This window comes from Megalobrama amblycephala, linkage group LG12 (genome assembly GCF_018812025.1).
Source record: "Megalobrama amblycephala isolate DHTTF-2021 linkage group LG12, ASM1881202v1, whole genome shotgun sequence".
NCBI classification, from domain to species: domain Eukaryota; kingdom Metazoa; phylum Chordata; class Actinopteri; order Cypriniformes; family Xenocyprididae; genus Megalobrama; species Megalobrama amblycephala.
In genome coordinates this window covers 32,494,577-32,566,665 of record NC_063055.1, presented here as the reverse complement: position 1 = coordinate 32,566,665, position 72,089 = coordinate 32,494,577, and the positions used below count along the sequence as shown (strand labels likewise).

General features: G+C 36.0%; 1 protein-coding gene, 1 long non-coding RNA gene and 1 pseudogene across 2 annotated transcripts; 1 reads left to right on the top strand and 2 right to left on the bottom strand.

Moving 5' to 3' along the window:
* Positions 1 to 12,008: 12,008 nt before the first annotated feature.
* LOC125280267 lies at positions 12,009 to 22,199 on the bottom strand. The gene is made up of 7 exons (XR_007187570.1): positions 22,087 to 22,199; positions 18,757 to 18,842; positions 18,378 to 18,413; positions 16,742 to 16,821; positions 16,089 to 16,225; positions 14,585 to 14,696; positions 12,009 to 12,477 (listed from the first exon to the last, which is right to left on the bottom strand). It is a non-coding gene; the product is annotated as an uncharacterized LOC125280267 (long non-coding RNA).
* Positions 22,200 to 31,010: 8,811 nt separating this feature from the next.
* Positions 31,011 to 41,608, bottom strand: LOC125280266 (galactose-specific lectin nattectin-like). The gene is made up of 7 exons (XM_048210669.1): positions 41,497 to 41,608; positions 38,189 to 38,274; positions 37,810 to 37,845; positions 36,182 to 36,261; positions 35,532 to 35,666; positions 34,035 to 34,145; positions 31,011 to 32,011 (listed from the first exon to the last, which is right to left on the bottom strand). Exons 2-7 carry the CDS (start codon positions 38,244 to 38,246, stop codon positions 31,928 to 31,930), a joined length of 504 nt encoding a protein of 167 aa, XP_048066626.1. The 5' UTR covers positions 38,247 to 38,274; positions 41,497 to 41,608; the 3' UTR covers positions 31,011 to 31,927.
* A 16,651-nt stretch (positions 41,609 to 58,259) lies between these two features.
* LOC125280776 lies at positions 58,260 to 58,377 on the top strand (annotated as a pseudogene).
* Positions 58,378 to 72,089: the final 13,712 nt, after the last annotated feature.

Sequence of the window (72,089 nt, the reverse complement as noted above, 5' to 3'; positions counted from 1 at the left end):
CCCCCACCCCAACACACACATTCCTGTCCCACCCACTTTTTAGAACAAAGTTACGCCACTGTTGGTCACCATTATGGCGATCTGTGTGTTCTTTAGTTGGCCAGTTTGACTCTTGACTTTTTATGTCAGTTTGTGATCTTTGTAACAGTGTTTAACAAAACACATAATTTGTTGCAAAAGACGCCTTACCAGCAGGTGCCGCTAGCATTTGTAGATGAACACTAGAGTAACGGGTAGAGAGAGTCATTCATTAACAAAAATGGATTTACAGATATGGACCAAACAAAAAGTATGTGTGATGATTATCAGGGCTAGTATATATGTGTGAAAGCAGATAAAAGACAATAAAGCTGTGTTTACATTTAATTAAATGTCTTAATGATTACTTTCCCTATAGCCCAAACGAATGCAGCTTTCTCTACCGCAATCAAGATTATAACTTTGTTCCCTCTGATGCTATAGTACAGACCAAATATTACATTTGGAAGACATATATTGCTCTCGGTGGTTTAGTTTCCTAAACTTTATATCATCTGTGCTGCAGTATTGTGGTTTCCCCTCATATGTCATACTCCAGGATTATGTGCCCCGCCGCTGAGGACATATTAAAACACTTAACATGGGTTACTGTACAAATACAGTGATATAAAAGACCAAATTCAGACTTCACATACACAAACCTCACTGCTGTCTGAATCACACGACACACTGATGTTAGACATGATTCAACTCAAATGAAGAATCTGAAATCACAGAAGAAATGCCTGCGTTATATAATATATTATTTAATTAATACATTTAATATATTCAACAATAATTTAAATATCTGGAAAAGGTCATGTAAAACCTAATCAATTTCTCATCAGTATTTTATGGTTTTCTGCAAATAATGACTTACAACTAAAGTGACTCAACTCTGTTCCTCACAAACAACTCTCATATTTCAGTCGGCTTTAGCATACAGAGCTATTACATGGAAATTAGTAAGTGCGCTAAAATAATCTTTTGCATTATTCCCATGAAACACTTTCCATGAGACTTGGCTGTACAGCATGGCACAGCCTCTCTGGTTAACATAATTGACAGTGATGAAACAGAAAGCATAAATCCATGTTTTTTTTTGGTTATATAACCACAAAAATACCATAGTCAAACTATGGATTTTGTAGCAAAACTATGGTTATTTTGTTGTTACCATGTATTTTGGGTTTTATTTGTGGTAAAACCATGGTTAATTTTCAGAAGGGACCTTCTCCTTCAGTGGTTTTCTGTTCTTTATTATTTTTAACATTGTACATTAATACTGAAGACATCCAAATTATGAAAGAACAAATGTGGAATGTGGTAGTCATTGGGAATGGATTTCAGTTACAGGTGTGTCTTGACAAGACTTGATTTGTGCCATTTCTTGCCTTCCTAATGTGCTTTAGACTATCAGTTGTCTTGAGAAGAGGAAGGGTGGGCACAAAGTCAATCATGCTACTACAACAAAGGGCTTCTCACACTGCACTTAACCCCGGGTTTTCATCATTCTAAACACCGCCTTTAACCCCAGGTAATATAATGTTTAGCACTTGTAATTTAAAAGTGGGGTTAGCACTGCTTTTTACTAGGGCTGCACGATTAATCGCATGCTATTCTCACGCGCATTTCGTCAGTAAAGCCGGTTCCCTGATTACCGCTAAATCGCCATCACCTGTTTTTAAACGGAGCGCCTTTTAATAGACGGAGCCGTAGTTCACGGACAAGCCACGCAATATCGCGTTCATTATCGCAGGCGATTCATCTGCGATATGAACGCGATATTGCGTGGCTTTTCAGTGACCTACGGCTCTGTCTATTAAATGCCGCTTCATTTGAAAGCAGGTGATGGCGATTTAGCGGTAATCAGGGAACCGGCTTTACTGACGAAATGCGCGTGAGAATAGCATGCGATTAATCGTGCAGCCCTACTTTTTACCCGGGGTTATGAAACCCTGTTCAGGTGTTAACCCTGCTGTTACGTCTCCCTATTAATGTTGTCTAGAGTAGTATGTAAATAATAAGTAAGAAATTTACATAAATAAAGAAAATAATAAAATAAAAGAAACAAGATCAGTTAATGATAACTTGTGTGGTGAGATGTATCAGGCAAAGACAGATTGTAATTAATGTTTTTTTAGTATCTCATTTATCGTGAAGATAATATACCCAATGGTTTTTACAGGAAAACAGTAAATCAAGAAATAAATATTTACAGACACGTTGAATAAATATGATTGACATGATAGCTAACCAATCGTGAACCTAAGAATTATGACAATCTAGAATGAAAGAAAGGAGCAAGAGAAACAACCAAAATACACCACAGACGTAACACCCCCACCCTTAAAAACAAACATCTATACCTAATATAGTGCTTGACAAAAGAACTCATACCTCATTAAACCCGGGATAGAGCATCTGCCACCACACATCCACGCCTTTTTTATATTTTATTTCCAGGTTATAATTTTGGATGATGAGGGACCATTTCATCAACGTCTGGTTCTGGTTGTAGGAGAAAAGTTATTTTATTTATTTTATTCGTTTATTTAACAGGGACAATGCAGTATAACATTGCTACAATTTCAAGCAGCCGATGCTTCCACATACAGGCTTCTAGCCAAAGTCTAATTTGCAGGCCCAGTCCCTGGTTAGGCTTTTTTTAACAACAGTTAAACAATAATTAACAAAAAAACTAAATAAAAAAATAACAATAATAAAAGAGCTGAGACTGTGCTTGACCATCAGTGTTCACAAACCTGCTGTTGTTTGAAACACTTCTTTTAAATTTCTTTGAAAAATGTTTAACTCTTGTTTGCATTTTCAGTTCAGCTGGCAGGCCGTTCCAAAGCAGTGTACCTTGAACTGAAAATGTGGATTGTGCAAATTTTGTTTTCCTTTTTGGTATTGTGCAATTTTGATTAGTTGCACCTCTTGTAGTGATCACCCTTACTACTCTGTTTTGATATTAATTGGCATATAAATTTCTGGAGCAAGATTATGTACACATTTAAACACCATTTTAATAAGAGACAAATTTATAAAATTTTCAAAACTAAGCAAACTATATTTTTGTAAAATATTACAATGATGCCATCTATTTGGTTTCTTGTGTAAAATTTTTAGTTTTAGTGTTTGTTTATATAGAGATGTAACAGGTTTGATAGTCAGTTGAGAAACCTGACTCCAGACAATCGCACAATAAGATAAATGTGAGAAGACCATTGCATGCATGTATAATGTAGCTGCTTTTAGAGATATATGTGGACTAATCATATAAAAACAATTCAGGTTTGTTCTGATTGTTCTACACAGTCTCTTCACATGCACATCTCATTTCAAATGAGAATCTAAAGTAACAGCTAAATATTTCAAATTGTTAACTACCTCTGTTGCCTTTTGATTGATTTTAATTATAAAATCATTCATTTCCTTCCTCCTAATTGAAAAACACATTGAGACAGTTTTTGAACAATTCAAGGTCAAACAGTTGTTTTGCAGCCACTGTGACATGACAGTCATTTCATTTGTTAATATATCGGCCGCTAAGCGTGGATTCTGTGCCGATACATAAATGACTGTGTCATCTGCATATAGCTGACATTTTTTATTCCTTACAACAATTTGGTAAATCATTGACATATAAGGAAAACAACAGTGGACCCAAAATTGATCCCTTGAGGGAGAGCCATCTCATTGTTTTCGTAAAGCTGATCTTGAATTATTTATTTTAACACACTGATCGTGAGATTCTAAATGTGATCTAAACCAAGAGAGAAGCTAAACAAATTTAATTTATTTAAGAGTATTTCATGATTCACAGTGTCAAACGCCTTTTTAAGGTCTACAAACACTGCACCTACCACATTACCATTATCTAAAGCTCCCATAATAAATTCTGTGAGAAAGCAGTTTGCCATTTCTGACGAGGCCTAAAACCAAACTGTTTAGAGTGAAGTAGATCATGCTTTTCTAGATAGTTTATAAGTTGTTCAGCTACCAACTTTTCCAAAATTTTTGAAATTGCAGGGAGTGTAATAATTCTGAACCTCATTAACTGACCCTGCCTTAAAAATTGGGGTTATAATAGAAGTTTTGCCAATTTGAGGGGAATTTACTTTCTCTAATAGATAAGTTTATCAAATTTACCAAGGGCTTTAACAGACAAGCACTATATTTTTTAACGAATGCAGTATCCATTCCAAATATATCCTTAGCCCTTGAATTATTCAACTGATGAATAATTTGAAGTATCTTATCTTCATCAATCTCAGAAATATAAAAGGATGAGGAAGTGTCTTTTATTGCATATTGAGGTAGTTGTGCAGGTTTAAAACATATAGCAAGTTCTTCCACAGACTGGATAAAATATTTATTAAATTCATTGGCAATTTCAGTGCTATCAGTACTAAGTCTTCCATTTATATTCAGCTCTATCACCTGCTCTAGCACCTTTGTATGCCTTCTTGTTTAGAAAGTTTGTTAATGCACTTCCTCCTGACTCCGCAATCAATTGCTCAAAACATACAGTTTTTGCCTTTCTCATTTCACTAACAACTTTATTTCTTAATGATTTAAAACCTAGGATATCTGTCTGTGTTTTTGTTAGCAAAGACTTTTTCAAAGCAAGATTCTCCTCTTTTTCATTAGTTGATGGATATCTGAATTTAGCCATGGTAGGGATGCACTGTTTTGTCTACATTTTAATGGTTGTGTATACTTTAGAATATTGTTTTCGATAGTTCTCATCATAGTTTCACAGTTTTTGTCCAGGTCATCAATTAGTAATACATCGTCCCAATTAATATTTTTTTATGTCATTTTCAAATTGTGGAATTTTACTCTTAGGGATACCTACTACTCCTGGTTTAAAAGTTTGACGAAAATTACCCTGCAAATGTTTCTTTGTTAATTTTCTAACAACCAGAATCATGTTATGATCGGACAAACCTGTCGGAAGATTATATATTTTTATTACCCTTTCAGGTTTATTTGTAAATGCCAGATCAATAAGAGTTTTACTTGTTTTTGTTATCCTTGTTGGACCTTTTATTAACCCTTAAATGCACACCTCGGGTCTTTAGTGACCCGGGACGTCATTCACTACCCTCGTTCATTTTTTAAAGTTAGACATCAACCTTCTTGGTATTCCTCAGTCAATTCATTATAAAGAATATAACAAGAAAAAAAAATCACAAAATTATAAAAGAATGCCTATTTTTGTATTCATTTTTTGTAAAAATTGTATAGGGTTGCAAACGACCCGAGGTGTGTATGAGTGTACGTATATTTTTTCTGCACAACAATAATTGAATCTTAGATGACGGAATAAGTGCAATTCACCTTTATTCCACAAGGTGGCAATGTCTGATACACAATGCTGAAGTGACGACTCATTCAGACGAAAAATACGAAAACGAAATAATAAGAAAACCATGAAATGGCTCAGTGATTTACTGCAGAGTAAGTACTGAACGCAATCAAATATGACTGTAACTGTCACTGGATGGATCTGTTGAAGCTGTTAGCGATCAAAATATTGATTTTGAAGATGATGAAAATTATATAGTTTTGAGAATACGTTTGAGATCGCGAATGGGCTCATATTCGTGACCTCAAACATAAAACTAGCCCATTATTTGCTGAATTTACTGGGAAATGAGCTCTGACGTCTGTAATTGTTATTCTAATATCAGAGGAGTTTTATATTATCGCGACAGGTAGAGATCCATCCGTGTTAGATATAGATCCGGGTCGATAAAGACCCGAATATGTAAGAATGATTGGCGAAACAGTCATGCATTTAAGGGTTAACTGGTTGAATTTATGCTTAACTGTAATTGATTTCAGTTTATGCTTACTACGTTTGTCTGCCCAATTTATGTTAAAATCTCCAAATAAAATACTTTCAGTACGACAATTTAAAAACTTCAACAATTCCTCTAAATTATAATAAAAAGAAGAATCATGTGAAGGTGGATTATACAAAATCACAACATTAAAATTCATTTTTGGGGACATTATAACATTTAACGCCAAACATTCCAATCCAGCAATATCTAGTTTCACTTCAGCACATTTAAAAGTATCCTTAATATAAATCATGACTCCCCCTCCTCTTCGTGATGGTGGGTTAGTGGGTTATGATCTGTGTGGACAACCACAGCAAGAGTAGAGGAGCCAACATATACTTCGAAATGTTGAAGTGCCAACAATAAATCTAAAGCCTTCTTCTCTATTGTTCAATAGTTATGTTGACTTTTATTGAACTTTTTAGAGAAGTAGCAAATAGGATGATCCCGTCCTTGTCCTCCTGAAAAAGTACAGCACCAGCTCCTGCTTCACTTACACTGACGTCCAACACCATGGAAAAGTCTGGGTCAGATAACACTGGCTCGCTACATGTTATCAAATGATGTCTGACAATCAGATGACCATACAAAAGCTTTCAAAGGGCTAAGTAGAGCGGTTAACGGAACAGCCACTTCAGTAAAATTTCGGCAGAAACACTGATAATAACCAGCCATACCCAGAAACCTACACAACTCACATGTAGTTTTTGGCACTGGAAATTCACTTTTTGCCGTAATTTTTGCTGTAACTGGTCATACTTGTCCTTGTCCTACTTGTTTACCTAAATAGGTCACAGTTGCTTTTGTTGCTTTACAGTTGCCAATCTCACCTTTAGCGAACCCATTTGTGCCCAAATTTTTCTGAATGGTTTCATGCATATAGTCCTGTTAATAGTGTCCTATGTGAACATGTTCTGCATTTATTTTTCCCAGGTTTTTGTTTTTTTTCTTAAAAAACGTGTTTGAATGTGCGGCAACTATAGTTGCCGGTGGGCAAATATGTTGTATGCACCCCTCAATGTAAAATTTGAATAGGAGGAGAACATTTATGCATCTAACTCAAAATAACTGCTTTCAACAGATCAACAGATCCATCAAAGTCGATGAACATTGGAAGTGAACACAAAAAAGCTGCATCTAGCTTATAATTCTCTTGAAAATGAAAACACAACAAACAACAAATCTGTTTGTTTTAAAGTGGTGGAACATAGTGCAGAACAAAGTGCAGCCATTAAGTTGCTCAAACAGAGCATTGTGAATTAAAATGTTAAATTACATTGTTCATTAGAAAAAAAATTACATCTATATGTGACCCTGGACCACAAACCCAGTCATAAATCGCACGGGTATATATGTAGCAATAGCAAACAATACATTTTATAGGTCAAAATTATTGATTTTTTTTTCTTTAATGTCCAAAAATCATTAGGATATTAAGTAAAGATCATGTTCAAAGATATTTTGTAAATTTTCTACTGTAAATATATAAAAAATTCTTTTTGTGAATGGATATACATTGTTAAGGACTTAATTTGGTCAACTTTAAGGCAATTTTCTCAATATTTCGATTTTTTTTTTTTTTTGCACCTTCAGATTCCAGATTTTCAAATAGTTGTATCTTGGCCAAATGTCATATCATAACAAACTATACATCAATGAAAGCTTATATATATTCAGCTTTCAGATGATGTATAAATCTTAATTTCAAAAAATTGACCCTTATGACTGGTTTTGTAGTCCAGGGTCACATATAACAAACAAACAAAAATAATAAATTAATTAAAAAATAACAATATATAATATATAACAATATAAAATATTATGAAAGCAAAAAGCACTAAACAAGACAAATAACCTTGATTTATTGAACCCATTAAACACAGTATACCCCATTTCCCCATGATATATGTACTTACAAGTGATTTGCCCAGCCGGCAACTATAGTTGCCGCTCGTACTTTTGACTAAGTATAGAAAAAACTATAGATCTCTTGTAAGATTTGTTTTGTTTGGATGATTCTAGAGACCCTCATGATTACGTAGATATATATATGTCAAGAAAAAATTCCTAATATTAACATGAAAATTACTTTTCTTTGGGAGGGTTTGCCTTTGCTATGCTTTCTGGAAGTAGGGGTAGGAAGTTGACAGGCCTCATGTCACAGGAAGGAAGGGAATACCTTTTTTTTGTTCTTGAAATCCTTTATTTGGATGTTTTCTTGCATGTCATTGAGAAATAAAACATGGAAAACATCTAGAAAAAAACTTACAAAAGGAAAATGACAACCATACACTGCAGCAACTATAGTTGCCGGTGGGCTAAAATGGGTTAATTACAAGTATGCTTTCTTAACACTTAAACAGGTTCTAGCAATGATACATGTTCAGACCAACTCTGTGAGTAAACAATCAAATCATTCAAGATAGGCACTACAGTTGGGAACATCAGCAAGCACTAAATTGACCAACTTTTGAAATGTAGCAGTAGCATTTCACAAACCCAACGCCATAACTCTGTATTGCAGAAAGCAGTCTTGGTGTCACGAAAACTGAAATTTCAGATGCTCTAGAGGTCAATGGAACCTGCCAGTATCCTTTAAGGAGATCAGGAATTTGAGAAAATTTGTTAAGCAGCTCAATACATCCTGCCCTTTGATCAGTGCTAAAATGAGCTACAAAATTTGACAAGTTCACAAGAGTTTCAGAGATTGATAGCCTGGCAGATAATAATGGTGTTTCAGACTCCAAAAATCCCTCCAGGTCGGCGTCCATAAATCAAAATTTGGTAAATCCAAAAGTAGAGAAAAACTTTGTTACATGTTTATCAACTGCTTTGGCTGTAATTAATTTGCAGAGGAATAGCCTGTGGGTTACCCAAAATCTGGATTATCAGATTTTGACTTTGGTAAAGGCCCAACACAGGGATTGGAACTAAAGGAGCCGGTGGCATCACCTGGTTAGCTGCATATTGACAAATTTGACAAGTCTCACAAAATTGTGTTACGTCACGCTCAAGACCATACCAAAAAAATTGTGTGAATGTTGAGGAACACGGTTATAGGTTATTTTTGTTATCCCTAAATGTCCCAACAACAGGTGATCATGTGCCAATGACAAAACCTGCTGGCGAAAGACAGTGGGAGCTATTACTTGATAAACTACGTTCCACTCATTCTCTATAGTTCTCTGCTGATTTGAAACTCTTTGCTAATGAAGGATCATTTCTTTGAGCCTCGATGAGTTTTTCACGAGTTACAGTTAACCACCAAAAGTATAAAGTAAGATCATTTTGTTACTTCTAATACAGAAATCAGTTGACATTGTGCTATTAAAATTACTGCTTTTCTTTTATTTTTTGTGCATTATTGTAGGATGTGAAATGTCCTCAGACTGGTGTGAGCACTGAGGATGGAGAGACACAGCAGATCCTGGGAATGGTTCAGTGTCATGGACGAGACCCTCCATCACTCATCTGGACTGACGCTTTATGTGCTTTCTTCATCCTCAGTGAGTCCAGAGCCAGAGCTAGACAAAGACCAAAGGACAGTGAGGATGTGATTTTGGTCAAGTTTGTTCTGCTGGTTTCTGTTCATACAATGAAGCTTTCAAAAGCATCATCAAATAATGTCATGAAGCTTCTGGAAGTCAAGCTCCATAGACTGATACTGTATGAACAGAAACCAGCAGGAAAAACTTGACCAAAATCACCTTTTCAGGGATTGAAACAGAATGAAGACGAGTAAATAATGACTGTATTTATATGTTTGGGTGAATTAACCCTTTATGCCCGCAAATAGAAACTGAATGAAATGTATGTATGCGTTTATATTATAGTAGTTCCTTGAAAAGGTAAACTTTAAGAAGTTTAAGTGCCTGAGAAACTTTCAAAAAAGGAGCACATTTACATTTATTTGCATTTGGCAGATGCTTTTATCCAAAGTGACTTACAGGGCTCTTATTACAGGGATGATCCCGCTGGAGTAACCTGGAGTAAAGTGTCTCGATCAAGGACACACTGGTGGAGATGCTGCAGAGATCGAACCAGCAAACCTTCTGCTGACCAGCTCAGTGGTTTATCCCACTACACCACAAAATAAGTCTACAACAAAAATTAGCATGTAATTGTAAAAATGTGAAATTAAATATGGCAAGAAACAGAATGCTGACATGAATTGTAACGTTTTAATCAGTTTAAATGTTTTACAGGTAGTCATGCTCGTGGAGAGCAAACAAATGTTTGCAGCAGACACAGCAGCAGCCAGATTGTCCTGCACATCTTCTCCCACTCTTGCTTCAAGGTTGAGGGGTTCAGGGGTCCATCATCATGGTCTTCCTCATCCTCTGGATCAACAATGTCTCCATTGAGAAGAGCAGCAGTGAGGGACATGATGGATGGCAAAGACAGGTGAAGGTGTTCACGGTGGTCAGCTGCTTCATCAAAATGAATTATATATAATCATGTCATTAATGTATGCATTAATTCATTGCTTGACTGTAAATTGAGATGTTTTCCCCTTGGCTGCATTTGTCTTGTGTGTGTTCATGCATAGCTATGACAAATGACAAAATAAATTGCATTTTGCTTGTTTTACTAAAACATCATTTTCAGTAATAAAAAAAAAAAAAAAAAAAAAAAAAAAAAAGAAAAGTAATATAATTAAGTATTGGTCAGCATTTATTATTTATTATTGTGTTGGGGTGTGCAAGCACTTTTTATTGCAGAGCTTATAATCGCAAACAAGATCAGGGTAAGATACCATGGTTGTATCTTTAACAATGAACAATCATAATGACAACAACAACAAAACAAATATCATGGGTTTGAATATATATATATTTGAACATCTATTTGAATAGGTCATCATAATCCGTCAAAAAAAAGAAAAAAAAAACAAAAAAAAACTTTTATTTATTTTATTTTATTTATTTATTTTGTTATTTATAAGCCTGAGGGATGAAATGAGAAAAAGAGGAAAGCATAAAGGAGATTCAAGCCACTTTTGCTTCTGGGTGAAAATTTTTGCATATAATGTAAAGAAATTAACAACATATTCAAAAGATCATGGTTTGGGTTTTCGTAATAAAAAAATAATATCTTTAAAGAAAAAACTGTGGATCAGATTAGTAGGGTTAAAATATAAGAGCTTACATTAACCAAAATTAGAACATAACAATAATTAAGAGTAACACCATAATAATAAAAAAACAAACAAACAAACAAAAACATAAACAAAAACATGAACAACCAATACTATAGTTCAAAGCAGAAAAAGACAGTAACTGAAAAAGAAAAGAACATAATTGAATAAAAACATAAATTAATAAAAAATTACACAATAAATACAGTAAAGATTTTGTTTACCTTTTTGTTAATCGAGAGTGAAATTGTAAGTTAATAAAGTTTTACTCTTTGTCTACAAAAATAGGTTTACAAGTGAAAAATTTACATTCATGAATATAAAATCTACATAGAAAGAGAATTAGGTTTATAATAAAGCAGGCATTTGAATCCGCTTAAAAAAATAAATAAATACAAATAACAGATTTAGGATTCATTGAAAAACGTAAGGATATATACTTGAAATAATTTATATATATATATATGTGTGTGTATGTATGTATATTTTCAATTTTTGCATTGAACTTGTTTAAATTTACTTCCCCCTATTTGTTGTAATTTGTCTTTTTATCTTTTTCCTTTTCTCCTTTTTGATATTGATCCTTGATATGACACTGTATGTTATTGCTCCTTGAATTAAAAAATAACCTTTCCTCTCTAGCAGTATTCCTTGTGCCATTTACCGTTGCCCATTTAAGATGATGTGAATGAAAATGAGGCTGTGAGAGATCATTTTAGTTTTTATCATTAATTCAATAAAATCCCACTTAAGTGTAAAAAAAAATAGCATATCCTTATTAATATTACAATAGAGTTCTAATGCATGACAAATCACATTTAAAATAATTGAAGAAATATTAAACGCTAGAAAATTGTTTTATAAAAAAAAAAAAAAATGTATTTCCCTGGATCTGACAGAGTGGGCAAGCTGTAAATCATATTTCAACTGCTGTTACAGAATTGGGGAAAGTTGCAGCATATGAAAAAAAAAAAAAAAATGTTTATATATCATAAAGACTACTTGGTTTAGGAGAAAGTACTTGACATTAATTGAAGGTACAGGATATAAGACACAAAATAAGAGTGCCATTAATATATTTGGTGACTAACTTTTTCAAGTTATCATTTGACTTTTTTAATTAATTATTTATTTCTAATCTGCATGTTTTTGTTTGTTTGTTTGTTTTTGTTGTTGTTTTATTGTTGGCAGACATTTTCTAAGTTGTGTTTGTGTGAAAAGAGAGAGACCGTGGAGTGATGATTATAAAAGGATGTTTAACTTATCTTTCACAAAAAAATCAAACATAATTAACAAAATTAACCTTTTTTTTAACACATTTATTAACCTCCATTGAACATTTCTAATGGAAAGTAAATGAATCAAAGTAGCTTGTTTCTTCTACATTGATTCTTCACATGCTGGTTCATTTCGCACACACAAAGGGCTTCTGTACAGAACAGTTGTCATCATTCCAGTTGCCATCTGTTGAAAGACAGAAACAAATAGTTGTTTTATCATTTGTTTTGTGGAGTATATAATATTCTGGACAGTATTAAATAACATGCATTTTTTTTTATGATCCTTCTTATTTTGTTGCATGTATGTTGAATATTCTGCAGAACTGTAGCTTAGGAGGTAACACTTTAGAATACTGATCCTTCATTAATGAATAACTCCACAGGAACAAATGAGTAATGCATTATTAACACTCTAGTAACTACTATTAACTAACAATAAACTCTGATGAATGAATTAGTAAGTAATAGTGCTCAGTTGAAGGTGGTAGTTCACTATTAACTAATCAGTAACTACTGTTTTTTCATTCCTCCCAGAGAACTACTAAGAACTACTATATACATGTTTGTAATTAACATGAATGATGCATAATGTATAATTAATACTAAAGTAAAGGCCTTGGTAACCCACTAGTAATGACTGAAGTACTTAAGAAAGAATTACTAATTATTTGGATCAGTATTCTAAAGTGAAAAGCCTGATAACTCTCTAGTAACTACTGAAGTCTTTGTAAACTTTTGAGGTTTTTGTATGTTTTTGTACAGTAATTCCTTATGATGTATTTGGTAACACTTAAGTAATTACTAGTGGGTTACTATGATCTCCACTTTAGAATAATGATCCAAATAAGAAGTAGTTACTTTAGAGTTTTATAGTAACTCTTGAGTTATTACTATCCAATACTTTACAAAACCCTCAAAAGTTTACAAAGACTTCAGTAGTTACTAGAGAGTTATCATGCTTTTTCACTTTAGAATACTGATCCAAATAATTAGTAATTCCTTCTTAAAGGATTAGTCCACTTTTAAATAAACTTTTCCTTGATTATTTACTCACCCCAATGTCATCCAAGATGTCCATGTCTTTCTTTCTTAAGTCGAAAAGAAATTAAAGTTTTTGATGAAAACATTCCAGGACTTTTTTTCCATATAGTGGACTTTAATGGGCACCAAACAGTTGAAGGTCAAAATTAGTTTCACTGCAGCTTCAAATTGTTCAACACGATCCCAGATGAGAAATAAGGGTCTTATCTAGAGAAACCATCACTCATTTTCTGAAAAAAAATTGAAAATTATACAAGTTTTAACCTTAAATGCTCATCTTGAAACTAGCTATCTTCTTCTTCTCCTCTATTTGAATTCCAGCAGTGTAGACACTGCTAAGCGTATTACTGCCCTCCACAGGTCAAAGTTTGAACTAATTGTTATATACTATTGAACTAGCATATTGCATATAAAAATTAGTTCAAACTTTGGCCTGTGGAGGGCAGTAATACACTTAGCAGTGTCTACACTGCTGGAATTCTAATAGAGGAGAAGAAGAAGAAGAGAGCTATAATTTTAAGGTTAAAACTTATATAATTTTCTTTCTTTTTTTTCAGAAAATTAGCGATGGTTTCACTAGATAACACCCTTATTGCTCATCTGGGATCATTTTGAACAATTTGAAAGATATGGACATCTTGGATGACATTGGGATGAGTAAATAATCAGGAAAAGTTTATTTAAAAGTGGACTAATCCTTTAAGTATTTGGTAATACTTCAGTCATTACTAGTGGGTTACCAAGGCCTTTACTCTAGAATTAATTATACATTATGCATTATTCACATTAATTATGAACCTGTATATAGTAGTTCTTAGTAGTTCTCTGGGAGGAATGAAAAAAACAGTAGTTACTGATTAGTTAATAGTGAACTACCACCTTCAACTGAGCACTATTACTTACTAATTCATTCATCAGAGTTTATTGTTAGTTAATAGTAGTTACTAGAGTGTTAATAATGCATTACTCATTTGTTCCTGTGTAGTTATTCATTAATGAAGGATCAGTATTCTAAAGTGTTACCAGTTGTGTTTATCATTAGTGTATCATAAAAAACTAAATAATGTTTAATAAGTTTATTTAGTATGGTAGACTCAGAAAATATTAGTATTTGATGTCTAGAAAACAATCAGCAACAATGTTTTTGTGATGAATGTTCACAAAACATTTTTAACTTTGATGAAAAAGCTTCGGGATATACAGACATCTCAACATTGGTTATTTCATGAGGATTAACAGCAGTCACTTACTGTCATAGTTGATCTCAAGGCAGTGCTCTTTTCCAAGATAATTACTGGGATTTCCAGGAGACCATATTTGATAGTTCATTCTTTTTCCATCACTCCAGAGCCATTTTCCCTCCTATGAACAGAAGAGAAAGAAACGACATTGTGTTTATGTCCACAGCGTTACATGGCTTAATTTTTACTTTATTTATCTAAAAGATGATTCCTCATGAACCCTAACCCCACTTTAAACATGTCAGAAATCTAAACAGAAATTGTTTCACAGAAAGGGTATCAGTAAAGAATATGTGAAAATGTTTAAGAAAGGGCTTAACTATCTCTGTCAGCCACACTATTTCACACCGAGTTTCACAATACAAACACTGGAGTATGACATCATCATGGTGCCCATCTCATGGCTGCCAATGCACTAAACTATTCTGAGTGTTAAAATGCCATTACAAGAATAATATGCATTTTAATTTAAATCTCTCTCTCTGTTTTACCGAGATTGACTGAAAAGCAACATCCAGCACAGCAGCCAATCAGTGCTCACAGATCGGAGTACAGGCGATCATCCCGCCCATGGCGCTTCAGCCTCGTTTAGTGCAAAACTATATAATCTTGTTTTGAGTTTGGATTAAGATTATGTTGTTTACTCCACTGGCAGATTATTTTACTTGCTTTAAGGAAAAATTCACTTAATTTTGACTTATTTTTCCTAAAAACAAGAACACAATTTTTACTTGTCAAGAAAATGCTTCTTGATCTAAGAATTTTTAGATATTTGGACTGGAAACAAGACAAAAATTCTAAGTAAGAACAGCATTTTTTGCAGTGTATTTAGCATGACGTTACACTGTATATATGTTACCTTTATTCATAGTTGCTTATACTGATTTTGTTTCTGTATATTTTGTTTGTATTTGGGTGCAGTTTACTTGTCTAAGTGCTTGTTTCCGAGTTGTAAACAACTTATTGCGCATGCGCGCAGAACATGTCCAGACTGAGCACCGCTGCTATATAAAACAAATTAAGCTGTTTACTATTTAACTTCATGTTTATGACATACCTAATTTGTTTTTTCTTACTCTTTTTAATTCTGTATTTCACTAAATATTCATCATGTGTATTTCTGTTTAGAACATTTAATGTTTTTATCATGTATATTTATATTACTCTGTATTTTCTGTTTTATAGAAAAAACACACATACTGAATACACCCAACTAAGACAACTGTTCAAGATTTGCTAATAACTGAGTTGTTGTGTTGACAAATAAATGGGTTACTCCAATATTTCAACTATCTTTGACCAAGTCTCTTACCGGACCCCCTGTGGCGGGTTTCAAACCAGCAATATATGAGGATGTGCTACCAATAACTTGCTATTTTTTTTCACAGAGGACCAAAAATAAATAATAAAAACACATCTATGTTTGTGCATTTTGAAAACTGTTTTTGAGTATTAATGTATAATCATAAATGCCCAGTAGCACAGAAAGTATGATCAAAAAATAATTGCTTACCTCAACAGCATCATGGCCTCCGATCCAGGCACGTGTTGATGCATAGAGTTGTTTGTCTAACCAGGTTCTGTTATGAACACGTACTCAGCATGGCTGTGTACAGAAGCAAGGTTCCCACCATAGGCCAAACACAGATACTGTAGAGCCAGAGACATGAGCAAATACAATGAACATGTTATTTTAAATTAATATTCCAAAATCTGTGACATTCCCTTAGTTACCATCGAAATAATGTTTACTCACTGTGCTGTTTATTTTTTGTTTATTATTTTACCCGTGAAATATAAAATCTGCCATTTGAGGTGGGACTACTTTTCTAGAAAAGGTTCTGGTTATACTGTATATAGATTAGATATAACTTCACATAGATAAAGTTTTTAAGTGATCCTCTCATGATAACATGAAATGTGTTGTGTCTGTATTTTCAGATCATTATGAATGTTTCAGTATTATCACAGTGATGTTTGTTCACATCCTGGAGCTCCACTGTCATTTCTTTACTGTTAACATATATATTTTTGTTTTTAACCTGAGGAACAGGTTGAAATGACTTTTCTCTGATAACTGACAGGTGTCACAGATGTTTACAGAGTTAATCCAAGAATATTCTTATATTATTTTTAATGCCATATTAGAAGCTGAACGTATCGTACCTCGGCTGAAATCCACCTGTATTGGACATTGAAAAACTTGAAGCATCTGCATCCATAGGAAGTCCATCCTGCCAGACAGGCTGTTAAATGGAAGTTTTGTTTGTTATTATGTTTTAACCATTAATGACCTTTCATGTAATTAAATTAATAACTTTCATTTAAAGGTACACTATGTAACTTTTGGCCCTGTATCGGTTAAAAAACAAAAAGTCATGCAACATTGTTTCAGTTGTGCTTTGGCTTCGCATGACTGTGGAGATGAAGGCGACGCTTCACAAAAGATGCTGTACAGTGAACTCTGTTAGAGAGCTACATATCAGTGATGCGTGCTTTCGATGAAGCTTCTAAACTTTTACAAATCTTTTGTTTCGAATAAGAAGAAAGAGCTTTATTGCCAGGTATGTTTACACATACTAGGAATTTGTTTTATAAGTGGTTCAGAGTAGGTTTCAACCTGCCAAAGTCACATTATTTCAGTAAACGAGGCTTCAATACATCATAACTGTTTTGAAATGTTTTGAAATGTCAATGGTTCACCGCTGGGGGGCGATCTCTCAACCCATGGATCATGCTGATTCACTGAGAACACCCCCCATTGAACAAGTGTCTGTCTATTACTAGAGTAATTACGTGTCTAAAATTTGATCTCTGGTGAGTTTAAAACATTCATAGACATCTAAATGTGATTTTTGTATAATTAAAAGGAATAATTGTAGTTTCTGTTTAGCTGACCCATCCATTGAACAAATAAAACAAGGCCTGAAATTTGATAAAGAATACACATTAAACAGACACTTTCAGTAAAACATATGCAATGGATTTGTAAAAGCTGTTTTATGCATGTTTGGCATGAGTTTTACACTTTTACACTGTTTTGACTATAGCAGGTGTCACCAGCGTGTGGTGTTTCGAAACAGTAAATCATTTTGCAAAGCAATTGGTTCAATTGATTTGAAGCTTTGAAAAGCTTTGTTTCTCCCATCCCAATACTACACATGGCAGTCTATCTGGTCCTGTAATAAAATTCCTCACTCATCGTTCGAGTAATAAAAAATCATTAATCACCGTGTCGCTTTTACAACATTTCAAATCCCTCAGTTCTCCTCATCTCCTAAAGCCGAGCTAATGTTGATTCTTGTTTTATTACGAGCTCTGTTGGCGTTCTCTTTTCTCTAACAGACTCTCCTCTGTTCAGTGTTTGTTTAAAACAGGTGATTCTCCCAGAGGTTGGAGATTCAGCTGCTCCATCTCTTCCTTTCTTGCTCTTGTGACAGCTAACCTGTGCCACTCCCACACCAGACACGCGTCAAAGCGGCCGGAGCAACTTTTCTCTATTTACGGATGTGACGAGACACACATGGGCGAGTGATGTATGTCGGAAAACTGTTCTGACAGGTCTAAAATATAAACACTTCTAATAGACTTACCACAGTGAATCAGTGAATCATATTTTGTAAGAAGGGATTGATGATGTATTGACTCATTATTTAAATTTTGTTTATTTTGAGCAAAAAAACTACATAGGTGTACCTTAAATAAACAAAGGATTTAAAGTAGTTTCCAGTATACTCTTTAGAACATTTGTACTGTACTAGACATACACACTGACAAGAGAAGAAGACAAGAGAAGACTTACTGCCACAATGTTTAAATCCAACAGAACTTGTTTCCGCTTAAAAAGAAAGAAATACACAGTTTTAAAACAGAACTGCTAGCAGTAGTGCTACTACAACTACTAATGAATATATACTGTAAATTAACAGTCATATTTTATTGTCAAAATTAATAATTAAAAAAAAAAACACTCATAAGAATGAACAACTTCAGCTGATATAATGATATAATTATTGTTGTGTTTTTTTCTTAATATTATCATTATAATTCAGAGACAAACTCAGGTGCACATAATGTATTAGATCATTCCTGCTTCTGATCAGTCATTACAGAGTCCCAGATGTGCTTCAATCCATGTTAAAATAACAGTTATGATGTGAGACGTGGAATAATAGTTTTACCTGAAGCATTCAAAGCGACCAGAAGACCGAGAGACAGATAGAGAGTCCACAACGCCATCGTTTCTCAGAGAACACTGGAACTCTGACTAGATTTAAAACACAATTATACACAAATAATTATTACAAAGATTTGTATTTTTGTGACAAGAACCAGTAGATCAATGTGTACAAACAAAATTAACAAGGAAATTTTAATTCTGAAGTGAACTAATCCTTTAAGGACTCTTCACACACTTTGTAAAAGATTTTTTTTTGTTTGTTTTTTTTTTTTTTTTGTTTTTGCATTTTATTGCCCTATGAATGTATGACAATCTCAGAAGCTTTTGAACAAGTGCACTACCTCAAGGTGGTTTTGTTCTTGTAAAACGCAGGTGATATTTTTTGACAAAAGACAAAACACAAGACAGGTGAGAACACAGTCCAAACATTAGGGCAGGAGAACAGGCTGGTCAATGAGAAATTCCAGGCTCTCTGCCGACAGTGGAAACTTGACAGCGGCTCAAAGACTGACATTGGTGAGATAAAAGCAGCACTTGACTGACTGCAGGACAGGAGAGTCAATGAGGGTGGAACAGGACGCAGGAACCAACACAAGACACACACACACACACACACACACACACACACACACAACAAGACTCAAAAAGACAAAGAAATAAAACAAGACTGCAACCTTGGAGGGAACTAAATCCAGCACTGACTAACAAGATCTCTGAGAAACACATGAGCAAATAATTGCAATCTGTGCATCAAATTAATCCTTAACTGCTTCTCAATCAAAACGTAAGAAGTATAAAAGTCTGTAAAAAATGTAACAAATATTTTCAATTGTCTCTAATCAAGCAGATTTGGACTTTATATCCAATGACAGTTATGGTGTTACTGCGTCACTCCAGCAGCTAATGCAATCCACGGGAATAAAAAAAAAAAAAAAAAAAAAAACTCTTAAACCGCGAAACGTGGGTCAAAGTTCACAAAAACACTAAGTGCTTACGTCCTTTATCTGACTTGAGCCCTGATAATCTTTCCTTGACGAAACCTTCTCGAACACGACACAACACTCATTTCTACGTGCAACAGTCTCAACACCACCACGCTCTTCGGCTATTCTCACGGTGTGACAGGTGTTGTGACTAATTCCAACCCCCGCCAAAATATTATCCCCCTAGTATTGGTAGGTTGAGGATTAGGTGTGGGGGAGGGGTTAGGATTAGGTAATCAGGTAGCGACTTCAAAGAGGGGGGTAATCATTTGGCAGGGAGTCGAAATTCGGCACAACACCGGAACGCAAACCAGACCACTCGTCAAAAATAAAAGTGTCCCAAAAATAACCACTTTTCAAAATGACTTAATCATGTTCTGCTTGCATCATCAATGAGGTGTATCCTCCAGCAACAGCTACTGTCTATTGCATTAAAAAGCATTTTAGAATCATTAATTTACCGAACAACATAAAACATAGGCTACATTCTGAATAACCAAAAAAAAAAAAAAAAAAAAGATTATAGGGTACAACGGGGCAAAAGGCGCCTTTGATTTTATTTTCCTCTAAACCACTAGATGGCACAAAAACTTGCTGTAGCACTTTCCTAAATATCCGCTTTTCAAAATGCACGTTCAAATTTGTCTGATCCTTGACGTGATCTCGGGCAGCAACGCAAAGTTGATTCTGAGGTAGTTTGATCTGATTGATGTTTTTTAAAATGTTGTTGATTTAAGTAGAAAATAAGAATCCATTAAATTAATGTTTGTATTTTCAGACAAAAGACTTATTAATGATTTTCAGTTTTGTTCAAGGTAATTCAAGCAACAGTTTTTCAATAACGGAAGAATATGTAAAAGTATGGTATTTGGGGTAAAAAGTGCCACTGATGTTAGGGCAAAAGACACAATAATTAACATGATAGCTGACTGACTTTCCCATTTCTTGACATGACATGGTTAGATTCACATAGCAAATATCATATATCAAATTGGGTATCCATCTTAGCCCTCTACTGCACACATGTTGATGGCACATGAAAAAAAAAAAAAAAAAAAAAAAAAATTCCACATCATTTTTTGGTTCATTTGGGAACATTTTATAGATTTAAAAAAAAAAAAAAAAAAAAAAAAAAATCCCCCACCCTCCCCAACTCCAAAACATTTTTTCGTTGCCTCAGGGCAACATTGTGCGACAATGGTACAGAGTCATAGAGAAAATTATCATCAAAATCAATTTTTAGAAAAAAAAAAAAAAAAAAAAAAAAAATCAAGAAATCATTAAGTAAAAAGGGAAAAACACCTGAAAGACATTGATATATTGAATTTGATACATGCATAGCTCTGTATCATGTAGTGTGCTATGCCATATAATGTACTTCATGTAATAAGATTTCACTCCGTACGAAACCTCAAAAAGCACTTCTTCTCTGCTGTGACATAGTGGTGTATGTTACAATTTTTGCACATCACTTTGGGTGTTCCTGCACACCCAGGAACCCTGCATCTTCCCTTCTTATAATACATTGTGGCCAATGAGAGGTACTGTCTAAAACCTCCTCGAAAATTACCCCTTATCGCACAACGTTGCCCTGAGGCAACGAAAAGAAAACCTGAATTTCTGAACATGCAAAATAAAAAAAAACTTCATAAAACCTGACAAAAGGCTTCTCTACACCTTCATACACACACACACACATATATATATATATATTTTATGTACAGTTCATGTCGTTTTAAATAAGATTACTAAAGCAAATAATTTTGCCTTCTTCTCACACCATGTGCTCCTGTGACCATGTGTCAGAACAGGACGTCCCACCTCTTAATGGTGCTTGATATTGACTCCAACACCTTACTGAACTGTTATTTGGTACTTTCTCGACCTTTCTAATTGGTTGTAATCATTTTAAGAAAAATTTACTAAACATAGTAACAAAAATTACTGAACTTTCCGTTGCCTGAGGGCAACGCTGTGCTGTAGAGGGTTAAAGATAATACCCATATTTATAATGAAACAATCATATTTTAAAATATATTAATCATATTATAATAAAATATCATTTATTGTTACTACTGTAAATCTATATTAAATAGGCTATGGGATCTCCTTCAATGCTTTCAGAATATTTACTTTTTAAAATAATTTTGATTTTGTATTTCTGTATTTTTAAAATCTATTTTTATATTTTATATATAATATATATATATATATATATATATATATATATATATATATATATCACACAGGCCTATTTTAATGACAGTATATTTACTGAACAACAATTAATTCTTTTATTCATCAAAATAAACAGAAAATAGTACAAGAGGAAAGAGGAAAAGAAGTACCTCAGGAAATATGCTCCGAACAGCAAACTGAGTGTTTCTGCTGGATAGTATATCAGAGATGTGTCTTGTTTTCTTGAACTCTTTTGATGTATTCTTCTTCCACTACATTGTGGGCTTAAATAAGTGTACTCATGTTTCGTAAGATGCCTGTCAGCCAATCAGAAAGGATCTGCTCAGACTCTCAGAAAAAACACCACAGAAGTAATTACCACAATTGTTCGAGGCCATGTATTTCATCTTTCAGTTGTCTGTATTAATTAATCATTATCTAATGATTTGCAAAGGTATCATTTTGTAAAGGCATATGACTATTAACTAATTGTCAAGTAATATTAGTAGGGTTGCCAACCATAATCATAACCACAATTGAAATGCATATCTTTGACCCATTGTGGTAATTAACACATGCAGTTTTTAACGCCTCCAGGAGATTTTGATAACATGATTATTAAACTTTTGTGGTATTCTTAGTTTACTGTGGCATTGACACTTACAACGTCAATATGCAAAGGTATTTCTATAAAACAGCCCCACTTCCTGTTTGGTACATGCCCTTGCTAGTAATTTCATTTGAGGGTTTTCATGAGGACAGTCTTGAAACTTTAGTAAAATGATAAATGGAAAGTGAATCAGATTAAAACTGCACAAAGGTTCAAGAGAAGAGGTGCAAATGATCAGATTTCAGATTCATCTGTGGTTCCATAAAGTAAATGTTCACATGAATGTCAGCCACTGAAATAATGCTGATGCATAAAGTTCATCTAAACTGTATTTCTCATCTGATGAAGCTACACTAAGGCTTTTGGTTTAAAGTAGGACAAACTGAGGTCTCTGAAGAAGGTACAAAAGCTGTCAATGAAGCAGCCGCAGCACCATTTACACACTAATATGTACCTTCAACTCTCTAAAATTTGTTGGGTTATTATTTTTTTACCCATGTTCTGTCTTCTTCTAGCACTCTTGCTCTTCTTCACTGTAGTCTTCGTCTATCTCATCTCCGTTGGTGATTTCAACACATTTCACCCCGTGTATCCTCTCGATAAGCTCTGTTGTTGGTTACAAAACATTAAATTCAGGAACCTAACTTTCACAACTTTTGCTCATCTCATGCTGAGTCAAGTCAAACACATTTGTTTCTACATTAACACCATTTTAAGTATTGCAGGTAATTTCTAAGCAGCATTCAAACATCTTTATATGGCTTTAACTTAAAAGCAAGCAAATCAACATTTTCTTTGCAACAGGTAAATAGCAATATTATTATAAATATCAAAAATGCTCATCAGCCGGAGAAAAATTGTTCTGAAAGTGAATCCGACAATATTGTTTCTTTGTGTCTTTATCGTTATAGTTGTGGTGTGAACTCTGCTGTACTTTATTTGCAAAGGTATCATTTTGTAAAGGCATATGACTATTAACTAATTGTCAAGTAATATTAGTAGGGTTGCCAACCATAATCATAACCACAATTGAAATGCATATCTTTGACCCATTGTGGTAATTAACACATGCAGTTTTTAACGCCTCCAGGAGATTTTGATAACATGATTATTAAACTTTTGTGGTATTCTTAGTTTACTGTGGCATTGACACTTACAACGTCAATATGCAAAGGTATTTCTATAAAACAGCCCCACTTCCTGTTTGGTACATGCCCTTGCTAGTAATTTCATTTGAGGGTTTTCATGAGGACAGTGTTGAAACTTTAGTAAAATGATAAATGGAAAGTGAATCAGATTAAAACTGCACAAAGGTTCAAGAGAAGAGGTGCAAATGATCAGATTTCAGATTCATCTGTGGTTTCATAAAGTAAATGTTCACATGAATGTCAGCCACTGAAATAATGCTGATGCATAAAGTTCATCTAAATTGTATTTCTCATCTGATGAAGCTACACTAAAGCTTTTGGTTTAAAGTAGGACAAACTGAGGTCTCTGAAGAAGGTACAAAAGCTGTCAATGAAGCAGCCGCAGCACCATTTACACACTAATATGTACCTTCAACTCTCTAAAATTTGTTGGGTTATTATTTTTTTTACCCATGTTCTGTCTTCTTCTAGCACTCTTGCTCTTCTTCACTGTAGTCTTCGTCTATCTCATCTCCGTTGGTGATTTCAACACATTTCACCCCGTGTATCCTCTCGATAAGCTCTGTTGTTGGTTACAAAACATTAAATTCAGGAACCTAACTTTCACAACTTTTGCTCATCTCATGCTGAGTCAAGTCAAACACATTTGTTTCTACATTAACACTGTTTTAAGTATTGCAGGTAATTTCCAAGCAGCATTCAAGCATCTTTATATGGCTTTAACTTAAAAGCAAGCAAATCACTTTTCTTTGCAACAGGTAAATAGCAATATTATTATAAATATCAAAAATGCTCATCAGCCGGAGAAAAATTGTTCTGAAAGTGAATCCGACAATATTATTTCTTTGTGTCTTTATCGTTATAGTTGTGGTGTGAACTCTGCTGTACTTTAGTAGTATGATTTTTAAAACTATATCTTTAACGGGCCTTAATACTGTTATTTCTCACAATATGACATGGATAAAACATTGATAATGTAAAAACAATCACTAATGACACTCATCTTCATCAACCACTACAGCAGCATAATATATCCATATCAATCTAAATATAGTTTGATTTTCTAATGAATACATTCGCTGTGATAAAGTAATTTGATCATTAACATGTTAGTTTTTATATATGTGCAGAAACTGACAATAATTATTAAACTTTAAAAACATTAAAAGCACCAAAGCTTTCATGTTTCCAGTGTCAAACTGTATTCATATCTATATTATTATGAATAGATTTTAAAAAAGTCTCACGTGGTTCATTATAGGCTCAATGTATTTAGCAGTATCTGTTCAGTATATTTTATCTATGTAAAGTAACAAACAGATTTGATCTGTCAAAGATGTCAAAAGAGTAGAAATAAAATGGCAGCAGCAACACTTGAGATCGATTCCAATCAATTCCCCTCAAAGATCTCAAACTTTGACTTTTGACTTCATAATCAATAACAGTTCTCACTCCAAACATTGAAACAATCACACAAACACAAAAAAGCACACACAATCGCTCAGGTCTGAATTAATTCCTCTAGGATCTGGCTGCAAACATGCACAAGTGACATTAAGTCTCATCTTCACGTATGCGCAGTATCCTACAGACATGCAGTCACATATTAATGCATGTGCACCTCCAGATGACATCATTTGTTAACAATGCTATCTAGCGCTTCGTTGCTAACAGTGTAACTCTCATAGGAGAGATTAGTGAGCAACTTATATAAACTGTCTTACGTTTTTCATATTCACTGTAAAACCTTGCTGTAAAAAACTGCCAAATTCTGACAGTAACATACCATTTTCCATTAAAACAGTAATATACCATAGAAAATAATGCATTCTGGGTAATATTTGTCATTTTCGAGAAAGTTGCCTCCAGGAATATACTGTGAATTAACTGTGAATTAACTTATTGAGCTCAAAGTTGACCCTCATAAGTGAGTTAATTCAGACACTGATGAACACCTGCTCTTAACAAGCAGAATAACTGAAAGACAGAGAAACAAGAACAGAAAGAGAGAAACATAAGAACTACAACTGATTTAAAGCCACAGCCTTTTGACCCTTTCACACTGAGTGTGAAACCAGTTTACAAACATGTTTCTTTCAGACCTGTTTCCATAAGAACCATAAGTTCTAAAGGAATTAACAGGTTTAGATGTTTTATTGAAAATAATAACATTTGTAGTTACCATTATGATGATCCTCTATACCCTTGATTTTATAGCATTAGTTTTTCTTATTGCTGTAACTGTATTTATACAGCACGTCTGTTATGACAAAGAAAAAAAAAGTCAGGAGGACATTTATCAGGTGTTTTTGTGATGATGAAATAATCATCATGGACTGATCTGATCCACTGATCTCATCCACTGTGTTTTAATGTTATATTTGTTTACTATAGTAGTTCTGTGATTCTACAGCATTCTTCCAGCTATGCTTCATTCATCAGTTATTTTGAAGGATATTATAATCATAAAAAAAAAAAAAAAAAAAAAATGAAATGTGAAAAATTCACTGTTATAATAAATACAGCTGGAATTCTTGCTGTTTTTTCACAGTGGTGGTAAGGTAAAATGCAAATGTTTTAACCATGTAATGCTTTTGATAAAGGATTGAACACAGGATGAGATCAGTGAGTCAAGAGACTAAATGATGTTTATGTCATCATTAATACATCACAATCAGCAGTTACTGATCAGCATCATATATTTTTGTTTGTTTGTTTGTTTGTTTGTTTGTTTTTTTGCTATAAATGTGGCTTGCAAAAACACAGTTAAAGCAGCCAGAGGAAAAAAAAAAAAAAAAGATTTTAAAATGTCAAGGGTCAAGAGCCCAACTAAACACTGATAACCACAACACTATTGCTACTGCTATTGCTACTTATTAAAAAAATGTATGTGAGCTCAATAAAATGAGTCAATCCTGAAATGAAGTGTTATTTTATGTTTTGCACATTAAAGAGATATGTTAGTCTTTAATGCTCTGTTAAAGGGTTTCTGTTGTCTGAATTTTGAGTGTCACCACTGTGCTGAAGAGTAGAGCCTGTGCTTCAGTCCAGGAGAAGACCAAAACACTGGTGATATGCTGCTTGTTGCTTTATTTAACAGGCAGTGACTGTGTAGTTGCTGATGCAGTGAAACTCTATTTTCACCGCTTTGTTAGTAATTAGAAAGATTTTAAAATCTATACAATGTTTAATAGGGAGCCAATGCAGTGTTGACAGAATCGGGCTATTATGGTCATACTTCCTGGTTCTAGTAAGAACTCTAGCTGTTCTAGTTTATCCAAATTTTTATATCAGCTTTGCAAGACTTGATTTTCCTACTAAGAAAACTGCGTTTTTGTATGAACAAGCATAGAACGGTTCGACTCAAATGCATTAGTAAACTCTGCACCCTCTGACTAAGAATCAAAACTGACGAGTTTGTGTCTGTGAGAACACAATCAGCCGATGTGAATTCTCTATTCGATATCAGGTCCCTAATGAATGAATAATTGAGAATATGGGATATCCAGAATAATCAAATATCTAAATTAATACATAAGCAATAGTTAGTATTAATTCATAATTAGAAACACAATCTAAATGTAATAAACATTTGAAATTGGAGTCAGATTAACTGTGAAGTAAAACTGAATCTAACAATTAAGTGAAATTCACAGGAGCGTTAAAAAGACATACATGCATTATACCTTCACCCAGACCGCTGGATTCCCTTCGTTGGGCCGACGGATGGTCTTAACAGCTTATTCCATTAAAATTGTGAATTGGTAAGTTTGTCTAGGCCGGAAAAAATATAGAGCTGTGTATCATCAGTGTAACAGTGAGAGCTAATGCCATGCTTCCTAATAATTTCTCTCATGGGTAGCATGTACAGGCTAAAAAGCAATGGTCCTAGATCTGAGCCTTGCGGTACTCAATACTGGACTTGTGATCGATATGACACCTTTTCATTTACTGCTACAAACTGATAACGGTCAGATAAGTATGATTTGAACCATGCCAATGCAATTCCACTAAGGCCAACATCATTTTTGAGTCTATTCAAAAGAATGTTGTGGTCAACAGTATCAAATGCAGCACTAAGATCCAGTAACACTAACAGAGAGATACAACCACAATCGGACGATAAGAGCAAATCATTTGTAACTCTAATGAGAGCCGTTTCAGTACTATGATATGGTCTAAATCCTGACAGGAAATCCTTGCAGATACCATTTCTTTCTAAAAAAAAAACCAAAAAAAAAAAAAAAAAAAAAAAAAAAATGAGGATGTTGTGAGGATACTGCCTTTTCTAGTATCTTTGACAAAAAAAAAAAAAAAAAAAAGGTAGATGTGAGATCGGTCTGTAATTGACTAATTCTGTAGGATTAATTTCATTGCAGGACACTACAATGCACTTTCTGATGTGATACTGTGATGATGCGATACATGGTTATAATTTTCTTTCTAATATTATCAATCTTGCAAGTAAAGAAGTTCATAAAGTCATTACTGCTGTGACAAATTTAGCCATTGTATCAAATAAATACCTAGGGTTGTGTTTGTTTTCTTCTAAGAGGGTTGAAAAATAAGCAGATTAAGCAGTTTCTAAGGCCTTTCTGTATGCAATAGTGCTGTCTTTCCATGAAAATGTGAAAAGCCTCTAGTTTTGTTTTCTTCCAGCTGCGCTCCATTTTTCTGGCTGCTTTCTTGAGGGCCAGAGAGTGCTCGTTGTACCACAGTGTTGGACTATTTTCTTTAATCTTCTTTAAGTGCAAAGGAGCAACTGTGTCTACATAAAGCAGTGGTTCCCAACTACGTTCCTGGAGGCCCCTCAACAGTGCACATTTTGCAAGTCTGCTTTGTCTCACACACCCATTTTAGGTCTTGGAGTCACTATAATGAGCTGATGACCTGAAAATGTGCTGTACTGGGGGCCTCTGGGAACATAGTTAGGACCTAGTGACATAAATCGTCTGGTTTGAGCCAGGTTTCTGTCAAACACAGCACATCTATGTTACAATCTATAATCATATCATTTACAATAAGTGCTTTTGAAGAAAGGGATCATATATTCAGCAACCCAACTTTATCATTTGTTCATCTGTATTACAGTGCATAAACAATAATTATGCAAGTTTATATTTTTATCATATTTTTTTACAAGCACATTTTACCAATTTTAAACCACATTAATCTTAATAACTACTATTAATTTTGTATTTAATCATTTATAAGTGATGTATAATTGTTAAGGAAAGCTGTAAGCTGTAAGGTTTAATTTTATAGATAAAATGGGCCAAAAAAGAGATTCAACTCACACTGAGAAGTCAAAAATTAATAAATGCTCATGAGAAGGACGCAATACTAATGCAATACTAGAAATTTCTAAATTAAGGTGTGACCAATGGACAGCAACAGTGAAACCGTTACAGATCGCTTATCTTTATTCCACCTGCTCTCTTTCTGCTGGTTGTGTAAAGCTGTGGTGAAATGAGTAATCATTTCAGTTTATTTAGTAACGATTGTGTGTTGTTCAAAGTTCATAGTCATTGTTCTGACTTCATGAAGATCATCAAACTGAATGAACATCAAACTGACAAGAACAAACACTTCGAAATGTTTATATGATACTGGATACCAAGGGTGAAACTGTTAATAATGTTGACAGACAGTAATCTCATGAATTATTCAGTCATGTGTGGTGAACTATTATTTATTAAACAAATGTTAGTCAGTCAGTAAAACAAAATGTTAATTTTTAAATTCCGCAAGTTTGCGGCTTTCTGTTTAAGACAAGGGAAATTGCAGGCAAATGAAGCCTCATGAAGCACAGTTCATGAAGATAGAAACAAACCCAAGAATTTATCATTTCTGTGAGTTTCACATTAACATTAGAATGTGCTTTTTTGTTTTATCTAATTGCTACTTTTTATTAAATGCTGCATAAACTAATTTCAGAGCTCTGTATAGGTCATTATACAAAAACATCTGCAACGTTTTAATTGAAAGGTTAGTTTACATGGTTATAAAAACAATAACCTAAAAATAACTGAATGATCTTTATGATAAGCTATTTTCTAATAACTACCCTGCAACGTTCTGGAAACATTATTTTATGGTTGCAAAAACAAAATTAAAAATAACTATAAGGAAACGTTCGTTCTGTATAGCCTATTATTATGAAGAGCCAATCAAGCCAAAATTCATTCTGGCACTCTCACACACATACATTCTCCTTTTACATACATGGGCTATATATTCTCCTCTCACACACACACATACATTCTACTCTCACATACATATATATTCTCCTCTCACATACATACATTCTCCTTTCACATACATATATATATTCTCATCTCACATACATACATATTCTACTCTCACACATGCATGTCTGAAGAAAATATGTGTGTGTGAGAGAAGAATGTATGTGTGTGAGAGTAGAATGTATGTGTGTGAGAGACAGTATGATGGAAACGGAAGGCAGGTAAGGCGCGATCATCACGTGACGTTCAGCTTCTCAGCGCTGCCCCGCCCCGCCGACTTGATGCATTTTGTCTATAAAATACAGGTTTGTGTATGTTTTATTTCTTTTATATTTGAATAGGTCATCTTAATGCATAAAAAAAAAAAATCATTTATTTATTTATTTTGTTATTTATAAGCCTGAGGGATGAAATGAGAAAAAGAGGAAAGCATAAAGGAGATTCAAGCCACTTTTGCTTCTGGGTGAAAATTTTTGCATATAATGTAAAGAAATTAACAACATATTCAAAAAATCATGGTTTAGGTTTTCGTAATAAAAAATAATATCTTTAAAGAAAAAACTGTGGATCAGATTAGTAGGGTTAAAATATAAGAGCTTACATTAACCAAAATTAGAACATAACAATAATTAAGAGTAACACCATAATAATAAAAAAACAAACAAACAAACAAAAACATAAACAAAAACATGAACAACCAATACTATAGTTCAAAGCAGAAAAAGACAGTAACTGAAAAAGAAAAGAACATAATTGAATAAAAACATAAATTAATAAAAAATTACACAATAAATACAGTAAAGATTTTTTTTTTTTTTACCTTTTCTGTTAATCGAGAGTGAAATTGTAAGTTAATAAAGTTTTACTCTTTGTCTACAAAAATAGGTTTACAAGTGAAAAATTTACATTCATGAATATAAAATCTACATAGAAAGAGAATTAGGTTTATAACAAAGCAGGCATTTGGATTCGCTTAAAAAAATAATAATAAATAAATAAATAAATAAATAAATAAATAAAATAACAGATTTAGGATTTATTGAAAATAAGGATATACTTGAAATAATTTATATACTATATATATATATATGTATGTATGTATGTATGTATATTTTCAATTTTTGCATTGAACTTGTTTAAATTTACTTCCCCCTATTTGTTGTAATTTGTCTTTTTATCTTTTTCCTTTTCTCCTTTTTGATATTGATCCTTGATATGACACTGTATGTTATTGCTCCTTGAATTAAAAAATAACCTTTCCTCTCTAGCAGTATTCCTTGTGCCATTTACCGTTGCCCATTTAAGATGATGTGAATGAAAATGAGGCTGTGAGAGATCATTTTAGTTTTTATCATTCATTCAATAAAATCCCACTTAAGTGTAAAAAAAAATAGCATATTCTTATTAATATTACAATAGAGTTCTAATGCATGACAAATCACATTTAAAATAATTGAAGAAATATTAAACGCTAGAAAATTGTTTTATAAAAAAAAAAAAAAAATTATTTCCCTGGATCTGACAGGGTGGGCAAGCTGTCAATCATATTTCAACTCCTGTTACAGAATTGGGGAAAGTTGCAGCATATGAAAAAAAAAAAAAAAATGTTTATATATCATATAGACTACTTGGTTTAGGAGAAAGTACTTGACATTAATTGAAGGTACAGGATATAAGACACAAAATAAGAGTGCCATTAATATATTTGGTGACTAACTTTTTCAAGTTATCATTTGACTTTTTAATTAATTATTTATTTCTAATCTGCATGTTTTTGTTTGTTTGTTTGTTTTTGTTGTTGTTTTATTGTTGGCAGACATTTTCTAAGTTGTGTTTGTGTGAAAAGAGAGAGACCGTGGAGTGATGATTATAAAAGGATGTTTAACTTATCTTTCACAAAAAAATCAAACATAATTAACAAAATTAACCTTTTTTTTAACACATTTATTAACCTCCATTGAACATTTCTAATGGAAAGTAAATGAATCAAAGTAGCTTGTTTCTTCTACATTGATTCTTCACATGCTGGTTCATTTCGCACACACAAAGGGCTTCTGTACAGAACAGTTGTCATCATTCCAGTTGCCATCTGTTGAAAGACAGAAACAAATAGTTGTTTTATCATTTGTTTTGTGGAGTATATAATATTCTGGACAGTATTAAATAACATGCATTTTTTTTTATGATCCTTCTTATTTTGTTGCATGTATGTTGAATATTCTGCAGAACTGTAGCTTAGGAGGTAACACTTTAGAATACTGATCCTTCATTAATGAATAACTTCACAGGAACAAATGAATAATGCATTATTAACACTCTAGTAACTACTATTAACTAACAAGAAACTCTGATGAATGAATTAGTAAGTAATAGTGCTCAGTTGAAGGTGGTAGTTCACTATTAGCTAATCAGTAACTACTGTTTTTTCATTCCTCCCAGAGAACTACTAAGAACTACTATATACAAGTTCATAATTAACATGAATGATGCATAATGTATAATTAATTCTAGAGTAAAGGCCTTGGTAACCCACTAGTAATGACTGAAGTACTTAAGAAAGAATTACTAATTATTTGGATCAGTATTCTAAAGTGAAAAGCCTGATAACTCTCTAGTAACTACTGAAGTCTTTGTAAACTTTTGAGGTTTTTGTATGTTTTTGTACAGTAATTCCTTATGATGTATTTGGTAACACTTAAGTAATTACTAGTGGGTTACTATGATCTCCACTTTAGAATAATGATCCAAATAAGAAGTAGTTACTTTAGAGTTTTATAGTAACTCTTGAGTTATTACTATCCAATACTTTACAAAACCCTCAAAAGTTTACAAAGACTTCAGTAGTTACTAGAGAGTTATCATGTTTTTCACTTTAGAATACTGATCCAAATAATTAGTAATTCCTTCTGAAGGATTAGTCCACTTTTAAATAAACTTTTCTTGATTATTTACTCACCCCAATGTCATCCAAGATGTCCATGTCTTTCTTTCTTAAGTCGAAAAGAAATTAAAGTTTTTGATGAAAACATTCCAGGACTTTTTTCCATATAGTGGACTTTAATGGGCACCAAACAGTTGAAGGTCAAAATTAGTTTCACTGCAGCTTCAAATTGTTCAACACGATCCCAGATGAGGAATAAGGGTCTTATCTAGTGAAACCATCGCTCATTTTCTGAAAAAAATTAAAAATTATACAAGTTTTAACCTTAAATGCTCATCTTGAACTAGCTATCTTCTTCTTCTCCTCTATTTGAATTCCAGCAGTGTAGACACTGCTAAGCGTATTACTGCCCTCCACAGGTCAAAGTTTGAACTAATTGTTATATACTATTGAACTAGCATATTGCATATAAAAATTAGTTCAAACTTTGGCCTGTGGAGGGCAGTAATACACTTAGCAGTGTCTGTCTACACTGCTGGAATTCTAATAGAGGAGAAGAAGAAGAAGAGAGCTAGTTCAAGATGAGCATTTAAGGTTAAAACTTATATAATTTTCTTTCTTTTTTTTTCAGAAAATTAGCGAAAATAATCAGGAAAAGTTTATTTAAAAGTGGACTAATCCTTTAAGTATTTGGTAATACTTCAGTCATTACTAGTGGGTTACCAAGGCCTTTACTCTAGAATTAATTATACATTATGCATTATTCACATTAATTATGAACCTGTATATAGTAGTTCTTAGTAGTTCTCTGGGAGGAATGAAAAAACAGTAGTTACTGATTAGTTAATAGTGAACTACCACCTTCAACTGAGCACTATTACTTACTAATTCATTCATCAGAGTTTATTGTTAGTTAATAGTAGTTACTAGAGTGTTAATAATGCATTACTCATTTGTTCCTGTGTAGTTATTCATTAATGAAGGATCAGTATTCTAAAGTGTTACCAGTTGTGTTTATCATTAGTGTATCATAAAAAACTAAATAATGTTTAATAAGTTTATTTAGTATGGTAGACTCAGAAATATTAGTATTTGATGTCTAGAAAACAATCAGCAACAATGTTTTTGTGATGAATGTTCACAAAACATTTTTAACTTTGATGAAAAAGCTTCAGGATATACAGACATCTCAACATTGGTTATTTCATGAGGATTAACAGCAGTCACTTACTGTCATAGTTGATCTCAAGGCAGTGCTCTTTTCCAGATAATTACTGGGATTTCCAGGAGACCATATTTGATAGTTCATTCTTTTTCCATCACTCCAGAGCCATTTTCCCTCCTATGAACAGAAGAGAAAGAAACGACATTGTGTTTATGTCCACAGCGTTACATGGCTTAATTTTTACTTTATTTATCTAAAAGATGATTCCTCATGAACCCTAACCCCACTTTAAACATGTCAGAAATCTAAACAGAAATTGTTTCACAGAAAGGGTATCAGTAAAGAATATGTGAAAATGTTTAAGAAAGGGCTTAACTATCTCTGTCAGCCACACTATTTCACACCGAGTTTCACAATACAAACACTGGAGTATGACATCATCATGGTGCCCATCTCATGGCTGCCAATGCACTAAACTATTCTGAGTGTTAAAATGCCATTACAAGAATAATATGCATTTTAATTTAAATCTCTCTCTCTGTTTTACCGAGATTGACTGAAAAGCAACATCCAGCACAGCAGCCAATCAGCGCTCACAGATCGGAGTACAGGCGATCATCCCGCCCATGGCGCTTCAGCCTCGTTTAGTGCAAAACTATATAATCTTGTTTTGATTTTGGATTAAGATTATGTTGTTTACTCCACTGGCAGATTATTTTACTTGCTTTAAGGAAAAATTCACTTAATTTTGACTTATTTTTCCTAAAAACAAGAACATAATTTTTACTTGTCAAGAAAATGCTTCTTGATCTAAGAATTTTTAGATATTTGGACTGGAAACAAGACAAAAATTCTAAGTAAGAACAGCATTTTTTGCAGTGTATTTAGCATGATGTTACACTGTATATATGTTACCTTTATTCATAGTTGCTTATACTGATTTTGTTTCTGTATATTTTGTTTGTATTTGGGTGCAGTTTACTTGTCTAAGTGCTTGTTTCCGAGTTGTAAACAACTTATTGCGCATGCGCGCAGAACATGTCCAGACTGAGCACCGCTGCTATATAAAACAAATTAAGCTGTTTACTATTTAACTTCATGTTTATGACATACCTAATTTGTTTTTTCTTACACTTTTTTCTACACTTTTTAATTCTGTATTTCACTAAATATTCATCATGTGTATTTCTGTTTATCATGTATATTTATATTACTCTGTATTTTCTGTTTTATAGAAAAAACACACATACTGAATACACCCAACTAAGACAACTGTTCAATATTTGCTAATAACTGAGTTGTTGTGTTGACAAATAAATGGGTTACTCCAATATTTCAACTATCTTTGACCAAGTCTCTTACCGGACCCCCTGTGGCGGGTTTCAAACCAGCAATATATGAGGATGTGCTACCAATAACTTGCTATTTTTTTTCACAGAGGACCAAAAATAAATAATAAAAACACATCTATGTTTGTGCATTTTGAAAACTGTTTTTGAGTATTAATGTATAATCATAAATGCCCAGTAGCACAGAAAGTATGATCAAAAAATAATTGCTTACCTCAACAGCATCATGGCCTCCGATCCAGGCACGTGTTGATGCAAGAGTTGTTTGTCTAACCAGGTTCTTTATGAACACGTACTCAGCATGGCTGTGTACAGAAGCAAGGTTCCCACCATAGGCCAAACACAGATACTGTAGAGCCAGAGACATGAGCAAATACAATGAACATGTTATTTTAAATTAATATTCCAAAATCTGTGACATTCCCTTAGTTACCATCGAAATAATGTTTACTCACTGTGCTGTTTATTTTTTGTTTATTATTTTACCCGTGAAATATAAAATCTGCCATTTGAGGTGGGACTACTTTTCTAGAAAAGGTTCTGGTTATACTGTATATAGATTAGATATAACTTCACATAGATAAAGTTTTTAAGTGATCCTCTCATGATAACATGAAATGTGTTGTGTCTGTATTTTCAGATCATTATAATGTTTCAGTATTATCACAGTGATGTTTGTTCACATCCTGGAGCTCCACTGTCATTTCTTTACTGTTAACATATATATTTTTGTTTTTAACCTGAGGAACAGGTTGAAATGACTTTTCTCTGATAACTGACAGGTGTCACAGATGTTTACAGAGTTAATCCAAGAATATTCTTATATTATTTTTAATGCCATATTAGAAGCTGAACGTATCGTACCTCGGCTGAAATCCACCTGTATTGGACATTGAAAAACTTGAAGCATCTGCATCCATAGGAAGTCCATCCTGCCAGACAGGCTGTTAAATGGAAGTTTTGTTTGTTATTATGTTTTAACCATTAATGACCTTTCATGTAATTAAATTAATAACTTTCATTTAAAGGTACACTATGTAACTTTTGGCCCTGTATCGGTTAAAAAACAAAAAGTCATGCAACATTGTTTCAGTTGTGCTTTGGCTTCGCATGACTGTGGAGATGAAGGCGACGCTTCACAAAAGATGCTGTACAGTGAACTCTGTTAGAGAGCTACATATCAGTGATGCGTGCTTTCGATGAAGCTTCTAAACTTTTACAAATCTTTTGTTTCGAATAAGAAGAAAGAGCTTTATTGCCAGGTATGTTTACACATACTAGGAATTTGTTTTATAAGTGGTTCAGAGTAGGTTTCAACCTGCCAAAGTCACATTATTTCAGTAAACGAGGCTTCAATACATCATAACTGTTTTGAAATGTTTTGAAATGTCAATGGTTCACCGCTGGGGGGCGATCTCTCAACCCATGGATCATGCTGATTCACTGAGAACACCCCCATTGAACAAGTGTCTGTCTATTACTAGAGTATTACGTGTCTAAAATTTGATCTCTGGTGAGTTTAAAACATTCATAGACATCTAAATGTGATTTTTGTATAATTAAAAGGAATAATTGTAGTTTCTGTTTAGCTGACCCATCCATTGAACAAATAAAACAAGGCCTGAAATTTGATAAAGAATACACATTAAACAGACACTTTCAGTAAAACATATGCAATGGATTTGTAAAAGCTGTTTTATGCATGTTTGGCATGAGTTTTACACTTTTACACTGTTTTGACTATAGCAGGTGTCACCAGCGTGTGGTGTTTCGAAACAGTAAATCATTTTGCAAAGCAATTGGTTCAATTGATTTGAAGCTTTGAAAAGCTTTGTTTCTCCCATCCCAATACTACATGGCAGTCTATCTGGTCCTGTAATAAAATTCCTCACTCATCGTTCGAGTAATAAGAAATCATTAATCACCGTGTCGCTTTTACAACATTTCAAATCCCTCAGTTCTCGCCATCTCCTAAAGCCGAGCTAATGTTGATTCTTGTTTTATTACGAGCTCTGTTGCGTTCTCTTTTCTCTAACAGACTCTCCTCTGTTCAGTGTTTGTTTAAAACAGGTGATTCCCCAGAGGTTGGAGATTCAGCTGCTCCATCTCTTCCTTTCTTGCTCTTGTGACAGCTAACCTGTGCCACTCCCACACCAGACACGCGTCAAAGCGGCCGGAGCAACTTTTCTCTATTTACGGATGTGACGAGACACGCATGGGCGAGTGATGTATGTCGGAAAACTGTTCTGACAGGTCTAAAATATAAACACTTCTAATAGACTTAACACAGTGAATCAGTGAATCATATTTTGTAAGAGGGATTGATGATGTATTGACTCATTATTTAAATTTTGTTTATTTTGAGCAAAAAAACTACATAGTGTACCTTAAATAAACAAAGGATTTAAAGTAGTTTCCAGTATACTCTTTAGAACATTTGTACTGTACTAGACATACACACTGACAAGAGAAGAAGACAAGAGAAGACTTACTGCCACAATGTTTAAATCCAACAGAACTTGTTTCCGCTTAAAAAGAAAGAAATACACAGTTTTAAAACAGAACTGCTAGCAGTAGTGCTACTACAACTACTAATGAATATATACTGTAAATTAACAGTCATATTTTATTGTCAAAATTAATAATTAAAAAAAAAAACACTCATAAGAATGAACAACTTCAGCTGATATAATGATATAATTATTGTTGTGTTTTTTTCTTAATATTATCATAATAATTCAGAGACAAACTCAGGTGCACATCTTGTATTAGACCATTCCTGCTTCTGATCAGTCATTACAGAGTCCCAGATGTGCTTCAATCCATGTTAAAATAACAGTTATGATGTGAGACGTGGAATAATAGTTTTACCTGAAGCATTCAAAGCGACCAGAAGACCGAGAGACAGATAGAGAGTCCACAACGCCATCGTTTCTCAGAGAACACTGGAACTCTGACTAGATTTAAAACACAATTATACACAAATAATTATTACAAAGATTTGTATTTTTGTGACAAGAACCAGTAGATCAATATGTACAAACAAAATTAAAAGGAAATTTTAATTCTGAAGTGAACTAATCCTTTAAGGACTCTTCACACACTTTGTAAAAGTTTTTTTGTTTGTTTTTTTTTTTTTTGTTTTTTTGCATTTTATTGCCCTATGAATGTATGACAATCTCAGAAGCTTTTGAACAAGTGCACTACCTCAAGGTGGTTTTGTTCTTGTAAAACGCAGGTGATATTTTTTGACAAAAGACAAAACACAAGACAGGTGAGAACACAGTCCAAACATTAGGGCAGGAGAACAGGCTGGTCAGGGATGAGAAATTCCAGGCTCTCTGCCGACAGTGGAAACTTGACAGCGGCTCAAAGGACTGACATTGGTGAGATAAAAGCAGCACTTGACTGACTGCAGGACAGGAGAGTCAATGAGGGTGGAACAGGACGCAGGAACCAACACAAGACACACACACACACACACACACACACAACAAGACTCAAAAAGACAAAGAAATAAAACAAGACTGCAACCTTGGAGGGAACTAAATCCAGCACTGACTAACAAGATCTCTGAGAAACACATGAGCAAATAATTGCAATCTGTGCATCAAATTAATCCTTAACTGCTTCTCAATCAAAACGTAAGAAGTATAAAAGTCTGTAAAAAATGTAACAAATATTTTCAATTGTCTCTAATCAAGCAGATTTGGACTTTATGTCCAATGACAGTTATGGTGTTACTGCGTCACTCCAGCAGCTAATGCAATCCACGGGAATAAACGATATGAAAAAAAAAAAAAAAAAACTCTTAAACCGCGAAACGTGGGTCAAAGTTCACAAAAACACTAAGTGCTTACGTCCTTCATCTGACTTGAGCCCTGATGATCTTTCCTTGACGAAACCTTCTCGAACACGACACAACACTCATTTCTACGTGCAACAGTCTCAACACCACCACGCTCTTCGGCTATTCTCACGGTGTGACAGGTGTTGTGACTAATTCCAACCCCCGCCAAAATATTATCCCCCTAGTATTGGTAGGTTGAGGATTAGGTGTGGGGGAGGGGTTAGGATTAGGTAATCAGGTAGCGACTTCAAAGAGGGGGGTAATCATTTGGCAGGGAGTCGAAATTCGGCACAACACCGGAACGCAAACCAGACCACTCGTCAAAAATAAAAGTGTCCCAAAAATAACCACTTTTCAAAATGACTTAATCATGTTCTGCTTGCATCATCAATGAGGTGTATCCTCCAGCAACAGCTACTGTCTATTGCATTAAAAAGCATTTTAGAATCATTAATTTACCGAACAACATAAAACATAGGCTACATTCTGAATAACCAAAAAAAAAAAAAAAAAAAAGATTATAGGGTACAACGGGGCAAAAGGCGCCTTTGATTTTATTTTCCTCTAAACCACTAGATGGCACAAAAACTTGCTGTAGCACTTTCCTAAATATCCGCTTTTCAAAATGCACGTTCAAATTTGTCTGATCCTTGACGTGATCTCGGGCAGCAACGCAAAGTTGATTCTGAGGTAGTTTGATCTGATTGATGTTTTTTAAAATGTTGTTGATTTAAGTAGAAAATAAGAATCCATTAAATTAATGTTTGTATTTTCAGACAAAAGACTTATTAATGATTTTCAGTTTTGTTCAAGGTAATTCAAGCAACAGTTTTTCAATAACGGAAGAATATGTAAAAGTATGGTATTTGGGGTAAAAAGTGCCACTGATGTTAGGGCAAAAGACACAATAATTAACATGATAGCTGACTGACTTTCCCATTTCTTGACATGACATGGTTAGATTCACATAGCAAATATCATATATCAAATTGGGTATCCATCTTAGCCCTCTACTGCACACATGTTGATGGCACATGAAAAAAAAAAAAAAAAAAAAAAAAAATTCCACATCATTTTTTGGTTCATTTGGGAACATTTTATAGATTAAAAAAAAAAAAAAAAAAAATCCCCAAAACATTTTTTCGTTGCCTCAGGGCAACATTGTGCGACAATGGTACAGAGTCATAGAGAAAATTATCATCAAAATCAATTTTTAGAAAAAAATAAAAAAATAAAAAAATCAAGAAATCATTAAGTAAAAAGGGAAAAACACCTGAAAGACATTGATATATTGAATTTGATACATGCATAGCTCTGTATCATGTAGTGTGCTATGCCATATAATGTACTTCATGTGATAAGATTTCACTCCGTACGAAACCTCAAAAAGCAGTTCTTCTCTGCTGTGACATAGTGTATGTTACAATTTTTGCACATCACTTTGGGTGTTCCTGCACACCCAGGAACCCTGCATCTTCCCTTCTTATAATACATTGTGGCCAATGAGAGGTACTGTCTAAAACCTCCTCGAAAAGTTACCCCTTATTGCACAACGTTGCCCTGAGGCAACGAAAAGAAAAACTGAATTTCTGAACATGCAAAATAAAAAAAAACTTCATAAAACCTGATAAAAGGCTTCTCTACACCTTCATACACACACACATATATATTTTTTTTTTTTTATGTACAGTTCATGCCGTTTTAAATAAGATTACTAAAGCAAATAATTTTGCCTTCTTCTCACACCATGTGCTCCTGTGACCATGTGTCAGAACAGGACGTCCCACCTCTTAATGGTGCTTGATATTGACTCCAACACCTTACTGAACTGTTATTTGGTACTTTCTCGACATTTCTAATTGGTTGTAATCATTTTAAAAAAAATTTACTAAACATAGTAAAAAAAATTACTGAACTTTCCGTTGCCTGAGGGCAACGCTGTGCTGTAGAGGGTTAAAGATAATACCCATATTTATAATGAAACAATCATATTTTAAAATATATTAATCATATTATAATAAAATATCATTTATTGTTAATTGTTACTACTGTAAATCTATATTAAATAGGCTATGGGATCTCCTTCAATGCTTTCAGAATCTTTACTTTTTAAAATAATTTTGATTTTTGTATTTCTATATTTTTAAAATCTATTTTTATATTTTTTATATATATATATATATATATATATATATATATATATATATATATATATATATATATCACACAGGCCTATTTTAATGACAGTATATTTACTGAACAACAATTAATTATTTTATTCATCAAAATAAACAGAAAATAGTACAAGAGGAAAGAGGAAAAGAAGTACCTCAGGAAATATGCTCCGAACAGCAAACTGAGTGTTTCTGCTGGATGGTATATCAGAGATGTGTCTTGTTTTCTTGAACTCTTGATGTATTCTTCTTCCACTACATTGTGGGTTTAAATAAGTGTACTCATGTTTCGTAAGATGCCTGTCAGCCAATCAGAAAGGATCTGCTCAGACTCTCAGAAAAAACACCACAGAAGTAATTACCACAATTGTTCGAGGCCATGTATTTCATCTTTCAGTTGTCTGTATTAATTAATCATTATCTAATGATTTGCAAAGGTATCATTTTGTAAAGGCATATGACTATTAACTAATTGTCAAGTAATATTAGTAGGGTTGCCAACCATAATCATATCCACAACGAAATGCATATATTTGGCCCATTGTGGTAATTAACACATGCAGTTTTTAACGCTTCCAGGAGATTTTGATAACATGATTATTAAACTTTTGTGGTATTCTTAGTTTACTGTGGCATTGACACTTACAACGTCAATATGCAAAGGTATTTCTATAAAACAGCCCCACTTCCTGTTTGGTACATGCCCTTGCTAGTAATTTCATTTGAGGGTTTTCATGAGGACAGTCTTGAAACTTTAGTAAAATGATAAATGGAAAGTGAATCAGATTAAAACTGCACAAAGGTTCAAGAGAAGAGGTGCAAATGATCAGATTTCAGATTCATCTGTGGTTCCATAAAGTAAATGTTCACATGAATGTCAGCCACTGAAATAATGCTGATGCATAAAGTTCATCTAAACTGTATTTCTCATATGATGAAGCTACACTAAGGCGTTTGGTTTAAAGTAGGACAAACTGAGGTCTCTGAAGAAGGTACAAAAACTCTCTAAAATTTGTTGGGTTGTCTTCTTCTAGCACTCTTGCTCTTCTTCACTGTAGTCTTCGTCTATCTCATCTCTGTTGGTGATTTCAACACATTTCACCCCGTGTATCCTCTCGATAAGCTCTGTTGTTGGTTACAAAACATTAAATTCAGGAACCTAACTTTCACAACTTTGCTCATCTCATGCTGAGTCAAGTCAAACACATTTGTTTCTACATTAACACCATTTTAAGGATTGCAGGTACTTTCTAAGCAGCATTCAAACATCTTTATATGGCTTTAACTTAAAAGCAAGCAAATAACATTTCTTTGCAACAGGTAAATAGCACATAAACTCACACCATAGCGACGGCTTACACTCGACACAGAAGTATAAATCAGCCTTTAGCCTCCCATAATCTACTGGTCATAATGATTTCAGGAGAATCTAGAAAAAATCGAAATGTAACATTTATTTGTCAGGTAAAAATGTATCATGCCAATTACACAAATAACCAATTAGAAGCCAATTCAGAAATCATAAATATATAATATCAGCTGCTCAAAGATGACTCTAAGAGTAAGAACTGCATATACACACAGTGCTGGATTAGAGTTTTTAAGACATTCACCCATCACTGCATGGTATGGTGTAGTAAACTATGGAGTGCCGCAAGGATCTGTGTTAGGCCCTCTGCTATTTTCAATATACATGCTGCCACTCGGTAATATTATAAGAAAACATGGAATTAGTTTCCACTGCTATGCCGATGATACTCAGATATATATTTCAACACAGCCAGATGAAATTATCCAATCCAATGGTAACGGTGTTGTAACAACAGAAAAAGTCATTTGTTTGATTACTCGCTACTGAAAAAAGTAACACCATTAGTAACGCTGTTATTCCCATCATTGGTCCTGACACGTGTTGTTTAACTCCAATAGAGTTTATAATGTCTGAAAATGCCAATCCCAGTGCATGTTTTTCATTATCTACATGGATATTAAAAATCACCAACAATCACAGCTTTATCCGCAGCCAGTACTGACTCTGATAGAAAATCAGCAAATTCTTTGATAAAGTCTGTATGGTGTCCTGATGGCCTGTATACAGTAGCAAGCACAAATGTCAAATGGGACTTATCACTTACACTAGATAGTGTTACATAAAGCAGTGGTTCCCAACCATGTTCCTGGAGGCCCCTCAACAGTGCACATTTTGCAAGTCTCCTTTGTCTGACACACCCATTTCAGGTCTTGAAGTCGCTATAATGAGCTGATGACCTGAATCAGGTGTGTTTAATTGAGGAAACATGCAAAATGTGCAGTACTGGGGGCCTCTGGGAATGTGGTTGGAAACCACTGACATAAAGAACCATCACTTCAAAAGAATTATATCTGAGACTAGACTTTTGAGTAATACTGAAGATATTACTATAAATTACAGCAACGCCTCCCCCTTTGCCTTTCAGATGAGGCTCATGATCTTGGGGTTTAGACTCATTTAAAGTAATGTAATTGTCTGGTTTTAGCCAGGTTTCTGTCAAACACAGCACATCTAGGTTACAATCTATAATCATATCATTTACAATAAGTGCTTTTGAAGAAAGGGATCATATATATCAACACGTATGTACATATAATATAGGAAAACGGCCAATTTTATATATGTCACGTATATTAAAAACCTATATCAAAACCTATATTGAAACATATATGTTTATATAGGTTTTTTCCATGTGGGCAATTACATGTGATACCAATTTCACGTGTTCGCACATACATAAGTTCTTGCATAATTTTTTTAGTTAATTCTTAGTTTTTGCCTTGATAATAGAAAATATGAGCTAGGCATCATGTATGACAGTCAAAAATGAGATATGAGCTACAAAATGACCAGATCCTGCCATTAGCTATATAGAAGACATATCTTGTATGTATAGGGCTTATATGTGGATATGAAGAAGCAATACAGGAGACCTATATTTCCTGTATATGCACATATATGCACCTCAATTTTGCCTATATGTGGCATATATACGCATATATGCAGCATATATGTGCATATACACTGCATATAGGTTTCATATATGCGCATATATCCACATATAGATTCTTTCCATGTGGGATCGGGTTTCAGATTCATCTGTGGTTCCATAAAGTATGAATGTCACATGAATGTCAGCCACTGAAATAATGCTGATGCATAAAGTTCATCTAAATTGTATTTCTCATCTGATGAAGCTACACTAAGGCTTTTGGTTTAAAGTAGGACAAACTAAAGTCTCTGAAGAAGGTACAAAAGCTGTCAATGAAGCAGCCGCAGCACCATTTACACACTAATATGTACCTTCAACTCTCTAAAATTTGTTGGGTTATTATTTTTTTTAGCCATGTTCTGTCTTCTTCTAGCACTCTTGCTCTTCTTCACTGTAGTCTTCGTCTATCTTATCTCCGTTGGTGATTTCAACATATTTTCTTCACCCCGTGTATCCTCTCGATAAGCTCTGTTGTTGGTTACAAAACATTAAATTCAGGAACCTAACTTTCACAACTTTTGCTCATCTCATGCTGAGTCAAGTCAAACACATTTGTTTCTACATTACCACCATTTTTAAGTATTGCAGGTAATTTCCAAGCAGCATTCAAGCATCTTTATATGGCTTTAACTTAAAAGCAAGCAAATCACTTTTCTTTGCAACAGGTAAATAGCAATATTATTATAAATATCAAAAATGCTCATCAGCCGGAGAAAAATTGTTCTGAAAGTGATTCCGACAATATTATTTCTTTGTGTCTTTATCGTTATAGTTGTGGTGTCAATTCTGCTGTACTTTAATAGTATGATTTTTACTAGATTTAAACTATATCTTTAACGGGCCTTAATACTGTTATTTCTCACAATATGACATGGATAAAACATTGATAATGTAAAAACAATCACTAATGACACTCATCTTCATCAACCACTACAGCAGCATAATATATCCATATGAATCTAAATATAGTTTGATTTTCTAATGAATACATTCGCTGTGATAAAGTAATTTGTTCATTAACATGTTAGTTTTTTATATATGTGCAGAAACTGACAATAATTATAAAACTTTAAAAACATTAAAAGCACCAAATCTTTCATGTTTTCAGTGTCAAACTGTATTCATATCTATATTATTATAAATAGATTTAAAAAAATCTCACGTGGTTCATTATAGGGTCAATGTATTTAGCAGTATCTGTTCAGTATATTTTATCTATGTAAAGTAACAAACAGATTTGATCTGTCAAAGATGTCAAAAGAGTAGAAATAAAATGGCAGCAGCAACACTTGTGATCGAATCCAATCAATTCCCCTCACAGATCTCAAACTTTGACTTTTGACTTCATAATCAATAACAGTTCTCACTCCAAACATTGAAACAATCACACAAACACACAAAAGCACACAAAATCATTCAGGTCTGAATTGATTACAATAGGATCTGGCTGCAAACTGTTGACTCTCAGACATTAAGTCTCATCTTCACGTATGCGCAGTATCCTACAGACATGCAGTCACATATTAATGCATGTGCACCTCCAGATGACATCATTTGTTAACAATGCTATCTAGCGCTTCGTTGCTAACAGTGTAACTAGACTTCATTGGAGAGATTAGTGAGCAACTTACATAAACTGTCTTACGTTTTTTATATACACTGTAAAACCTTGCTGTAAAAAACTGCCAAATTCTGACAGTAACATACCATTTTCCATTAAAACTGTAATATACCATAGAAAAGAATGCATTCTGGGTAATATTTGTCATTTTCGAGAAAGTAGCCTACAGGAATATACTGTGAATTAACTGTGAATTAACTTATTGAGCTCAGAGTTGACCCTCAGAGGCTGTGTCCCAAATCACACTCTATATCCTCATTCACTATTCCCTACATTAGTTTACTAATATAGTCCACTTGATAGAGTGAATTAAAAGAAGTGAGTTAATTCAGACACTGATGAACACCTGCTCTTAACAAGCAGAATAACGGAAAGACAGAGAAACAAGAATAGAAAAAAGAGAAACATAAGAGCTACCAGTTTACAAACATGTTTCTTTCATACCTGTTTCCATAAGAACCATAAGTTCTTGCTGGGAATTAACAGGTTTAGATGTTTTATTGAAAATAATTACATTTGTAATTACCATTATGATGATCCTCTATACCCTTGATTTTATAACATTAGTTTTTCTTATTGCTGTAACTGTATTTATAAAGCACATTTGTTATGACAAAGAAAAAAAAAGTCAAGAGGAAATGTATCAGGTGTTTTTGGCTGTTGTGATGATGAAATAATCATCATGGACTCATCTGATCCACTGATCTCATCCACTGTGTTTTAATTGTATACTTGTTTACTATAGTAGTTATGTGATTCTACAGCATTCTTCCAGCTATGTTTCATTCATCAGTTATTTTGAAGGATATTAAAATCATAAAAAAAAAATAAATTAAAAAAAATAATAAATGTGAAAAATTCACTGTTATAATAAATACTGCTGGAATTCTTGCTGTTTTTTCACAGTGGTGCAAGTGTTTTAAGAATGTAATGCTTTTGATAAAGGATTGAACACAGGATGAGATCAGTGAGTCGAGAGACTAAATGATGGTTATGTCATCATTAATACATCACAATCAGCAGTCACTGATCAGCATCATATTTATTTATTTATTTATTTATTTATTTTTTGTTGCTATAAATGTGGCTTGCAAAAACAAAGTTAAAGCAGCCAGAGAAAAAAAAAAATTTTTTTTAAATGTCAAGAGCCAAGAGCCCAACTAAAGCAAACACTGATAACCACAACACTATTGCCAGTAGTTTATTGTAAAAAGTACAAAAACATTAATTTACTGTAAAAACATCTCGGTTACGTATGTAACCCTCGTTCCCTGAAGGAGGGAACGGAGACGTACGTCAGTAGTGACCGATGAATTGGGATATCACTAGAGAGCCCTATCAGCTTCGAGTGAACTAAAACAAGCCAATGGAATTGGCGCCTCCGACAGGTGTATATAAATAGGAAGCAGATGTAATCGCACTCTGTTTTTCGCTGAGGAGACAGCTGGTGTCTGCACAACAGCGAGGGTACAGAAACTGTGGCAACAGGACGTACGTCTCCGTTCCCTCCTTCAAGGAACAAGGGTTACATACGTAACCGAGACATTCCCTTTCAGTCGGTCACGTTTGACGTACGGCAGTAGTGACCGACGAATTGGGATCCCAAATAAAGCGCCACAGTTACGAAACCCCTTCCAGTGCCCAGCCCAAGCTCTAGCCACCCGTCGCACCAATTGGGACGGTGAAGGGGGCGAGCTTACGCCGAGAGAGTCTACTGCTGTTCCGACAAACCCACTAAGTAAACTAGACTACACTGGGAAAGCGAACCCATAGGGGGCGCTGCGCAGGCCACTACCTACCCTGTGGGGGAGGAGTTTACATGGAGCATACATATATGGACTGGCCCGTGGGGCAGTATGCATATGGAGTCCCTGGGATGGCTCCACCTGGGTAGGGGGAGACTCATCTGACAGGTGACAGCAGAGCTGGCTCTGCTAAGGGAAAGACACGGGCTCACCGTAGGGAGTTAGACCGTGGACAATTACACATATGGGACCGCTCACGTAGAGGAGTCACAACATATAGAACCCAGCCAACAGACAACGTCAGTGACGGATGTTGGCCTGGCATCAGACACTCCGCAATGTCCGAGCTGGAGTGGGAGGCAGAGGAACTCAACAGGGTTCGCCAAGCGGGGAACACGGCTGGAGTCAATAGATGCACGTATCCGGCCCAGGGGGCGGGAATGGCATTGCAAGCCAACACTTAGAGTGGGTTCAATGTGTCTACCGGCTGGTGGAAGTGAGTACACGGGAAGATACCGGCTCTACACGTAGGCTACAAAACCTAGCGAACGTGTTGGGTGTCGCCCAGCCCGTATCTGTCAGCGAGGCGCCCTGAGCCAGCACCCAGGAAGAGGCCACTCCTTTGGGAGAGTGGGCTCTCAACCTGAACAGACAAGGCACGCCCTGGGATTCATACGCCAAGGCGATGGCATCCACTATCCAGTGGGCCATCCTCTGCTTGGAGACAGCCTTTCCCTTCTGCTGGCCTCTGTAACAGATGAAGAGCTGGTCTGAGGTCCTGAAGCTTTGTGTTCTGTCAACATACACACGCAGAGCGTGGATGGGACAGAGCGAAGATAGGGCTGGGTCTGCCTCCTCCGAAGGCAGCGCTTGCAGGTTCACTACCTGATCTCTGAAGGGAGTGGTAGGAACCTTCGGCACATATCCGGGCCGGGGTCTCAGGATTACGTGAGAGTCACCAGGCCCGAATTCTAGGCACGATTCGTCGACCGAAAATGCGTGCAGATCCCCTACCCTCTTAAGCGAAGCCAATGCAACCAGGAGGACAGTCTTAAGAGACAGTACTTTTAACTCGACTGATTGCAAAGGTTCGAAGGGATGACCCCGGAAAGATGTAAGAACCAGGGTCAGATTCCAAGAGGGTATGGAGGGAGGGCGAGGAGGATTTAGTCTATTCGCCCCCCTCAGGAATCTGACAATCAGATCGTGCATCCCCAGGGACTTGCCATCTACTGCATGGTGATGTGCGGCAATAGCGGCAACATACACCTTGAGGGTGGAGGGAGACAGCCTTCACTCCAGGCCCTCTTGCAGTCCTCTTGGTGAGAGGAGCACCACTCAATGAACAGGTTCCACTTCAACACAAAGAGGCTCCTCGTGGAAGGAGCTCTAGCGGAAGTGATGGTGTCTACGACCGCTTGCGGGAGATCACTCAGAACCTCCGCATCCTGTACAGGGACCACACGTGGAGGTTCCACAGGTCGGGACGTGGGTGCCATAGGGTGCCCCGTCTCTGAGTCAGGAGGTCCTTCCTCAGAGGAATCGGCCAAGGAGGGGCTGTCGTGAGGAGCATCAGGTCCGAAAACCAGGTCCGAGTGGGCCAATATGGGGCCACTAACAAGCCCTGCTCCTCGTCCTCCCTGACCTTGAACAGGAGCTGTGCGAGAAGGCTCACTGGGGGAAATGCATATTTGCTTAGGCCCCGGGCCCAGATGTGTGCCAGGGCATCCGTGCCGAGCGTGCCGCCGGTCAGGGAATAAAACCACTGGCAATGGGCAGTTTCTGGGGAGGCAAACAGATCTATCTGGGCCTCGCCGAAGTGCTGCCAGATCAGCTGGACCGCCTAGGGATGGAGCTGCCACTCGCCCGCAAGTGGAGGCTGCCGCGAGAGCTCGTCGGCTGCACGGTTGAGCACACCTGGGACATGAATGGCACGAAGTGACCTCAGATGCTTCACACCCTCTTCGGACCTGGAGGATCAGATAACAGTTCTATTTCGTGGGTACTGCTTAACTCCAGAGAGCCAGCGGCGGAACAGACCAAAATTCTCCACCTGGCCTTCCCCCGAAAGAACTGTATACTACAGCTACAGGTCGCCATACCCCCAGGACAATTGGGTTGACTGCGGGTGGAGCGGGCTGGGTTTTAGACCAGCTTGTGAGATGAGCGCATCGAGAAAGTGTACTTTGACGATGACACATCCCAGCAAGACTAGCCAGGGGTGTTTCCGGACCACCAGGGTGGACATTGTCTGGCCAGGGGCCTGCGCTATGACTTGCATCATGCGTAGCTCAACCCCGACTCAGAACTACCCATATGCAATGAGTGCTTTGGCCTAACACGGACTTGCTGGGGGCCAAGACCCATGCAGGGCAGATGTGGTGTGCCCATAACACTGCCACCCCACCCTAAAGGGTAGTGAGAGAGAAAAAAACTTGTAATGCAGATTATGGCCCTTTTGGCATTCCATATTTGACACCAAAAGTGGCCACAAACTGCCAAGTTTTTCCATGCACGTCCGGGCTAAAGACAGGGGGCGGGGCAAGGCGAGTACGTGTCACACAACGCCCCCAGGGGCCCGGGAAAGCATGGTTGTCAAGTCTTAATCTGATTCAGCACGACCACATCACAGCCGTGGGATGCTCAACATCATCTTCATGTTCAGAGCCCAACAATACTCTCTCCAATGTAGCAGTCGACATCTGATCCGCTGCTGGAGCCCTGACTAAGATGCTAGGTCCCCCATGAGAAGGACAAGCAATCCATGCAGAAGCTACCAGCCATGTTGGACAGTGAACATGGCCGTCCAACTGGATGACACACGGCGCACTGGGTGCCGACGTGGCCATGTTGTACTAAACATGAACCACCCATGAACATAGTCACAACATGTTTGTGATGCACCAGAGGAGTGGGGGGCCTACGGAGAATGGCTCAGCGGGTATTGCCCCACTGTTTTTCTCTGGTCACCCAGGCTTATTAACCAAAGTAGTATCTTTCTGATGTAGAAAAATAACTAGATCGGGGAATAAGTGAGGAGACTCCACCTCATTAAAGGCACACAAGTCTTGACCGTGCATCTAGAGCACCAGACAATGCACTGGGTTGCCACGGCAACGCGCGCTGTCAGCCGGCAGCTTGACGACAAAGGGCGCGCTGAGCGCTCAAGCCCTTACGAGAAAGGCGAGACAAACAACACGCCGACGTGGGCATATTCTCATAAGAGAATATGAACCACCCACAAACACAGTCTCAGCACGCTAAGCAGAAAGTGATTATTGCCGTCAGTGAGGATAGGAAACTACCACCTCCAGAAATGCACAGACAGAATGACGTCTGGAAAAAGTCTGTCTGTGAAGCTCTTTTAGAAGGGAAAGAGTCAGCTCTCTCGTGCTGAAGCACACAGGGAGTGACGCGATGTGTTTGGGTACACCACTCCCCGAACACACCGGGAGGAACCAGCCCAAATTGCAACAGACAACTGCGTTTTATATGGGAATTCAGTTGCTGTTAAAACAGCAGTTGACAGCTTAAGCTCAGGCTCCCCGGGAAGCTTGCAACCTCGCTGTTGTGCCTTAACACCAACACAAACAGACGCTGAATCTTCAAGAAGGCTGTTTAGTTTCACTCTTGTGAAGTCTGAAAGCTGGACACCAACTGTTGGCTCCGAAGCGAAAGACAGAGTGCGAATGCATCTGCTTCCTATTTATATACACCTGTCGGAGGCGGTGCACATTATGCAAATATGGCACACCAATTCCATTGGCTTGTTTTAGTTCACTCAAAGCTGATAGGGCTCTCTAGCGATATCCCAATTTGTCGGTCACTACTGACATATGTCGAACGTGACCGACTGAAAGGGAACTTTCACTCAGAAATTAAAGTTCCTTACACTTATTTTGAAAAAAAAAAAAATGAATGTGAGCTCAATAAAATTAGTCAATGCTGAAATTAAGTGTTATTTTATGTTTTGCACATTGAATAGATATGTTAGTCTTTAATGTTCGGTAACACTTTATTTTACAGTGCCGTAGTTACACGTTACTACATGTACTTACTATGGTAATAACAGTAAATTATGCATAATTACAAGTAACTAACCCTAAACCTAACCTTAACCCTAATTGTAACTCTATATGTAGTTAACTAATAGTACTCAGTACTTATTTGAGTAATTACGTAATTTAATGCAATTACGGCACTGTAAAATAAAGTGTAACCTAATGTTCTGTTGGAATTTAAAGGGTTCCTGTTGTCTGAGTTTTGAGTGTCACCACTGTGCTGAAGAGTAGAGCCTGTGCTTCAGACCAGGAGAAGTCCAAGAAACACTGGTGATATGCTCCATGTTGCTTTATTTAACAGGCAGTGACTGTGTAGTTGCTGATGCAGTGAAAATCTCTTTTCAACTCTTTGTTAGTAATTAGCAAGATTTTAAAATCTATAAAATTTTTAATAGTGAGCCAATGCAGTGTTGACAGAATCGGGCTATTATGGTCATACTTCCTGGTTCTAGTAAGTTGTTATAGCTGTTCTAGTTTATCCAAATTTTTATATCAGCTTTAAGACTTGATTTTTTCTACTAAGACAACTCCCCCAGGAACTGTTACGTATTTATTATTTCTGAATTGGCTTCTAATTGTCTAACTATGTAATTGGCATAATACATTCTTACCTGACAAATAAAATGTTATTTTTGATTAATTCTGTATTATTCTTAAATCATTATGACTAGTAGATTAAGTGGACTCTGGTGTTTCTGCAAATCTGCATCAGGATAGGTCAAACTGAAGGCGCAATGAAAGGAGCATGCAGCACATCATGTGGGACTCTTTGATTTCTGTCTATCACTGACTTAACAAGTTGTAGTACTGTGACTAAGAAAACTGCGTTTTTGTATGAACAAGCATAGCACAGTTTGACTCAAATGCTTTAGTAAACTCTGCACCCTCTGACTAAGAATCAAAACTGACGAGTTTGTGTCTGTGAGAACACAATCCACCGAAGTGAATTCTCTATTCGATATCAGGTCCCTAATGAATGAATAATTGAGAATATGGGATGCCCAGAATAATCAAATATCTAAATTAATATATAATCAGTAGTTAGGATTCATTCATAAATAGAAACACAATCTAAATGTAATAAACATTTGAAATTGGAGTCAGATTAAATGTCAAGTAAAACTGAATCTAACAATTAAGTGAACTTCTCAGGAGTGTTAAAAAGACATACATGCATTATACCTTCACCCAGACCACTGGATTCACTTCGTTGGGCCGACGGGTGGTCTTTACAGCTAATTCCGTTAAAATTGTGAATTGGTAAGTTTGTCTAGGCATAACAGTGAGAGCTAATGCCATGCTTCCTAATAATTTCTCTCATGGGTAGCATGCACAGGCTAAAAAACAATGGTCCTAGACCTGAGCCTTGCGGTACTCAATACTGGACTTGTGATCGATATGACACCTTTTCATTTACTGCTACAAACTGATAATGGTCAGATAAGTATGATTTGAACCATGCCAATGCAATTCCACTGAGGCCAACATAATTTTTGAGTCCATTCAAAAGAATGTTGTGGTCAACAGTATCAAATGCAGCACTAAGATCCAGTAACACTAACAGAGAGATACAACCACAATCGGACGATAAGAGCAAATCATTTGTAACTCTAATGAGAGCCGTTTCAGTACTATTTTATGGTCTAAATCCTGACTGGAAATCCTTGCAGATACCATTTCTTCTAAAAAAAATAAATAAATAAAATTATCGGTAACACTTTAGAATACTGTATCGTACTTACTGCATAACTAATAAGGAATTACTGCAGAATTAATCGGTAGTTCTTCATTAACACTCAAGTAACTACTATTAACTACTAAGGAATATGTGTTAACTAATCAGTATGTCATAGCGTTTTTTAATTGTGTTAAGTAACTATTAGTTAATCAGTAACTAATCAATTCAGTCATGCCTCCTGAAGAACTACGATTAAGTAACTACTAATTCAGCTTCAGGAGGAATAACTATTAAGTAACTATTAATGAACTGTGAAACTCAGTATCAGGTTATGGCCCTTTCTTCTTTACTACTAATGTTAGTTGATTTACTAATATATATATATCAGTATATATATATATATGCTCTGCAAATATTGTTAAACATTCGTTCATTTCCGCCACTGTATGTTTCTGTCGGTGGGTGCTATAATGTTGCACGTCTTGCATCACATGCAGGTCAAAGTTTGAGCGCACACATGTAATATCTGTGAGTTTTGTAATATCTCCCGTTTTGCAAGAGAAAAGGGACTGGGATTCCAACTGTCAGCGGAGAGGTACATCGCTCTCGCATTATAGCCTAACAATGCGCTGGCGACACTTAAACTAAACACTGTAGATACCACATTAATGAACTGTAGAATTAGAAGAAAGTTGTTTATTCATTTATGTTTTTTAAACGAATGGTGAATTCTTCGTGTTTTTCCTCGTGCTCGACCATTTCCGTGGATGGCGCTTGAGAGTGTTAATTTTTTTATTCAAGTGTTGTCTGCAACCAGAAAATCAGGATGGATCCGTGACCTGCCAATACCTCAGGTATGTTTATGGCCTTATATATTTTGTGTCTGTTTTTACTCAAGATATTTCACATTACTATTATAAAGTGATGCCAAATGAGTTCTGTATTTAAGGCAATGATCATTACCACATCATGCTCAAAGAATTACTTCAAACCCACTGATAATTAATAAAGAATTACCACATCATTCTCAAGGAATTACTAAGAACCTGGAACAGTATTCTAAAGTGAAAACAATGGGAACCCATTGATAATTAATGAAGAATTACCACATCATTCTCAAGGAATTACTAAGAACCTGGAACAGTATTCTAAAGTGAAAACAATGGGAACCCATTGATAATTAATGAAGAATTACCACATCATTCTCAAGGAACTACTAAGAACCTGGAACAGTATTCTAAAGTGAAAACAATGGGAACCCATTGATAATTAATAAATAATTACCACAACATTCTCAAGGAATTATTAAGAACCTGGAACAGTATTCTAAAGTGAAAATATCCTTGTGCATAAGTAATAAAGCCTAAAGTAGTACTAACATAAAAAATGTAATTTTACTTTAAAAGATGACACATTTTAAGAACATTTACATTTATTGCAGTGTTAATAACATTTTCAAAAAATATATATATATATATATATATATATATTTCCATACTACAAAACAATGAAAAAAGTGAACACTAAAACAAGAAAACAATACCAAAATTTTACATCAGATTACTAGGAACTTACCAAATATAACAACAGAAGACAGGAAATATGTGTATGCCTAAACTTCAACTTTCAGCCAATGGTTCTCTAATACATCTAATTCATGTTATTTTTTTCTGGCAAAGTCAATAAGCATGCCATTCTTCTTTTTTTCCTCGATGATGCTTCGAAGTGGCTCCCTTGTGCACATTTCTTTGCACTGTTTGGCAAACTCTGACAGTTTCTGGCCTCTGTGGAACTTTTCACGCAATGTCTTGTAGGCTTCAGCATCACAATACTCCAGCTCTGCTATCGCTGCCGTATCCACAACCGTTTTTCGATCCACCCCACACTATTACGACACATTGATGTCCTAAGACACGAAACGATCGGGTTTTGTGAGAAACCGAACGGTATTTATATCATTTTTTAACTCTAATACACCACTATGTCCAACTGCCTTCATCCTCCATGTTAATAAGGTCAAATTGCATTCTGGACGGAAGTGATGTCGCGCGCGTAGACTTCAACGTGTGCTAGAGATCACTTCCGTCATGGAAGGATGAAGGCAGTTGGACATAGTGGTGTATTAGAGTTAAAAATTGATATAAATACCGTTCGGTTTCTCACAAAAACCGATCGTTTCGTGTCTTAGGACATCAATGTGTCGTACCACAAGTGTGGGGTGGATCGAAAAACGGTTGTGGATACGGCAGCGATAGCAGAGCTGGAGTATTGTGATGCTGAAGCCTACAAGACATTGCGTGAAAAGTTCCACAGAGGCCAGAAACTGTCAGAGTTTGCCAAACAGTGCAAAGAAATGTGCACAAGGGAGCCACTTCGAAGCATCATCGAGGAAAAAAAGAAGAATGGCATGCTTATTGACCTTTGCCAGAAAAAAATAACATGAATTAGATGTATTAGAGAACCATTGGCTGAAAGTTGAAGTTTAGGCATACACATATTTGCTGTCTTCTGTTGTTATATTTGGTAAGTTCCTAGTAATCTGATGTAAAATTTTGGTATTGTTTTCTTGTTTTAGTGTTCACTTTTTTCATTGTTTTGTTGTATGGAAATCTCTATATATATTTTTTTGAAAATGTTATTAACACTGCAATAAATGTAAATGTTCTTAAAATGTGTCATCTTTTAAAGTAAAATTACATTTTTTATGTTAGTACTACTTTAGGCTTTATTACTTATGCACAAGGATATTTTCACTTTAGAATACTGTTCCAGGTTCTTAGTAATTCCTTGAGAATGATGTGGTAATTCTTCATTAATTATCAATGGGTTCCCATTGTTTTCACTTTAGAATACTGTTCCAGGTTCTTAGTAGTTCCTTGAGAATGATGTGGTAATTCTTCATTAATTATCAATGGGTTCCCATTGTTTTCACTTTAGAATACTGTTCCAGGTTCTTAGTAGTTCCTTGAGAATGATGTGGTAATTCTTCATTAATTATCAATGGGTTCCCATTGTTTTCACTTTAGAATACTGTTCCAGGTTCTTAGTAATTCCTTGAGAATGATGTGGTAATTCTTCATTAATTATCAATGGGTTCCCATTGTTTTCACTTTAGAATACTGTTCCAGGTTCTTAGTAATTCCTTGAGAATGATGTGGTAATTCTTTATTAATTATCAGTGGGTTTGAAGTAATTCTTTGAGCATGATGTGGTAATGATCATTGCCTTAAATACAGAACTCATTTGGCATCACTTTATAATAGTAATGTGAAATATCTTGAGTAAAAACAGACACAAAATATATATAAGGCCATAAACATACCTGAGGTATTGGCAGGTCACGGATCCATCCTGCTTTTCTGGTTGCAGACAACACTTAAATAAAAAAATTAACACTCTCAAGCGCCATCCACGGAAATGGTCGAGCACGAGGAAAAACACGAAGAATTCACCATTCGTTTAAAAAACATAAATGAATAAACAACTTTCTTCTAATTCTACAGTTCATTAATGTGGTATCTACAGTGTTTAGTTTAAGTGTCGCCAGCGCATTGTTATAATGCGAGAGCGATGTACCTCTCCGCTGACAGTTGGAATCCCAGTCCCTTTTCTCTTGCAAAACGGGAGATATTACAAAACTCACAGATATTACATGTGTGCGCTCAAACTTTGACCTGCATGTGATGCAAGACGTGCAACATTATAGCACCCACCGACAGAAACATACAGTGGCACAAATGAACGAATGTTTAACAATATTTGCAGAGCATATATATATATACTGATATATATATATATATATATATATATATATATATATATATATATATATCAGTACAGTAGGCATAAATCTTAGTAAATCAACTAACATTAGTAGTAAAGAAGAAAGGGCCATAACCTGATACTGAGTTTCACAGTTCATTAATAGTTACTTAATAGTTATTCCTCCTGAAGCTGAATTAGTAGTTACTTAATCGTAGTTCTTCAGGAGGCATGACTGAATTGATTAGTTACTGATTAACTAATAGTTACTTAACACAATTAAAAAACGCTATGACATACTGATTAGTTAACACATATTCCTTAGTAGTTAATAGTAGTTACTTGAGTGTTAATGACGAACTACCGATTAATTCTGCAGTAATTCCTTATTAGTTATGCAGTAAGTACGATACAGTATTCTAAAGTGTTACCAAATTATCTGATACTGTCTTTTGTAGTATCTTTGACAAAAAGGTAAATGTGAGATCGGTTTGTAATTGACTAATTCTGTAGGATCAATTTCATTGTAGGACACTACAATGCACTGTCTGATGCGATACTGCAATTATGCAATACATGGTTAGAATTTTCTCTCTAATATTATCAATCTTGCAAGTAAAGAAGTTCATAAAGTCAATATGGATGTGCTGTTTTGAAATGTCACATAAATTTAGCCATTGTATCAAATACATACCTAGGGTTGTGTTTGTTTTCTTCTAAGAGGGTGAAAAATAAGCAGATTAAGCAGTTTCTAAGGCATTTCTGTATGCAATAGTGCTGTCTTTCCATGAAATGTGAAAAACCTCTAGTTTTGTTTTCTTCCAGCTGTGCTCCATTTTTCTGGCTGCTTTCTTGAGGGCCAGAGTGTGCTTGTTGTACCACAGTGTTGGATTATTTTCTTTAATCTTCTTTAAGTGCAAAGGAGCAACTGTGTCTACATAAAGCAGTGGTTCCCAACCACGTTCCTGGAGGCCCCCCAACAGTGTACATTTTGCAGGTCTCCTTTGTCTGACACACCCATTTTAGGGGCCAGCAGCCATATCACCCTGTAAACCCAAGGCCAGTTGCCCACTGAAGCTAAGCAGGGCTGAGCCTGGTTAGTACCTGGATGGGAGACCTCCTGGGAAAACCAGGTAGCTGCTGGAAGAGGTGTTAGTGAGGCCAGCAGGGGGTGCTCACCCTGTGGTCTGTGTGGGTCCTAACGCCCCAGTATAGTGACGGGGACACTGTACTGTAACAAGCACCGTCCTTCGGATGAGACGTTAAACCGAGGTCCTGACTCTCTGTGGTCATTAAAAATCCCATGGTACTTCCCGTAAAAGAGTAGGGGTGTAACCCCGGTGCCCTGGCCAAATTCCCTCCATAGGCCCTTACCAATCACGGCCTCCTAATAATCCCCATCCATTGAATTGGCTCTTTCACTCTCTCTCCTCTCCACCTACAGCTGGTGTGTGGTGAGCGCACTGGCGCCGTTGTACTGTGGCTGCCGTCGCATCATCCAAGTGGATGCTGCACACTGGTGGTGGATGAGGAGAGACCCCTGATATGATTGTAAAGCGCTTCGAGTGTACAGATGTACATAGGAAAGCGCTATATAAATGCCTCATTCATTTATTCATTCATTAGGTCTTGGAGTCACTATAATGAGCTGATGACCTGATGACCTGGTGTGTTTAATTAAGGAAACATGCAAAATGTGCCATACTGGGGGCCTCTAGGAATGCAGTTAGGACCCAGTGACATAAAGAACCATCACTTAAAAAGAATTATATTTGAAACTGAATACTGAAGATATTACTATAAATTACAGCAACACCTCCCCCTTTGCCTTTCAGATGAGGCTCATGTATATAACACTAATCTTGGGGTTTAGACTCATTTAAAGTAATGTAATTGTCTGGTTTGAGCCAGTTTTCTGTCAAACACAGCACATCTAGGTTACAATCTATAATCATATAATTTACAATAAGTGCTTTTGAAGAAAGGGATCGTATATTCAGCAACCCAACTTTATCATTTGTTCATCTGTATTACAGTGCATGCACAATAATTATGCATGGTTATATTTTCATCATGTTTTTTACAAGCACATTTTACCAATTCCAAACCACATTAATCTTAATAACTACTATTAATTTTGTATTTAATCATTTGTAAGTGATATATAATTGTTAAGGAAAGCTGTAAGCTGTAAGGTTTAATTTTATAGATAAAATGGGCCAAAAAAGAGATTCAACTCACACTGAGAAGTCAAAAATTAATAAATTCTCATGAGAAGGACGCAATACTAATGCAATACTAGAAATTGCTAAATTAAGGTGTGACCAATGGACAGCAACAGTGAAACTGTTACAAGTCGCTTATCTTTATTCCACCTGCTCTCTTTCTGCTGGTTGTGTAAAGCTGTGGTGAAATGAGTAATCATTTCAGTTTATTTAGTAAAGATTGTGTGTTGTTCAAAGATCTTAGTCATTGTTCTGACTTCATGAAGCCTCATGGTGTGAATGAACATCAAACTGACTAGAACAAACTCTTTGAAATGTATTATGATACTGGATACCAAGGGTGAAATTGTTAATAATGTAGACAGACAATAATTTCATTAATTTGTCAGTCATGTGTTGGGTGAACTATTATTTATTAAACAAATGTTAGTCAGCCAGTAAAACAAAAAGTTAATTTTTAAATTCCGCAAGTTTGCGGCTTTCTGTTTAAGACAAGGGAAAGCGCAGGCAAATGAAGCCTCATGAAGCGCAGTTCATAAAGATAGAAACAAACCCAAGAATTCATAATTTCTGTGAGTTTCACATTAACATTATAATGTGCTTTTTTGTTTTATCTAATTGCTACATTTTATTAAATGCTGCATAAACTACCTCACCGTGGATGAATCTAATATTTGCTGTCAGTCACCTCACCGGTGTGGATACTGTGCTTCAGAATCACAGATTCTACATCTTGGAAGTTTGGCCAAAATAAGAATTTTCACCGGAAAATTGTATCTGAAGGAGTGTAACAAATTGTCTCGGGTTACGAGTGTAACCCTTGTTCCCTGAGTAAGGGAGGACACAAGTCGGTTCTGGGGCATTTTGAGTTATTCGCAGATTCTGAAAGTGTAGTCTCCAAGCTTTCCAACGATGTGTAACACATGGAAATCTGATAATATTTGGAGAAGTTGTGGCCATTTGAAGGTAGGCACTCAAGAAAGCTCTATAGGGAGAAAAACGCCTCTAAAGTTGCAGTTCTCACCTGTTCTCACCTGCTGGGAGTAACAATAGGGCTCATTTACATCTCATTTAGATAAGCCATACCCCCTGTAAAGCTCCCCCCTGTAAAGCTGCATGGACCGCATACTATTAATAATAAAGGATAATGTGCATTGTAAATCTCAGTAAATTATCATTTTTGACTTTTATAAAAATGATTTAGAGGCTGAAATATGTGAGTTTTATCTTTTTATAAAACTTTTTTTGTCAAAACTCTATTTGAATTTGTGCATTGTAGATAACATGTTGCAAGACACTCCTTTAAAATCTGCCCATCATTTTTAATGTTATTATTTTAATGTTTATGTAAAGAAAAAGTACATATTGATGCTAATTTTATTTGTTATTTGCTGGTTTTCCATATAAAACTTGGTGAATTGATTTCATTGTGTAGCATTAGGACTTTTTGAACAGGATTCTATGATAACCGTGATCATTTTGGTCACTATAATCATGAAATGAAATTTTCTCACCTGAGAAGACAAAAGAATCACATATTAATGACCTGAAATGACTTGCATAATAATGAGGCCTTTCAGTCAGGTAGGCTGTGAAAAAACCCTCTGTGATGGTGTATATCAAACATATAGAAAAAACAGCAACACTGTAAAATATAATTACAATTTAATATAATGGTATTATATACTTTAAAATATAGCCTATTGTATTTCTGTGATGCAAAGTGTCTGAACAATGTTACCTCTATGATATTTCATATAGGCTTTTAGCTTAAAAGCATGTACATTTGGAGAACTATTGATGGATTCTCATATGTTTATGTCAATTTTCTATACAGAAGAGTAATATTTCTTCAATATTTTTTATCACTATGAGCGCTGGTGTTTTTAATTCATACTTGCAGCCGGAGGGCGCTCTGTACACCTTTAGTCCACAAATGCCTGCTAAAGAAGAATAGGCAATCCAGGAACGAACTGAACTAACAGAGGACAGAGATCGCTAACTATGGCTATTCAAAACACTTTTCAAGACAATAAATACACGATTGAAATGATGTCTGCATGTATTGACTGAATTTGCGTCTGAATAGCGCTGGCTCCGTGGGCATGGCCGCATTAGTGGATAATGAGCTGAATCACAGACTTCTGACATGGCTCTTTTTTCATACAGATTACATAAACACAGAAGGTTTGTTTTTGATTTGACTTACACGATTTAAAACCTGACATTTCAACGTTTTTTCAGAAATAAGTATAATTTTTTTGTGATAAGTATTCACTAAGTTACAGTTCATTTTCTGAGAACTATCAGATTGGACTTCGTTCAGAGGGAGACGAGAGATCACGCATCATGTTAGTTTTCTTTATTTTTCAAAAAGCACAACATTTTGTTTTTACTCTGAGTGTACACAAATAAAAGAAGACATTCTATAGTTTCAATTGATATATTACTTATGTCTCTATGACAAAAAATGACGGAGTATTTTAAGTCTGTTTTGCTGCAATGTGAAAAAAATCCTGCAAAATGCGCCGGCGCGTTACCCGTGAGATAATGTCTTATTATGCCGCTTTCATCGTCGCTCAGATCGTCTTCAGAATCAGTGAGCGCTTGTTCATAAGCATCCGGCTTGTCGAAGAAGTACTTCAAAACATTTTCGGTGTAACGGCCACGGTTCTTCATTGAATTTTGATATCAGCTAGAGCCGGCCAGAGCGCTGCATAATAAGTAGCCACGCTTCCCAGTATGGAAATACACACAGACATGACACGCCCCTACTGCGTGCTAGAATCTCCGAAAAACAAGCCGATTTCAATCTCAAAATGTACGCTTTTAAATATACCAATACTGCTATCTCAAACACGGAAAGGCTTCTTCATGATCTCAACTAACAGATTATGCAAAAAAACGAAAATCACCAATTTTGAAAAAAAATGCTTCTTTCTCATTTTTCTCGAGAGTTGTACTGCCGACTTGTGTCCCTGGTTTCCGTGACGGGTCACATATGTCATTAATGGATACTCCTGACATTAAGGCCTTTGAGGCCGCCATACCCCTAGTCGAGTGAACACGGACAGCTAATAGAGATGGCTGTCTGGCCGCCTCATAAGCAAGTGAGATAGCCTCGACCACCCACTTGCTCATTCTCTGCTTAGATGCTGGACCTCCTTTCTAATGAGACCCATAAAACACACAAACAATTGATCTGTTTTGCCCCACAGGGCAGCTCTGTGGACATATGCATCTAAAGCCCTCACTGGGCAGAGCAGATTGAGTTTCTCCTGATACGAAGTTGTAAATGGAGGAAGATGGAAGGCCTGAAGTACGATGGAACCTGGGACGTTGGTAGGGACCTTAGCATATAGCCTGGTCTAGTGTGCAGGAATGCTTTGACCATTCCAGGTGCAAATTCCAAACACAAAGGAGCAGCTGAAAGTGCTTAAAGATCTCCTTTTCTTTTAAGAGATGAAATAGCCAGTAGAAATATGGTCTTTAAGGGTGAGGAATTTCTCTGAAACTTCCTCTAGTGGTTCGAAGGGAGCCTTGGCTAACCCTTCTAATACCACGGCCAAGTCCTAGGCCGGAGTCCTTGTACGTACTAAAGGCCTCAGCCTCAGAGTACCACGGAGGAAGCATATAAAAAAGGGGGTCTCGACCTACCGAGGAATCCCCCAGAGGAGTATGGCTGAAATGGCCGCATACACTTCCTCGTGGAGGGAGCTCTGGAGTGGAGTATGGTCTCCACAACCTCAGTTGGGAGAGCAGCATCTATGAGCCTGGCCCCCTCAGAGGCCAGGCCACAGTCTCCATAGTTCTGGCCTTGGATGAATTATCATGCCGCCCGCTTGAGACAGGAGGTCCTGCCTGAGAGGAAGCTCCATAAGGGAGCCATCTAGAAGTGACACTAGGTCTGAGAACCATATTTTGGTTGGCCAGTACAGGGCTATCAATATTAGACTGACCCCTTCCTGGCGTACTTTCTCCAGAACTCCCGGGAGCAGAGAGCGAACGGGGAAATGCATACAGACGCAGCCTCGGCCACATCTGTACCATGGCATCCAGACCCAATGGTGCTGAATGAGATAGGGAGAACCACAGTGGACACTGGGTTGATTCCCCTGAAGCAAATAGGTCGATTTCAGCTCGACCAAAGTTTTCCAAAGTGAGCTCCACACCTCAGTGTGGAGATTCCATTCCCCGGGCCTCGGCCCCTGCCTCGACAGGGCGTCTGCTCCCACATTTTAATGCCCTCAGGTCTGGGAGGAAGTATTTTACTGCAAGAAATACCGCCATCATTTCCAGCCGATTTAAGTGCCAGGAACTGATGGTCCTCCCAGAGACCCTGAGCTGAGCGACCACTCATGATCGCCCCCCAGCCCGTGAGGGAAGCATCCGTAGTAAGCATTACGCATAAGAGTTTCACGTGCAGAAGGCCAAAAGTTATCACGGTGGACGCAGCTGCCATAAGACCCAACAGTCTTTAAAACTTTGAAACTGTTTTACAGTGAGTGACTGGTCATAAGAGACCACCGTCGTGTTGTCCGTACGGACCAACACGTGGTGGCCCCTTAGGTCTGGGAGGAAGTGTTTCAGTGCTAGAAACACCGCCATCATCTCCAGCCAATTTATGTGCCAGGAGAGCTGATGGTCCTCCCATAGACCCTGAGCCGAGCGACCACTCATGATCGCCCCCCCCAGCCCACGAGGGAAGCATCTGTCGTAAGCATTACGCGACGACGAGGAGTTCCCAGCACGGGTCCCTGGGACAGGAACCAAGGCTTTTTCCACATGACCAGAGCACGAAGGCATCGCCGCGTGACTTTGATCATGCGAAAAGGATTTCCCCTCAGGGAAAACCCCTTGGTCCTGAGCCACCACTGTAAGGGTCTCGTATGCAGAAGGCCAATAGTAATCACGTTGGATGCAGCTGCCATCAGACCCAACAGTTTTACAGTGGGTGTCTGGCCTAACTTTACCCCATTCACGTGGAATTCAATGGAATTCACACGAGCAGGAGACAGCTGCACCTGCATCGTGGTAGAATCCCAGATTACTCCTAGATAGTTTGCAATCTGACTCGGAACCAGCACACTCTTTTTGGCATTGAGCCTCAGCCCAAGCTTTTTCATGTGCGACAGAACAACATCTTGATGTTGAACTGCCAGCTGTTCTGTTTGAGCTAATATCAACCAATCGTCGATATAGTTCAGCAGGCAGATGCCCTGGAGTCTCAATGGAGCCAGCGCTGCATCCACACACTTCGTGAACGTGCGGGGTGATAATGATAGGCCGAAAGGAAGAACCCTGTATTGGTAAGCTTTGTCCCCGAAAGCAAACCTGAGGAACTTCCTGTGAGAAGGATGGATGGATACATGAAAGTAAGCATCTTTCAGGTCTATCACAACAAACCAGTCCTCGGACCTGATCTGTGGGATAACCCTCCATCCTTCTTTGGAACAATGAAGTATAGGTTGTAAAACCCTGACAGCTTGCTGGGAGGAGAACCCCTTCTATAGCTCCTTTTTGCAAGAACGTCATAACCTCCTGTTCCATTACCAGAGACTGCTCGGGGGCCACCACTGTGGGAAGGACCCCATTAAACTGGGGCGGGCGAGACCCGAATTTGTAACCCTTTTCTATTGTGAGCAGCACCCATTTTGAAATATTTGGGAGAAGTTTCCATTCTGCCTTATTTACAAAGGGAACCAGTCTCTCGAGACTGGTCTCTGGTGTTTTTTGAGCACTTGACTTGGTGCCCTGAAGCGGCGAACCGGCAAGGAACAGCCAAATCAAGTGATGACCGTAGTAGTTCTGTGATTCTACAGCATTCTTCCAGCTATGTTTCATTCATCAGTTATTTTGAAGGATATTAAAATGATAAAAAAAAAAAAAATTCACTGTTATAATAAATACTGCTGGAATTCTTGCTGTTTTTTTCACAGTGGTGGTAAGGGAAAATGCAAGTGTTTTAATAATGTAATGCTTTTGATAAAGGATTGAACACAGGATGAGATCAGTGAGTCGAGAGACTAAATGATGGTTATGTCATCATTAATACATCACAATCAGCAGTCACTGATCAGCATCATATATTTTCTGTTTGTTTGTTTGTTTGTTTTGCTATAAATGTGGCTTGCAAAAACACAGTTAAAGCAGCCAGAGAAAAAAAAAAAAAATTTAAAATGTCAAGGGTAAAGAGGCCAACTAAAGCAAACACTGATAACCACAACACTATTGCCAGTAGTTTACCATAAAAAGTACAAAAACATTAATGTACTGTAAAAACCTCAGAGTCAAATTTACTAAATTTCACTCAGAAATTAAAGTTCCTTACACTTATTAAAAATAAATAAATAAATAAATAAATAAATAAATAAATAAATAAATAATGTATGTGAGCTCAATAAAATGAGTCAATGCTGAAATGAAGTGTTATTTTATGTTTTGCACATTGAAGAAATATGTTAGTCTTTAATGCTCTATTAAAGGGTTTCTGTTGTCTGAGTTTTGAGTGTCACCACTGTGCTGAAGAGTAGAGCCTGTGCTTCAGTCCAGGAGAAGACCAAGAAACACTGGTGATATGCTGCATGTTGCTTTATTTAACAGGCAGTGACTGTGTAGTTGCTGATGCAGTGAAAATCTCTTTTCACCGCTTTGTTAGTAATTAGCAAGAATTTAAAATCTATACAATGTTTAATTAGCCAATGCAGTGTTGACAGAATTGGGCTATTATGGTCATACTTCCTGGTTCTAGTAAGAACTCTAGCTGTTCAAGTTTATCCAAATTTTTATATCAGCTTTGTAAGACTTGATTTTCCTACTAAGAGACGTATGATGTATCTTGTGAATCTATTGTTTTTTCACTTTCATGTTTTAATTGTCTCAGATTGGTAAAATGGTCTCAGTTGAAAACTTATGAGAATTTCTGTTCTCCTTTTTGGGTGTTGTCTCTTCATTCATCTATCTGATAACCCTCTCCTCTCCCCTGAAACCAGGTGTTGGCATGGTAAATATTTACAATCCATTTGTTCTGGTCTGGGTTTTTAAGGGAAAATGCAGAGCGGCCATTGGGGAAACTCTGTAGCCAGAAACCCCATGCAGTGATGGGTGAATGTCTTAAAAACACACCACTGTGTGTATGCATTTCTTACTCTTTAGAGCCATATTTGAGCAATTGATGGTATGTATTTATTATTTCTGAATTGGATTCTAATTGTCTAACTATGTGATTGGCATAATACATTCTTACCTGACAAATAAAATGTTATTTACCCAGAATAATCAAATATCTAAATTAATACATAACCAATAGTTAGGATTTTATTCATAATTAGAAACACAATCTAAATGTAATAAACATTTGAAATTGGAGTCAGATTAAATGTCAAGTAAAACTGAATCTAAAAATTAAGTGAAGTTCACAGGAGCGTTAAAAAGACAAACATGCATTATACCTTCACCCAGACCGCTGGATTCCCTTCGCTGGGCTGACGGGTGGTCTTTACAGCTAATTCCATTAAAATTGTGAATTGGTTAGTTTGTCTAGGCCAGAAAAAAAATAGAGCTGTGTATCATCAGCGTAACAGTGAGAGCTAATGCCATGCTTCCTAATAATTTCTCTCATGTACAGGCTGAAAAGCAATGGTCCTAGACCTGAGCCTTGCGGTACTCAATACTGGACTTGTGATCGATATGACACCTTTTCATTTACTGCTACAGACTGATAACGGTCAGATAAGTATGATTTGAACCATGCCAATGCAATTCCACATAATTTTTGAGTCCATTCAAAAGAATGTTGTGATCAACAGTATCAAATGCAGCACAAAGATCCAGTAACACTAACAGAGAGATACAACCACAATCGGACGATAAGAGCAAATCATTTGTAACTCTAATGAGAGCCGTTTCAGTACTATTTTATGGTCTAAATCCTGACTGGAAATCCTTGCAGATACCATTTCTTCTAAAAAAAAAAAACAACATTGTGAGGATACTGCCTTTCGAGTATCTTTGACAAAAAAGGTAAATGTGAGATCGGTCTGCAATTGACTAATTCTGTAGGATCAATTTCATTGTAGGACACTACAATGCACTGTCTGATGCGATACTGCGATTATGCGATACATGGTTATAATTTTCTCTCTAATATTATCAATCTTGCAAGTAAAGAAGTTCATAAAGTCATTACTGCTGTGTTGTTTTGAAACGTCACATAAATTTAGCCATTATATCAAATAAATACCTAGGGTTGTGTTTGTTTTCTTCTAAGAGGGTGAAAAATAAGCAGATTAAGCAGTTTCTAAGGTCTTTCTGTATGCAATAGTGCTGTCTTTCCACAAAATGTGAAAAGCCTCTATTTTTGTTTTCTTCCAGCTGCGCTCCATTTTTCTGGCTGCTCTCTTGAGGGCCAGAGTGTGCTTGTTGTACCACAGTGTTGGACTATTTTCTTTAATATTCTTTAAGTGCAAAGGAGCAAATATGTCTACATAAAGCAGTGGTTCCCAACCATGTTCCTGGAGGCCCCCCAACAGTGCACATTTTGCAAGTCTCCTTTGTCTGACACACCCATTTTAGGTCTTGGAGTCACTATAATGAGCTGATGACCTCTAGGAACGCAGTTAGGACCCAGTGACATAAAGAACCATCACTTAAAAAGAATTATATTTGAAACTCCTTTGAATAATACTGAAGATATTACTATAAATTACAGCAACACCTCCCCCTTTGCCTTTCAGATGAGGCTTATGTATATAGCACTAATTGTAACGATATGGGACTCATGGTAAGATCCATTTGCAGCTTTATTGAAGTTAGAGTGGTCGTACAGGCAGGGTCAGACAGGAGCAAACAGGAATCACAAGGAACAGGCAGAATCGTGGTCAGAATACAGGCAATGGCCAAAGGCAGGCAGATATCAATCACGGAACAGGATAACAAGGCAAGGGTCAAAGACAGGAAAACAGGATAACGCTTGGAATTGACACACAGGGTAATCAAGACTTCGCGGTGAGGTGGTGTGTGTGACAGTCCTTTATAGTCCTGGTAATGAGCTGCAGCTGGGTGTGGTGATTAGTGTGGTGATTGGTGAAGTGAGTGCAGGTGATTGGCAGAGAGAATTATGGGGAATGTAGTCCGGGAAGTGACAGTAGCAGACGGTGATCGTGACACTAATCTTGGGGTTTAGACTCATTTAAAGTAATGTAATCATCTGGTTTGGGCCAGGTTTCTGTCAAACACAGCACATCTAGGTTACAATCTATAATAATAAAATTTACAATAAGTGCTTTTGAAGAAAGGGATCGTACAGTATATTCAGCAACCCAACTTTATCATTTGTTCATCTGTATTACAGTGCAAAATCAATAATTACAGTATGCAAGTTTATATTTTTATCATATTTTTTTACAAGCACATTTTACCAATTCCAAACCACATTAATCTTAATAACTACTATTAATTTTGTATTTAATTATTTATAAGTGATTGTTAAGTGTTAAGAGTATTGTTAAGGAAATCTGTAAGCTGTAAGGTTTCATTTTATAGATAAAATGGGCCAAAAAAAGAGATTCATCTCACACTGAGAAGTCAAAAAATAATAAATGTGTCACGGGCACACAAGAACAAGATGTTGAGATCCAGTTGCAGTATTTATTGGTAAATCCAGACACGTAAATCCAAAGGCAGGCAAGGGTCAAAATCCATATAATCAGGCCACAAACAAAAAGCCAGAGATACAAAGTGCACATCACAATACAACAAACCACAACTGAGGACAGAAACAACTGAGATTAAATAGACAGACACTAATGAACAAACACAAAACAGCTGAGTGCAATGAACAAGGTTAATGAGTCCAGGGAAGTGTCTATGGGTAATGTAGTATAACAGGTGACAAAAAGTCCATGTTGGAGTGCCCTCAGGTGGCTAAACGGGGCACTCCAACTCATGATCATGACAAAATGCTCATGAGAAGGACGCAATACTAATGCAATACTAGAAATTGCTTAATTAAGGTGTGACCAATGGACAGCAACAGTGAAACTGTTACACGTCGCTTATCTTTATTCCGCCTGCTCTCTTTCTGCTGGTTGTGTAAAGCTGTGGTGAAATGAGTAATCATTTCTGTTTATTTAGTAAAGATTGTGTGTTTTTTAAAGTTCATAGTCATTGTTCTGTCTTCATGAAGATCATCAAACTGAATGAACATCAAACTGACTAGAACAAACTCTTTGACATGTATATATTATACTGGATATCAAGGGTGAAACTGTAAATAATGTTGACAGACAATAATTTAATTAATTTTTCAGTCATGTGTGGGGTGAACTATTATTTATTAAACAAATGTTAGTCAGCCAGTAAAACAAAATGTTAATTTTGCTTTCTGTTTAAGACAAGGCAAATGAAGCCTCATGAAGTGCAGTTCATAAAGATAGAAACAAACCCAGGAATTTATCATTTCTGTGAGTTTCACGTTTACATTATAATGTGCTTTTTGTTTGATCTAATTGCTACATTTTATTAAATGCTGCATAAACTAATTTCAGAGCTCTGTATAGGTCATTATATAAAAACATCTGCAACGTTTTAATTGAAAAATAAGTTTACATGGTTATAAAAACAATAACCTAAAAATAACCAAATGATCTATACGATACGCTATTTTTGTTATTTAAAAGAACTACCCTGCAACGTTCTGGGAACATTATTTTATGGTTGCAAAAACAAAATTAAAAATAACTATAAGGAAACATTCTGTATAGCCTATTATTGTTTGTCTATTTATTGTGTTCCTTTGTTCAGTTTTCTGTGACAAGGTTTACACCGCCTTGCCCAAACTCTCCTCACTTATCTAATTCAAACCTCTGAATTGGCTTCTAATTGTCCAACTATGTAATTGGCATGATACTTTTTTACTTGACAAATAAAATGTTATAGTTGATTTACTCTGGATTCTTCTGAAATCATTATGACCAGTAGATTATTGGAGTCCATATTTCCACAAATCTGCGTCAGGATAGAAATGAATGAAATAATCAAATTGATATAAAGAGAACAATTCAAGATCAGGAGGTTGAGGTTGTGGAATCATATAAGTATTTGGGATGTGTGATTGACAACAAGCTGGATTTTAATGTCAATGTGGAGAAGATTTGTAAAAGGGGCCAGCAATGTCTGTACTGTCTACGGAGACTATCCAAGTTTAACTTTGATAGATCCCTGATGACTCTGTTTTACAAATCTTATATTGAGTCGGTTTTAACATTTGCTATGTTATGCTAGTATGGCAGTCTTAGTGTGAAGGCAAAGACTGCATCGGTCAAAAACACTAGCAGTAAGATTTTTAGGAGTTCAGCAAAGTCATCCTACTGATCTGTATAATTGCCAGGTAGTTAGCAAAACTCAATCTATCTTAAAGGCTCTCTAAGCGATTCTGAGCGGAGTAACTTCCTGTTGACGTTCGAAGTGTTGTCAAACAAAACAGAGGCTAGCTAGACCCTCCCTCCTACTCCTCCTGGCCCTCCCCTCCGTGCTTCCTGAAACAGTCATGAACGCGCATTTAAAATGTAAGTAGCTTGCGTATTGACGCTGCTTGTCCGTTATTGGCTGAGCGCTGTTTATTGTTTTTAGTGGTCCAGGCTGCACCAGTATGTTTTTGTTGCCATTTTCGGAGTTTATGGCGACTACAGAGACCGTGTTTTTTTACAGTGTGTTCAGGGGACAGGCAGCTAGCGGATAGTGAGGAGATGTTTGCTGTATGTGACAAAAAATGTTTTGGCCTAAAAACGCGTGACTTCGCTTAGAGCACCTTTAACAGTTACTGCCCATCCACTCTATTCTGAGTTTCATCTTTTTCCCTCAGGATCTTGGTTAAGATTTCCTTCGGTTAGGAGTAACAGGTACAAACATTAGTTTATTCCTACTGCTATTTCTTTGATCAATTCTGGCATGTGGGGAGTAGGTGGACGTAGGTAGTTGTTTGAGCCTGTTGTTGTCTTGTGTTTTTAAATGAAATTTTTTAATGTATTGTAAATTGTTGGTCTTGCTGTGAAACCAATTGCCCCTAGGGGACATACAGAAAAAGAAAGAAAGAAAGAAAGAAAGAAAGAAAGAAAGAAAGAAAGAAAGAAAGAAAGAAAGAAAGAACTGCATTTTGCTTGTTTTACTAAAACATAATTTTCATTAAAAAAGGTAATATAAATAAGTTTTGGTCAGCATTGATCATTATTATTGTGTGTAAGTGTTGGGGTGGGCTAGCAATGCAATTCATTCTGGGATCATCTTAATTTTTAAGTAGTGATACTTACAATTTTCAAGTATAAATCAACAGTCTTCTCCAAAGGCGAGATCTTCGAACAGCTCCCCTATGTCTTCTTTGTGTAGACATTACAAACGCTGAAGAAAACCGCACTAGGTAGGGTCGTTGAGTTACTGGTGCTGTGAGGTGTTAGTGCACCTGTCACTCATATCTTTTTTGCAAAACTTATGATTACATACTTAATACACTTCATAATACATTTATTTGATTTTTATCTATGTATATGTATGTATATTTTCTATTTTTGCTTTGAACTTCTATATTTACTTCCCCCTGGCAACTTTTATTTCTTTTTTTTGATATTGTTTCTTGAG

Bases quoted from the DNA above. Each gene is read 5' to 3' on its own strand.
- LOC125280266 (XM_048210669.1), bottom strand. From the start codon at position 38,246: ATGGCGTTGTGGACTCTCTATCTGTCTCTCGGTCTTCTGGTCGCTTTG. The intron at 35,667-36,181 runs GTACGATACGTT...CTGGCTCTACAG, and splicing joins ACAGGTGGATTTCAGCCGAG to TATCTGTGTTTGGCCTATGG. The intron at 34,146-35,531 runs GTAAGCAATTAT...TTCTGTTCATAG, and splicing joins GAGGCCATGATGCTGTTGAG to GAGGGAAAATGGCTCTGGAG.